Raw genomic sequence first — 72,089 nt, 5'->3', positions numbered from 1 at the left:
AGTTGCCTTGTGAGGACTTCTCATCGTGGTGGCTTCTCTTGTTGCAGAGTGTGGCTCTAGGCTTGCAGGCTTCATTTGCTGCACACAGACTTCATTCAGCAGTTGTAGCTCTCCATGGGCTTAGTTGCCCCACGGCATGTGGGATCTTAGTTCCTGGACCAGGAATGTCCACTGCACTGGTAGGCAGATTTTGGACCACCAGGGAAGTCTCCTTATCATCATTTTTTTTTTTTTTTTTTTTTAAATTTTATTTTATTTTTAAACTTTACATAACTGTATTAGATTTGCCAGATATCAAAATGAATCCGCCACAGGTATACATGTGTTCCCCATCCTGAACCCTCCTCCCTCCTCCCTCCCCATTCCATCCCTCTGGGTCGTCCCAGTGCACCAGCCCCAAGCATCCAGTATCGTGCATCGAACCTGGACTGGCAACTCATTTCATACATGATATTTACATGTTTCAATGCCATTCTCCCAAATCTTCCCACCCTCTCCCTCTCCCACAGAGTCCATAAGACTGTTCTATACATCAGTGTCTCTTTTGCTGTCTCGTACACAGGATTATTGTTACCATCTTTCTAAATTCCATATATATGCGTTAGTATACTGTATTGGTGTTTTTCTTTCTGGCTTACTTCACTCTGTATAATAGGCTCCAGTTTCATCCACCTCATTAGAACTGATTCAAATGTATTCTTTTTAATGGCTGAATAATACTCCATTGTGTATATGTACCACAGCTTTCTTATCCATTCATCTGCTGATGGACATCTAGGTTGCTTCCATGTCCTGGCTATTATAAACAGTGCTGCGATGAACATTGGGGTACTCGTGTCTCTTTCCCTTCTGGTTTTCTCAGTGTGTATGCCCAGCAGTGGGATTGCTGGATCATAAGGCATGTCTATTTCCAGTTTTTTAAGGAGTCTCCACACTGTTCTCCATAGTGGCTGCACTGGTTCTTTTCTGACTGTCCTTCTCAATAATCCAAGTGACTACTCTGTGCTGGGCTGTTTTCCACAGATGGCCAGACCAGTGGAAGGACTGAAAGAAAATGTCTTGGTCCTTATGTCTTCAAATAGCTTCTTCAAACTCCTTATTTAAAAACCTGTAATTTTTTGCATACAGGGTTATCGTTACCATCTTTCTAAATTCCATATACATTCGTTAGTATACTGTATTGGCGGAGAAGACAATGGCACCCCACTCCAGTACTCTTGTCTGGAGAATCCCATGGACGGAGAAGCCTGGTAGGCTGCAGTCCATGAGGTCACTAAGAGTCGGACACGACTGAGTGACTTCACTTTCACTTTTCATTTTCATGCATTGGAGAAGGAAATGGCAACCCACTCCAGTGTTCTTGCCTGGAGAATCCCAGGGATGGGGGAGCCTGATGGGCTGCTGTCTATGGGGTCGCACAGAGTCGGACACGACTGAAGCAACTTAGCAGCAGCAGCAGCAGCATATTGTATTGGTGTTTTTCTTTCTGGCTTACTTCACTTTGTATAATAGGCTCCAGTTTCAGCCACCTCATTAGAACTGATTCAAATATATTCTTTTTAATGGCCGAGTAATACTCCATTGTGTATATGTATCACAGCTTTCTTATCCATTCATCTGCTGATGGACATCTAGGTTGCTTCCATGTCCTGGCTATTATAAACAGTGCTGCGATGAACACTGGGGTACATGTGTCTCTTTCAGTTCTGGTTTCCTTGGTGTGTATGCCCAGCATGGGACTGCTGGGTCGTATGGCAGATGTATAGAACAGTCTTTTGGACTCTGTCAGTGGGGGGTGGGTGGGCATGATTTGGGAGAATGGCGTTGAAACGTGTAATATCATATAAGAAATGAATCACCAGTCCAGGTTCGATGCAGGATACAGGATGCTTGGGGCTGGTGCACTGGGATGACCCAGAGGGATGGTATGGGGAGGGAGAGGGGTTAGGGGGGATTCAGGATTGGAAACACGTGTACACCCGTGGCAGGTTCATGTTGATGTATGGCAAAACCAATACAATATTGTAAAGTAAAAAAAAAAATCTGTAATTTTAAATTATTTTGCTCTTGTAGTTATAGCAGTTGCAAAAATATAAAAATAAAAGAAAAAGATATCCTGTAATTTGTTATAACTTTAGGAAAGGGGGCTTAGGACTTAGGACAAACGTGAATTCTATCATTCTACTGTAATGCTTTATTAAATGTTAAATTTCTACACTTTAGCCATTTATTCATAGATGTTGTCAGAAGTCATTATGTGTTGACATATATTTACATATATAAGAATCAAGGGAGATCTCCCTGGCAGTCCAGTGGTTAAGACTGTGCTCTGCCAATATAGGGGACATAAGTTTGATCCCTGCTTGGGGAACTAAGATCCCACGTGGCCAAAAAATTTTCTTTTGAAAAAGTGAAAAGACATCCTACAGAATGGGAGGAAATGTTTGCAAGTCATATATCTGAAGTGATGTGGATTCATAATAATGAACTCTTACACGTTAACAATAAAAAGATCAGTTACCCAATTAAAAAAAAAAATTAAGGGCAGACATGCCCATTAAGCAACTTGAGGCAGAGACAGAAGCACATGCATGGCAGGCTTCCATGAAGGTTTTTTTCTTTTCCTTTTTTTAAGAATGGATATTTATTTATTTATTGGCAGCATTGCAGCCTGTGGAATCTTAGTTCCCCAAACAGGGACTGAACCTATGCCCCCTGTAGTGGAAGTCCAGAGTCCCACCACTGGACTGCCAGAACAGTCCCATCTTGGAAGATTTTCTTAAACTTATCTTTTTTTTTCAATGTCTTTATCGGGCAGCATGCCCCATTGTGCTGCAGTTTTCTCCAATAATTTTATGCTTCTGTAATCTTGCTTTGGCCTAGATACATAATATTAGTTTTGTTTGAACACTGTTGCAATAATACCTTTAACTTATAGGTTGATTGCTTTCATCAGGTTTATGGTTCCAATCCCCTTACTTTCATTTAATCACAGCTGCTTACTGCAGCTTGGCCACATTCTGGGTGCTGTGCTGTGTGCCAGTGATACCGAGGAGATACTGTGTCTTTGTTGCTGTTTATCACAAAGCCTTCTCCCTCTAGACTAAAATACATCCTCAGGAATGGAAATTATGATCAAATACCTATTGCAGAGCATTTGGAACCTCAGAGGAGGTCAGTGTGGAAGGAGACTACAAGTAGTGGGGAAAATGACAGAAAATGAAAATGAGGAAGTGATCAGATAATGAGGTAAGCTTGAATGCTCATCCTAAGTTCAAAAGGAAGTATTAGAAACTTTTAATGGAGAAGAGAAAGAACCCGGGCTCTTTGGGATTTAGCTGATTTCATGGCTTGAAGAGGGAAAAATTAAGTTTGGAGATGGGATATATCTAATTGTCATCTGTGAATAAGGAATCGTTTAAGACAAAGTTCATCAATATTCTGGAAAAGGCAAAAGTACGATGATGGTAAAAAGATCAGGGATGTGGAGTGGAGAGATGAACAGACAGAACACATAAGATTTTTAGGGGACTGAAAACATGTTCTATGATTTTATGATGGATATATGTTATTTTACATTTGTCCAAACCCATAGAATGTATTAATATAACGCCAAAAGTGAACTCTTAGGTAAACTATGGACTGAGTCAAGGCAGGTTAATTGATCGTAACAAGTGACAGCAAGTGTACCACTCTGGGAGGAGATGTTGATAATAGGGGAGGCTGTCTATGCATGTGTCAGGATAGGGATTCCTTGAGAAATCTCTGTAACTGCCCCATCAAGATTGCTGTGATCCACAGCCAGGCAACAAGAAGGTGGGACGAACTGAGAGAGGAGGACTGGCATATCTACACTATCGTGTGTAAAACAGATGACTAGTGGGAAGCTGCTGTATAACGCAGGGAGCTCAGCTTGGTGCTGCGATGACCTAGCGGTGGGGGGAGCAGGAGGGAGGATTAAGAGGGAGGGCATATATGTATACTTATGGCTGATTCACCTTGTATAGCAGAAACCAATACAACATTGTAAAGCAATTATCCTCCAATTAAAAATAAATTTTAAAATTTAAAAAAGTTTTAGCATAAGAAGATTGCTGTGATCCAAGAAGTCTAAAAGAATAAAGTCTTAAAAAACTTCTTTTAAAGATAATATACATAGAGGTCAGCTTGAAGGAACTATTTGGGGGCAGTTTGTGACACTTTGAGCATTAATGTTAGTAATATTATAATAGACAAATATATAAATCAATAAAATTGTTTTACAAGGTCATGTGTTCATAATGATAATTAAAAGAAAAGCTTGTCAGCATAGATAGGTGTAATCTGAAGTGAGAACGCTAACAGATTATATTTCAGAAATGTATTTCAAGAAGTTAATAATTTCATTAAATGTGTTAATATAGCTAAATGATTTTGTATAAGCTTATATTAATATATGTTTGTGAAGTATAGAGAGGTATTTGTTTTAACTGTGTAAGTAAAGATGGGAAAATATTGGAAATTATGTCAGCCCAGAAAAAGCAGAATCCAAAGGAGGATGATCATACACAATAAGAAAGCAGAAAGAGGAAAAGAGAGTTCAATTTCGTGCTTTAAAATTATGATTTAACCACACGTTTTAAAAAGGGACTAACTTCAAGAGTTTGATTCCTCTTTTCCTAGGTCTTAGACTTTATAAATGGCCCGAAAATTTAAATGGTACAAGAACGCATACATAATTTTTAATAGTGCTAACAGATAATAGCAATATATAAAAAGGATAGCATAATGCATAATTAAATGTTAGCTAAAATGAGACTTAAAACATGTGTCATTTGTAATGGAGATTATTAGGTTAAGAAATACAAAATCGATATGAAAGGTGAGAATTCCAAATGTTTCATTTTTGTAATAAATTAAGTTTAAAACAAGAGCCAACTTAATGGTCTGCAGCTTGAGTTCAGTCATGATGAGAAACAATCTAAAAATCAGTTGTTTGACAAACTATTTCCTGAAGTATTTTTGCTTTTTTGGTCCATAGAGATTACTGAAAACTAGAAAAGTATTCAAGGATCTAATAATGTAACAACTATTGGACAGTTTAAGTGCAATTATAACCTTAGAGAAGTATAAAAATTATAGGGATAACACATGAAATGAACTTTAAAAGCTACTGCTTTATTTTAAAATAAATGTAAGTACAAGAATAGCAATAGGTTTTGTAATAATTTTACTTGTATTTGCTTCTTGAGGTGTTCCAAAGAGTTAGATACTTTAACTGAAATTTAAAAATTTTATAGGACTTAATTTGAGTACTTAAGTAGAAATTAATGTTGAAATGTTTCAGTAGGTTTCAAATTGTCTTTATTAGTGAACAGTGAATCACAGATAAGCTGGGTGATTGACTCAGTTTCTTAGGAAGCTGCCTTCAAGGTGCGGGTCAGGGGTGGGGTCTCAGGTCAAGGCTTGACTAGGGAGCTCCCACCTCCGAGCTCACTCACATGGGTGTTGGCTGGTCTCAGGTCATCACTGGCTATTGACTGGAGACCCAAATTCTTTGCCATGTCGGCCTTTTCATAGGGCTATTCACATCACAGGGGCTTCTCTCATAGCTCAGTTGGTAAAGAGTCTGCCTGCAACGCAGGAGACACGGGTTTGATTCTTGATTCAGAAAGATCCCTTGGAGAAGGAAATGGCAACCCACTCCATTCTTGCCTGGAGAATTCCATGGACAGAGGAGCCTGACAGGCTACAGTCCATGGAATTGCAAGAGTAGGACACCACTGAGCGACTAAACCACCACCACCATTCACATCACAGCAGTTTGCTTCCTATGGGGGTGGGGGAGAGACTGGAGAAAGAAAGAGAGAGAGATGGAAATGCATTGGCTCTCTTGGGAAGAGGATTCCAAAATGGTATGGATACTAAGGGGTGGGGAATTGTACTTGGGGGCCACTGTAGAGGTTGCCTGTACTATGAGATATGCATTTGTGCATTTTATAAAATAAGGATGATTCAAATCACAAATATTAGTAATTTTATTTTCCATTTGCAAAAGCCTTTGTGTATCCCTGGTAAACTATGACCTTGAGCTCATGCTTTGTGACTCATATCTGTCTTCAGCAGGCGATAGACTTGTCACCATGTGAAGTTCTCCAGAAATTCAGGTCGAACAAGATGCATTAATAAGTATCATTTGAAAGATTGCAAGCTAAAGCTTACAATAAATATATTGTATTTATAAATAAATATAAATAAAATAAATATATAAATAAATTTTATATGGTTGCTGAGGATAATTAGAAACCCAAATAGCAAGAGCACTTTCTGAAAACCTGTAAGACCGATAATAGTCACAATAATTTTGCCGTTTCCAAAGGGGCTCCTCCACTTCTGCTTTTGTAATTTTGTACTATGGCCAGCAGATGGCATCGTCGTACTAATCAAGTTCTGAAATTAAGCTGCTTCAATTTGAAAATATCTTACTCATAAGATTAAAGAAATAAATACATTCTCATAAGCTGCTACTCGTAATGTTAGTAGACTAGAATTGCAAATAGATTTGGCAAAATATATCTGTAGTATTAAAAATGCTATCACTTTTTGAACTAATGATTCCACTTTAGAGCTCTGTCTTCAAAAAATAATACATATGAACAAGATACTACACAATTTGATTTTTTTATGTCAGTATAATTTGACTTTCCATATACTAGGAAAATCTTATATCCAACAATAGGAGAAAGGCTGAATATATATGATATTACCCTACAATTGAAAAATACAAAAATTTAAAAATTATATTTATGAAGTATTCAAAATGTAAGAAATGCTCCTGATATAATGCTAGTTGAAAAATCATAAAATAATGTGTAACTCCTCCTATGCACAAAATATACACAGAAAATATGGAAAGGAAACATATTTTATATGTTTATAGCATAAATTTATAGCATAATTTTATAACGAGATTTTAAGGTTTTTTTCTTCATATTTTCTTTGTTGTTCCAATTTTCAGTAATGAGTAGATGGAAATAGCATCGTATTTTTTAATAAGCAGAAATCAAGTGTGAGAACAAAGAAGAAGGGAATAAAAAATTTTGTGCTAATCATAATTAAAAATTCTGTCCTTTGCTATGTTAAACCATAAAAATATTCATTTATCTAATGATTAGTGTTTTTCATATGTCAGACATCACACTGGGTGATGGTTATACAAAAGAAAATAAGACACAGTTTTTGTCTTTACTGAACATATGGTCAACTTGGAGAGAGAGACGTATAAACAGATACTATATAAAGTAATATGACAGGTGCAATGAATAAGACTATTAATGGTCTGATACATTTTCTTTCTCTCATTCGTTAGTCTCAACTCTCCCAGGTTTTTTTTTCCACATTGCACGGGGCTTGCAGGATCCTAGTTCCCAGACCAGAGATGGATTGAACCCGGACCCTCTCAGTGAAAGTGCAGAGTCCTAAACCCTGGACCAGGAAATTCCCTCAGTTCTCCATTTTGGTCTCCAATATTTGATTTGTGACTGTGATTTACTGAATTTTACACATATTTTTCATTAAGAATTTCCAAGAACAGCCATGACACACAAGTAAATAATATTTACATTATCTATCCAGTGGTTATGAGTACCATTCTGTTGGCAAAGGTATTATCTACCTGTGAGAAATGGATTGTTGCTGCTGTGATTAAGGTGGAGGATGATATAAAACAACTGCTATGAAAAACTTGCTTGTCTGAGGTTAACTGCATTTCGATTGTGAGGCTGAGATGAGTTTTAGTAACAGATTTTCAAAAGGTTTTCTCTCTTCTCTGGTTTAGCACAACAGAGTGTATGTGTGAAGAAGGAAAACACGTGGGCAGCTCTTTTTGGAGAGGCATTACCCTTTTAAAAAAAGCCCTGTATTTTGGGTTGCTTTTCTTCTCTCTAGAGGGATGTGACTGAATGAGTATGGACTAGCACTGGGGTGTGAAGTTCTAGCCCCACAGGCCACTAAGGTATTGCTGGACTGTGGGCCTGAGGATGTGTTAGGGAGATTGGGGTGGTGGGAGGGGGTGGGGGTGAGGGTGAGAGGTGGATCTTTCTCCCTAAGACTGACAGAAGGTCTGATCCATGGCCTTTCACTTGCTAAACATTTAAGATGCAGTACTGATGAGGGAGATATTAGACAATTGTTTTGAAGGCAGAATAGTGAATGGAAATGCTCTCAACAAAGCACAACTTTCCTTATGTCCAATGGAAAAAAATGCACAACATGAGTGTTGTGAGTTGAGTTTTTTTGGGCCAAATGAGCACTACAGCCCAGGAGACAGCATGTCAGATGGTTCTGAGAAACTGCTCCAAAGAAGTACAGAGTGAGATCAGTATATACATACATATATATATATATATACACACATACACATATATATTTATATATTAGTGAAGGGGGGGTTTGTGTAGTTAAGCACACATTTTGGCAGAGGTTTGCTACTAGTCACAAGAAGGTTGCTGCTAGTCATGAGGAACAATCTCTCTTTTAATGATTTTAGTGCTTCTCTAGACATCAGAAGATGCAAAACATTGGGCTCATAAACTCTTCTCCTAAAAATATCTAATTATGTGAAGGCCTGTTCTGCCAGTTTTTTTCAGAGCACAGAGGGCTCATTCCTGATCTCCACCTTGGACTCCTTTCAGAGTCTGTTCAAGGTCAGGACCGCAGGGGCCAGTGACTTCATCCTTGTCAGAACCAGATGGTGAACGACAGTTTTTAGCTGGCACTAATTTAGGCTGCAAACGGTGCTGGAGCTTGGTGGTTCTCTCCTCACCCCACATGGTTCTCAGAAACGCCCTGCCTGCCTACTTTTAGACCCCTGAACTAGCCACTTCCTCTCTTCACTCATTTCCTGATATTGTGAGTTCATACTGGTCATCTGGAGGCAAAAATCTAGTCTGCCCAGTTTGTTCCTATCTCTCACAATTAAATTTTGTGCATGATAGCTCTTGAATGTAAAAAGCAAAATGATTCTGTGGAAAGTCCAATATTTTTGTTTTGGTTTTTGGAATTTCACTTAACAGAAAAGTGGGATGAGAATGTGTATATAATAATTCTCATTACATTAATGTACACATTATTCTTTATCTGTAAAAGCAAAAGTGAAGTGAAAGTGTAGGTCACTTAGTCATGACCGACTCTTTGTGACCCCATGGACTGTAGCCCACCAGGCTCCTCTGTCCATGGGATTTCTCAGACAGGAATACTGAAGTGGTTTGCCATTTTTCAGGGATGGAACCTGGGTCCTCTGCATTTCAGGCAGATTCTTTTACCATCTGAGCCACAAGGGAGCTCTTTAAAGGTAAATACAAATATTCTACATAAAGTCACATATATGGATTTGTGTGCCCTTTTGTGAGTCACTTAATGCTCCTACATCTGAGTGTCTTCATCAATAAAATGACGAAAACAATCTGTTATCAAGTTTGTTGAGGAACAGATGAAGTGGCTTAAGTGGAACAGCAACAATAACAAAAATACCCCCCAACTCCCCCAGACTATGCTTGACACATGGGTTTTCTAAATGCTAGTTTGGTTCACTTAGTAAACAATAGACACTAGATGACAGAAAAAAGAATTGTCTCACACTCATCTCTGAGCAAAGAAAGAAAACTACTCTAAAAACACAACAGGGGCTTCCCAGGTGGCTCAGTGTTAAAGAATTCACCTGCCAATGCAGGAGACACAGGTTGGATCCCTGGGTTGGGAAGATCCTCTGGAGAAGGAAATGGCTACCCACTGCAGTATTCTTGCCTGGAGAATTCCATGGAGAGAGAAGCCTAGTGGTCTACAGTCCATAGGGTCACAAAGAGTCGGACAGGACTGAGCACGTACACATAAAACAACAACTTCCGGGATCAAACACTCCATTTGCAATCATCAGACGCTTTAATATAGTATCAGATTCTCATGTGTATGTTTCTTACTGTTACTGTACTGGAATCCATTCTCAAGAGGCCAAATTTAAAATGAGCCAGAGATTTAAAGGTAGATCTCAAATCAGTAATATTTAAAAGTTTTATCTTTTTTTCATTGTTTCTAGACCTTGCATGAAAGTGAGGAAAGAGAGGAAGTACTTGTCAGGGTCACCCTGCCTTGCACAGTGAAATGTACATTACCCTGAGCCTTGCAGTACTGTGAGCTCCTTGAGTTTGAGACTTCCTGTGTGGTTTTAGCTCAGATAGTGAGGTACCTCCAGCTACTTTTCTTCCTCTGCTAGATATGTTGACAACCTCTCAGGAAGTCTAGGTCTATTTTTATATTTCATTTTCATAGAGCATTTTGCTATGTTTTTTAGAATGTACTTTTAATTGTCCTCATTATGGTGGAGGGTCAGATTGAGACAGACAAACAGCAGGTGATCTAAAACTCACTTCAGTTCAGTTCAGTTCAGTTCAGTCGCTCAGTCGTGTCCGACTCTTCGCGACCCCATGAATCGCAGCATGCCAGGCCTCCCTGTCCATCACCAACTCCCGGAGTTCACTCAGACTCATGTCCATTGAGTCAGTGATGCCATCCAGCCATCTCATCCTCTGTCGTCCCCTTCTCCTCCTGCCCCCAATCCCTCCCAGCATCAGAGACTTTTCCAATAAGTCAACTCTTCGCATGAGGTGGCCAAAGTACTGGAGTTTCAGCTTCAGCATCAGTCCTTCCAAAGAAATCCCAGGGCTGATCTCCTTCAGAATGGACTGGTTGGATCTCCTTGCAGTCCAAGGGACTCTCAAGAGTCTTCTCCAACACCACTGTTCAAAACCATCAATTCTTTGGTGCTCAGCTTTCTTCACAGTCCAACTCTCACATCCATACATGAACACAGGAAAAACCATAGCCTTGACTAGACGGACCTTTGTTGGCAAAGAAATGTCTCTGCTTTTCAATATGCTATCTAGGTTGGTCATAACTTAATGGGTGAATTTAACTCTGATGACCATTATATCTACTACTGAGGGCAGGAATCCCTTAGAAGAAATGGAGTAGCCATCATGGCCAACAAAAGAGTCCGAAATGCAGTACTTGGATGCAATCTCAAAAACGACAAAATGATCTCTGTTCGTTTCCAAGGCAAACCATTCAGTATCACAGTAATCCAAGTCTATGCCCCAACCAGTAACACTGAAGAAGCTGAACAGTTCTATGAAGACCTACAAGACCTTTTAGAACTAACACCCCCAAAAGATGTCCTTTTCATCATAGGGGACTGGAATGCAAAAAAAAAAAACAACAAAAAAACCCCCTCACATGTGTTATTTAATTGCCATTTGAATTTTACTATTGGTTCAAATATACTTTGATAAAGCAATGTCCAACGATGACATTCCCTGAGCTTTAACTAATTCATAACCAAAGAAAGTGGGCTAAGAAGGGTGAGGTGCCGGTAGGAAAGTAGGTGAGCATGAAAAATTGCAAATGTAAGTTCACTAAGAGGAGAAGTCACTAGGATATATCCCCGAACGGTGAGTTCAGGGCTTCATCTCTATTTAGGCTGAATTGAATCTCTCTAGCATCATGCTTGATCTTGGTGTATTGCTATCAAGTGAGCAATAATACTCTATTAGTCTGGACCTGGAATTTACCTTTTTCAGGTATCAAAACTTGAGATGAAGGCAAAAACATAGAGTTGCAATTCAGCCTGGTTGTTATTCTTTAAAAACATAATGGGAAGTGGCATAAATGATTCAACATATTCCCTCCCATTTGGTATCTAGGTTAAGAAAGACTTTTACCTTTAGGTACATCCTTACTTCTGAACTATGATTAACCTCTGGGTTATTCAACCTTTTGGTTTTTCATTTTTTTGTTTCTCCTACACATGGGCTTAAAGGGAGGGACTGTTAATAGCTGTGACTCATTTGCTTCCAATGTTAGTATCAGTGGATTTCAAACTTTAGCTTGCATCAGAATCATCTGGAGAATTTGTGAAAATACAGAATGTTTAGCTCCATCTCAAGAGTTTCTGATTCAGTGATTCTGGGGTGTGGCTATGGAATTTGCATTTTTAACAGTTCTCAGGTGATACAATGCTTCTGGTCCCAGGGACCGTGCTAAAGGACCTCTGCTCTTGTTTATTTTTAATTATTTCACAGTGAAAGTATTAATTATGCTTTCATTGTTGCATAGTTGCTAAGTCCTGTCCTACTCATTTGCAACCCATTAATTGTGTTAACCAATGCCCTCTGAGTGCATCAGTCTGAGAATTCCTTTCTTGGAACTGCATTCTTAGACAAGAGAAATTGCTGTATATTTCTTCAGACAAGGTTCCAACTAGCATTTCCATTTCAAAGCTATGTTTTCTGATTGTTATTTCCCTGATAGAGTCTGCTCTCAGAATGAAAGTTTCTATATCTTTTCTCTTATTAAGGGTCATTCTTTTATTCTGTAGTAGAATTTTCCTTCTTCTCTTGTTCACATGGGAATTATTGTTAGAACTATTGTTAGTTGCTCAGTTTTGTCTGACTCTTTGCGACCCATGGACTGCAGCTGGCCAGGCTCCTTTGTCCATTGAATTCTCCAGACAAGAATATTAGTTTGAGTAGCCATTCTCTTCTCCAGGGGATCTTCCCAACCCAGGGATTGAATCCAGATTTTCTGCATTAGCAGGCAGATTCTTTACTGTCTGAGCTACCAGGAAACTTGTAAACAAGAAATTCAGTTCACTTCCATCTTGGTCAGGTGTCAGAATTATCCTTTTGTGATTCCAACCCCACACAAGGTATCCAAGTTTTCCACCTTCTCTTGAGGAGAGCTTAAAAGTGTTCAGAACTGTAAGTTGCCCAGAGAAATTAGATAGGTGGTAGGAAATGGATGATCTCGGACAATTGGGTCATTTCTTACTTTCTGTTCCATTATGTTGAAAGGGTCTCTTATTAGTTCCATTCCCATTTCATTTTGTGCTCTGCTCTCCTGCTTTTCCCTTCCACAGTACTTAGGGAAAAATACCAAGCTCAACAAGTACCTCCACTTCAGCCTCCTAGGGGACTTTGCAAAGTAGTGTCAGCTTTGTTCCAGGCTGGACAAGAACGAGTGATTTTCAGGGTGAGTGAAAAGGGAGGGAAAACTTGGAGGACTAGAAAACAACCCAAATAATAGCCCTATAACTCTGTTTCTATATTTATAGGTTCCCTCATATATATATTAATACGTTCATATATTCTTTTTTTATGCAACAGACATTTATTGAGTTCTTAGTGCCTTTAATTAACACTGTTCACCAACATTTTAGAAATGGAGACCTGATTGAAATAAAAGAAGCGTTTGTTTGGGGTTTGTTAGAACTGCAGTCTGGGAGACACAGATTCAAGAGGTACTTGAATCGTGTTCTGATGGACTACCTAATGCAGGAAGCCAATAAAAGCAAAACTCCAAGGCCACAGTTAGTTACATAAGCTGTTTGTCAAGAATTATAATTGGAGCTGGCAAGGAGTAAGGGTGCTTGCTAAGCAAGGAATGGTTGGGGCCTGAAATGGTGGCATAGTTACCAGGGGGACCTTGAGATTTTAATGCTGCAGCTGGTGGATGTTGTTCTAAATATGCCTGAGAGTGGCCTTGGGCTTGATTCAGTTTGGAGAAAATACAAGTTCTCAGAAGTGCAGAGTCGTGTCTGAAACCACATCGTCAATGGCTGCTGAGTCTATTTTTTATGCCTGAACTGTGATTACTCCATTATAATTTCCATTTATCATCAGTACTAACCACCATTTTAAAAGAGATTAGCTCCCCTCTCTTGTACTATTTTCTATTTAAATTAGAAAGGTGTGTATTTAACCATATATTAAATGTGTATATTGCAAATTAAATATTTAAATGTATACTATTTTAATATATGTGTCAAGTGTGTTTAACATATGTATGTTATGTTAATTTTACTGGCTCAGTCATGTCCAACTCTTGTGACCCCATGAACTATAGCCCACCAGGCTTCTCTTTCTATGGAATTCTCCAGGCAAGAATACTGGAATGGGTTGCCAGTCCCTTCTCCAGAGCATCTTCCTCACCTGGGGATTGAACCCAGGTCTCCTGTATTGGAGGCAGATTATTAACTGTCTGAGCCACCAGGGAAGCCCTATATATGTCATAGGTTTTTCTTTTACTCTCTAATCAAAGATGATAGAGAATTGATGATTCATGGTACAAATGCAGTTTTATTTTGTAATCACCAAGAATTACATTTTTTTTGCTTTAAAATTCTACATTTTATTGAACATATTTCTGGAGTTTCTTAACAACATTCAGCAGTTATTGTATGTACTCTTCTCAAGAGTCTACTTGATCACAAACATAACACTTGAATTTCTTAAAAAAGTTTGTTCAACATTCTTAAATGCATGACAGTATATAGTTAAAACATCTGGATTATAATTAAAATTATTAGAAATTAATACAGTGCATAAAATTACAAAGAAGAAAAAATTCATTATCCATAATCACCTAAAGATTCTTTTAAACTCCCTTCTAGCTGTTACTTATTTTCCTGTTTAATTAAACTGACAATTAAAAAAAAATATATAGATTCTTTACAAAAAACTTAACATTTCAGATAAATGCAAAGAATAAAGCTTTAAAAATACAAAATATTAGAAATAATCATTATGAATACACAACTATAAACATATGACTGTAGGTACATTCCACATGGCTGATTGTCAATAGATAAAGGAAATTAATATTGAGTTCTATAATAATAATTTCCAGATTTGTGTGGTATCCATTATTTATTTATGTCAATTTAAGATCACCATCAATTATTTCACATTAATTTTCTATGCATGATTTCCTCAATTTGATTCAAATTTTTGTTAAGGGAGCCACAGTGACTCAGCAAAGTTGCCACTAATTTTTTTATTGTTTTTTTTTTAAATTTTATTTTATTTTTAAACTTTACAAAATTGTATTAGTTTTGCCAAATATCAAAATGAATCCGAAATATCTCTATATAAAGGATATACGTACAGCCTACAATTCACTTACTAGAATGCCATCATTGAAAAGCCATCCAAAATTCAATTATTTTCACAAAGTGTTTTTTAATCTTAGCAGAGCAATCCAATAATGCTAATTCAGAAATACATTTTTAAAGAAACTGAGCCAGTTGACTTTAAAAAAATCATCTTACATACTCTTCTGCTTAGAACATAGAAGGCCACATCAAAAAGTCATTTCCTCTGACAAGGAAAATCTATATCATCTACAAAATTTCAACTTTATTTGAGCGTGTCGGAGTGACAAAGTCACAAAGTAAATGGTGCCAAAGAGGGACAAGCTCCCTTTCCCCCCACAACTCCACCCTGAGGAAAGATAGAACTCACAAAGAGCTTTATCTGAGGCAGGGGAGAAACAGTGGCTGCCATAAAAGTGCATAAGATAAAAGTAGCAGATATTTTAACAAACCCTTATTTATTTATTTATTTTTTAAATTTAGCTGCACGGGATCTTTGTTTTGGCATGCAAACTCTAGGTCAAGTCATGTGGGATCTAGTTCTCTGACCAGGGATTGAACCCAGGCTCCCTGAATAGAAAGCATGGAGTCTTAGCCTTTAACAAACTCTAAAAGGTTGAATGTGGGCTATCTTGACAGTTTAGAATCCCAAGAGCCCTAAACATAAAGGGAGTCCACTCTCTCTCACCAGGTCTTTTCAACAGACCTCCAGTGGGAGCTCATGAGACAGACTGGGGCAGAGTAGGAGATGCAGGCAAGCCCCTTAGTGATGGAGAGGCATGAAACATCATCATTTCCCAGATCTTGTTCTCACATGTAGCAAAAACTTTGAGACACTGAGGGAGGGCCAGGAAACTCTCCTACTCCCAGGAATGGCTATTGGGGAAAGAATAGAAGCAAAAAATTTCCTCCATTTTAGAAGAAGTAAGATAAACCTCCCTGTTTCCCTCCTGGTCTCAGAAAATAAAGTGATGCTAGGAGATGGCTAAAAGCAAAGTCTCTTTGTAGCTGATCAAAGGAAAGCCTTTGACTGTGTGGATCACAATAAATTGTGGAAAATTCTTAAAGAGATAGGGATACCAGACCACCTGACCTGCCTCCTGAGAAATCTGTATGCAGGTCAGGAAGCAACAGTTAGAACTGGACATGGAACAACAGACTGGTTCCAAATAGGAAAAGGAGTATGTCAAGGCTATATGTCACCCTACTTATTTAACTTATATGCAGAGTACATCATGAGAAATTCTGGGCTGGAGGAAGCACAAGCTGGAATCAAGATTGCCGGGAGAAATACCAATAACCTCAGATATGCAGATGACACCACCCTTATGGCAGAAAGTGAAGAGGAACTAAAAAGCCTCTTGATGAAAGTGAAAGAGATGACTTAAAAAGTTAACTTAAAGCTCAACATTCAGAAAACGAAGATCATGGCATCCTGTCCCATCACTTCATGGCAAATAGATGGGGAAATAGTGGAAACAGTGTTAGACTTTATTTTTCGGGGCTCCAAAATCACTGCAGATGGTGACTGCAGCCATGAAATTAAAAGACACTTACTCCTTGGAAGGAAAGTTATGACCAACCTAGACAGCATTTAAAAAGCAGAGACATTACTTTGCCAACAAAGGTCCGTCTAGTCAAGGCTATGGTTTTTCCTGTGGTCATGTATGGATGTGAGAGTTGGACTATAAAGAAAGCTGAGCACCGAAGAATTGATGCTTTTGAACTGTGGTGTTGGAGAAGACTCTTGAGATTCCCTTGGACTGTGAGGAGATCCAATCAGTCCATCCTAAAGGAGATCAGTCCTGGGTGTTCACTGGAAGGACTGATGTTGAAGCTGAAACTCCAATACTTTGGCCACCTGATGCAAAGAGCTGACTCATTGGAAAAGACCCTGATGCTGGGAAAGATTGAGGGCAGGAGGAGAAGGGGAGGACAGAGGATGAGATGATTGGATGGCATCATAGACTCAATGGACATGGGTTTGGGTGGTCTCCGGTAGTTGGTGATGGACAGGAGGCCTGTTGTGCTGCAGTTCATGAGGTTGCAAAGAGTCAGACACAACTGAGCGACTGAACTGAACTGAACTGAAAAGAAAGGAAACCACAATTGCTCCCACCACAAGCCTTGCACCGTCACAAACAGCAGATTCTACTGCTCAAGGTGGAGCAGGCAACTCTTTCATCACTGGTCCTAGACAAAAAGGTGATGCTGCCAAGGAAAGACTAGAATAAAATTATCTTTAATCCTGAGAGAAAAGCAAGGAACTCTCTGGGGCCAAGGATTCCACATACTGTATATAAAACCCGGTTCTGCCACACCTACAGCAGAGAGGGAAATTCTTTCCTGACTAAGACCCCAACAGATACAAGAAAGAGCTTGGCTACTGAGGAGGAGAGGCAGGAATGCTGAGAAAGCCACACTCCTAAGGCTGAGGCAGACAGTACCTGTCTGAGACTGAGATTAGATCAAGAGAACTTCGAATTTCTACTGTCTCCCACACTGTCATACTTGATGTTACAAGCTATAGAAGCTTACCACTGTGGGAGGGCAAGAGTTTGGAGAGAGACTCCCTTCAGATCTGCTGAAATTGTAGACTTGAATCAAAAACACTCAGAACACATGTACACTTATGGTTGATTCATGTCAATGTATGGCAAAACCCACTACAATATTGTAATTAGCCTCCAATTAAAATAAATAAATTAAAAAAAAAACTAAAAAAAAAAAAACAACTCAGAAAAAACCTTCAGTTACCAAGACCCCACAGTAAGCATTAGGTTGTAGCACCATATTGCTGAAAATTTGAAGTCTGCATATAACAAAGACGACCTCAGAAACAATGAACTATAAACCAGCCCAAGGTCCCACACTATTAGTCTTACAGAAGAAGAGGTATCTTTTTTCTAGCCAAACATACAATGTTTGCCATTCAGTAAAAATTATTTGACACACATGTGCTAAAAAGGGAGACAATGACCCATTGCCAAAAGTTAAAATGGTGTGCTGGTGGTTTAGTTGGTAAGTCATGTCTGACTCTTGTGATGCTGTGTAGTCTGCCAGGCTCCTCTGTCCACGGGGATTTCCAGGCAAGAATACTGGAGTGGGTTGCCATTTCTTCTCCAGGGGATCTTCCCAATCCAGGAATCGATCTCAGTTCTCCTACACTGCAGGCAGGTTCTTTACTGACTGAGCTGCAAGGGAAGCACACAGCTGAAATAAACTCAGGTATGTTCAAGACGTTGGAATTAGCATCATCAAACTTTTTGAGAATAACTTTTAACTTGTCAAAATACTAGTGGAAACTTAGGAAAACATACATGAGTATATGGGGAAATTTTATTTGAGAGATGAAGATTATATAAAAAAAGAGTCAAATGGAAATATCAGATGGGAAACACTATGATATCAGAAATAAATCATTCCTTCCATGGGCTTGTCAGAAAACTGGACACCTGAGAGAGAGAGGAAAAAGATCCTAGTAAACCCGAAGATAGATCAACAGAAATATCCCAAGTGAGTCACAAAGAATAAAAAAAGAGTGAAACTTGACAGATCATCCAAGAGCTTTGAGACAGTAAGAATCATAGATTTCCCATCTGAAAGTATGCAAACTGGAAGGTGATAAAGTGACATTCTTTGTAGTACTGAAAGAAAATTTCATTAACTACTATAGGGATAAAGACACATATCACATAATGTTAAAGGAATCAGCATAATAAGATGCCTAAAAATTCAAAGTGCATATATACCCAATAAAAGAATTTGAAAATACATAAAGTAAAAACTAATATAATTGAAAGGGGAAATAGACAAATCCTTGATTTCATTTGGACACTTTGACATGCTTCTATCAGCAATTATTCAGGATATTTAGGCAAAAAAAAAAAACAAAAACAAAACAAAAACGCAATAAGGATTTAGAAAATTTGAAAGAGCACTTTGCAACCAAACTGCATATCAGATGTATATAGAGCCCTCTACTCAACAATAGAAAAAGCATATTCTTTTCATGTGCACATGGAGCATGGAACATTCACCACATGCAAAAAAAAAAAATTTTTTTTTAAGAAAAAAATTATAGACCCATATCTGTCCTGGATAGATCAAAATTTCTTAACAAAATATTAGCAAATCCAATTCAGCAATATAAAAATTACTAACACATCATGACCTAGTGGGATTTGTCCCAGGAATTCAATTTTGTTTCAACATTTGAAAACAATTAATGTAATTCTCTATTTCAGCACAGTATAAAAGAATAACCATGTTGCTGTTATTTAGTCGCTAAGCTGTGTCCAACTCTTTCTGACCCCATGGACTGTAGCATACCAGGCTCCACTGTCCATGGGCTTCTCCAGGTAAGAATACAGGAGTGGGTTGCCATTTCCTTCTCAGGGTATCTTTCCAACCCAGGGATCAAACCCTTGACTTCTGCATTGCAGGTGGATTCTTTATTGCTGAGCCACCAGGGAAGCCCACACACAGAAAAATACATGAGAAAATCCAACTTTTATTCTTGATAAAAGGTCTTAGAAAGTTGTGAACAAAAGATAACCTGCTAGCAAGCACACCTAAAGAAAATAAAACAAAACAAAACTGTATCTCAAATCATAATTGAAGGTGAAAGACTGAATGCTTTACTCCTAAGATTGAAAACAAAGCCAGGATATACACTCTCCCTACCTTTTTTAAATGTTGTATTGACTCCAGACCATGTAGTTGATCAAGAATAAGAAATACAATGCATAGACTAGAAAAAATGAAAGACAAATTTATTTGCTGAGGTTCTAATTGTACATAGTTTACTCAAAGAATCTACAAAAGAGATATGACAACTAATCAGTAATTGTATGAAATTTACAGGATATATAGTCCATGTATAATTGTATTTCTATATGAGTGTGGTAGGCAGCCTCTAAAGTGGCCTTTCGTGATTCCTGTCTTCTATTTTTGCCCTTCTGTAACTACACAGGTGTTATTTGTGGTTCTCTTCTAAGTATGCTGTTGCTGCTGTTTCCTACATTGGCAGGCAGATTCTTTAGCATTGAGCCACCTGGGACACAGACAGAGATTCACTCAGACGTGTCCTACTTATTCTGACCCCACAGACTGTAGCCCACTAGGCTCCTCTGTCCATGGGATTCTCCAGGAAAGAATACTGGAGTGGGTTGCCATGCCCTTCTTCAAGGGATCTTCCCGACCCAGGGATCAAACCTGGGTCTCCCATGCAGATTCTTTACCGTCTGAGCCACCAGGGAAGCCTCACCTGGGAAACACGGTAAAAATAACAATATATCACTTCTTTGGTTAGACTTCCATATATTTTAAAATATGTGTCCATTTCTCTTTAGAGAAATTTATTTTTTCCTTTAATGCAGAAGTTAAGGAGAGAAGAACATGTACTTCTGATGCTTAGGTGAAGCACCAGTCTCCAGATCTCAGGCTAGCAGTTTGATCACAGAGTTCAGACATCTCCAGCCACAGGATATGGTAAATACATGCTGGTAGGATCCTGAAGAACAAAGCTTGAATGGTAAAAGTCAGCTAGTTCATCTTCAGTTAAACAATTTAGCCAGTTTTCTTATTCTGCTTGCTCAGCCAAGAAGTGTTTGCTTCTTTTTTAATTGGAGTATAGCTGCTTTACACTTCTGTGTCAGTTTTTTTCTGTACAGCAAAATGAGTCATCCATATGTGTACATATCCTTTCTTTTTTGGGGGTTTCATTTACATCACCACAGTGCACTGAGTAGAGTTTTCTGTGCTAAACATTAGATTCTCATTAGTTATCTATTTTGTACATAATATCAATAGTGTATATATGTCAATCCCAATCTCCCAATTCATCCTCCCTCCCCCTTTCTCTGCCTCAGTGTCCATACGTTTGTTCTCTACTTCTGTGTCTCTATTTCTGCTTTACAAATAAATTTATCAGTACCATTTTCGAGATTCCACATATATGCCTTAGTAGATGGTATTTGTTTTTCTCTTTCTGACTTACTGCACTCTGTATGATAGTCTCTAGGTCCATTCAGATCAGATCAGTCGCTCAGTCGTGTCTGACTCTTTGCGATCCCATGAATTGCAGCACGCCAGGCCTCCCTGTCCATCATCAACTCCTGGAGTTCACTCAGACTCACGTCCATCGAGTCAGTGATGCCATCCAGCCATCTCATCCTCTGTCATCCCCTTCTCCTCTTGCCCCCAATCCCTCCCAGCATCAGTCTTTTCCAATGAGTCAACTCTTTGCATGAGGTGGCCAAAGTACTGGAGTTTCAGCTTTAGCATCATTCCTTCCAAAGAAATCCCAGGGCTGATCTCCTTCAGAATGGACTGGTTGGATCTCCTTGCAGTCCAAGGGACTCTCAAGAGTCTTCTCCAACACCACAGTTCAAAAGCATCAATTCTTCGGTGCTCAGCCTTCTTCACAGTCCAACTCTCACATCCATACATGACCACAGGAAAAACCATAGCCTTGACTAGACAGACCTTTGTTGGCAAAGTAATGTCTCTGCTTTTCAATATGCTATCTAGGTTGGTCATAACTTTCCTTCCAAGGAGTAAGCGTCTTTTAATTTCATGGCTGCAGTCACCATCTGTAGTGATTTTGGAGCCCCGAAAAATAAAGTCTGGCACTGTTTCCACTGTTTCCCCATCTATTTCCCATGAAGTAGTGGGACCGGATGCCATGATCTTCGTTTTCTGAATGTTGAGCTTTAAGCCCACTTTTTCACTCTCCACTTTCACTTTCATCAAAAGGCTTTTTAGTTCCTCTTCACTTTCTGCCATAAGGGTGGTGTCATCTGCATATCTGAGGTTATTGATATTTCTCCCGGAAATCTTGATTCCAGCTTGTGTTTCTTCCAGTCCAGCGTTTCTCATGATGTACTCTGCATATAAGTTAAATAAACAGGGTGACAATATACATGTCATTCCTTTCTATGGCTGAGTAATATTCCATTATATATATACACACACCGTGTCTTCTTCATCCATTCCTCTGTTGATGGACATTTAGTTTTTTTCCTATGTCCTGGCTATTGAAAGTAGTGCTGCAATAGGCTTCCATCTTGGGCGCTCTCTCTCTCACTCACTCACTTTGAGGGAAGCCAGTTGCCATGTTGGGAGCTGCCCAGTGGAGAGGCTCACCTGACAAGCAACTGATGGTATGTTTATATGAATCTCAATTAACAATGGTTAAGTGATTTGAATAGATACTTCACCAAAGAAGATATGCAGATGACAAAAAGATGGTTAAAAAAATGATTGGTTGTTAGTAAATGCAAATTAAAGCCACAACAAGGTACATGCACCTATCATAATGGCTAAAATTTACAATATGAACAATGCCAAGTGCTGGTGAAGGTGTGAGATATCTGAAAATCCTCATACAGATGTGAAATGGTACAGCCACTTTAGAAAACAATTAGGAATTTCTAATGAAGCTAAATACACACTTACCATATGACCCAGAAATGAATACCTAGGTATTCACACTAGGGGCTTCCCAGGTGGCTCAGTGGTAAAGAACCCACCTGCCTATGCAGGAGATGTGAGTTTGATCCCCTGGTTGGGAAGATGCCCTGGAGAAGGAAATGGCAACCTGCTCAAGTATTCTTGCCTGGGAAATCCCATGGACAGAGGAGCCTGGTGGGTCAGATACAACTAAGTGACTAAACAACAACAAATTCACACTGGAGAAATGAAAACAGACATCCACACAAAGCCCTATAACATTAATGTTATGACTTTATCATTATCACCAGAAACAGCCCATATGTTCACCACCTTGTGAAGAAATGACAATAGAACAATTGTTGAATGAATAACAATTTATACAGTGGAATACTCTCAGCCATAAGAAGGAATGAAATACTGATGTATACAACAATATTCATAAATCTCAATAGCACTGTGAAAAGAGAAAGAAGTCATAATAAAAAACCTAAACATCATTATGAATTCACTCATATTGCAGAAAAGGCAAGCTTATAGAGAAAAAAATCAGATTAGTAGTTGTCAGGGACAAGGCTGATGTGAGGGGATTGTTTACAAAGGGGCATGAGGCAACTTTTTGGGAGATAGAAATGTCCTCTATCTCTGTTATGCATGTGGGTACAAACTACATATGTGTTAAAACTCATCAAATTATACTCTTGAAAAGGATGACAATTAATGCATGTAAATTTTAAAAGAATATGATATTTTATTTAGGGAGATGCTTGAAACTTTATATTAAAAGCTTTATGAAATTCCTAGGTTTAACTTTGATCTCAAATAAATAAAAATCTAAGTTGATAAGAGACCCTATTTTGATAGAAAGAGTCAAAGATTATTTGTCTATTAGATAATGCCACACACATGTATTCAGTGTTTATAATGTGCATTATCCTTTGAATTGCAAGAATATATTAATGAGAAAGTCAGGTAAGACTCACACCTCTTTGGTGATATAATCTAATGAGACTATTTAGCAAGAACTCTAATGCATACTTTTAAAAAATATTTTTAGCCATAGTGTGCAGTATATGGGATCTTAGTTCCCCAACCAGGCACTGAACTCACACATCCTGAACTGCAAGTGTGAGGTCTTAACCACTGGACTACCAAAGAAGTCCCCTGTATTCTATTTTTATTATGGGAAATATTTGGAGGAATGGGAAAATGTAAAAAGATTATAACCTAGCTTTTTTGTTGTTCAGTTGCTCAGTCGTGTCTGATTCTTTGCAACCCCGTGAACTGTAGCCCGCCGGGCCTCCCCATCCTTCTCCATCTCCTGGAGCTTGCTCAAGCTCATGTCCATTGAGTTGGTGATGCCATCCAACCATCTCATCCTCTGTCACTCTGTTCTCCTTTTGCCCTCAGTCTTTCCCAGCATCAGGGTCTTTTCAAATGAGTTGGCTCTTCCCATCAGGTGGCCAAAGTATTGGAGCTTCAGCTTCAGCATCAGTCCTTTCAATGAATATTCAGGGTTGATTTCCTTTAGGACTGACTGGTTTGATCTCCTTGCAGTCCAAGGGACTCTCAAGAATCTTCTCCAACATCACAGTTCAAAAGCATCAATTCTTCAGTGCTCAGACTTCTTTATGGTCCAGCTCTTACATCCATACATGACTACTGTATGGATGTAAAACCATAGCTTTGACTAGATGGACTTTGTCAGCAAGGTAATGTCTCTGCTTTTTAATATGCTATCTAGGTTGGTCATAGCTTTTCTTCCAAGGAGCAAACGTCTTAATTTCATGGCTGCACTCACCACCTACAGTGATTTTGGAACCCAAGAAAATAAAGTCTGTCACTATTTCCATTGTTTCCCCATCTATTTGCCATGATGTGATGGGACCAGATGCCATGATCTTAGTTTTTTAAATGTTGAGTTTTAAGCCAACTTTTTCACTCTCCTCTTTCACCTTCATTAAGAGGTTCTTTAGTTCCTCTTTGCTTCCTGCCATAAGGGTGGTGTCATCTGCATGTCTGAGGTTATTGATATTTTTCCCGGCAGTCTTGATTCCAGCTTGTGTTTCATCCAGCCCAACATTTTGCAGGATGTTCTCTAGTACAAGTTAAATAAGCAGGGTGACAATATACAGCCTTGATGTACTCCTCTCTCAATTTGGAACCAGTCTTTTGTTCCATATCTTGTTCTAACTGTTGCTTCTTGACCTGCATATAGATTTCTCAAGAGGCAGGTGAGGTGGTCTGGCACTCCCATCTCTAAGAATATTCCAGTTTGTTGTGATCCACACAGTCAAAAGCTTTAGCATAGTCAATAAAGCAAGTAGATGTTTTCCTGGAATTCTCTTGCTCTTTCTATGATTCAGCGGATGTCAGCGATTTGATCTCTAGTTTCTCTGACTTTTCTAAATCCAGCTTGAATATCTGGAAATTCTCTGTTCACATCTGTTGAAGCCTAGTTTGGAGAATTTTGAGCATTACTTTGCTTATATGTGAAATGAATGCAATTGTGCGGTAATTTGAACATTCTTCAGCATTGCTATTCTTTGGGATTGGAATGAAAACTGACTTTTCCAATTTGATGACATATTGAGTTTAGCACTTTAGCAGCAGCATCTTTTAGGAATCAACAAAAGCTTTCTTAAATAAGCCATTTAATTTTTCATGTGAAACGTGACAGATACATAACATTTAGCCCACTATAATTTGGAAAGACAGAAGGTGAGAGTGATAGAACTGGGCACACAGGACAAGGGATTGGCTTAAGTCAAATGGTGGCTTCAGTTGAGTGAATTCATTAGAGTATAAAATTAGAGAATAAAAGGAGAGGATAGCTAGAGTTGTAGGAAGGTGCCTAAAAAATAACTTAAGAAATAGTTATTTCTTAACTCACATATTTGAAATGCCTTAAACTATTCATATGTATTTTTAGCTCTTTCTCCATAATTTTGATTTATCTCTTTGTTGTTCAGTTGCTAAGTACTCTCTGACTCCTTTGAGACTCCATGGACTGTAGTCTGCCAGGCTCCTCTGTCCATGGGATTTCCCACGGAAAGAATACTGGGGTGGGTTGCTATTTCCTTCTCCAGGGGATCTTCCCAACTGAAGTGTCGGACTCTTGTCTCCTGCCTTGGCAGGTGGGTTCTTATCCCCTGAGCCATCAGGGAAGCCCAATTCATATATATTTTATCTTTATTCCATAGTTTATCATTTGTTTATGAATATCAAATAATTTCACTAACAAAATGGTAAGCACACAGAAGTTTCTCTAAATGTATTTATTCAATTATTGATATTGTGAATAATAAGACATGCTTTCTATTCTCATGGAGTTAACAATCTATTATATATTTAGACTCATGATCTCCCGTAGTATCTTTTAAAACTTTATTGAAGTGTTTCCTTCTCAAGTGAGGTTTTCCATTATTATCCCCAAACTATCACCTCTTTTCCAATATGTTTTTCTTAGTTTTTAAAAATCACAGTTTAGTATAGTATGCACTTGACTTACTGCTTTACTGTCCTCCACCTCACTATAATATAAACCCCATGAGCCAAGAGGTAATTTACTTGCTATATTTGTTGACTGCTCTATCTTCAGCATTTAGAACATAGCCTGGCATAAAATTACGTGATCAGTAAAATGCACATTAAATGAGTTAATTAATGAATGTGTTGCTTTCGTGGAAAAACACAAATAATTTTAAGATCTTCTGTACAAATTATACCTTTTAAGTTGGAGATCCCTTAAAAGATGCATCCAAACCTTAAAATAAAATTGGCCAGAATTCTGGAAAAAAAAAGTCAAATTTTCTACCTTCTGATGTATCTATTATCATAGCTCGGCAATAGTGGGTCTCAGATGCAAATGTGCTAGTTGAACACAGGACCTTATTATCTGATATTGAGCAGACTTTAAATATCCTCATCCTTTAACCTCTTGTGTGAAGGAAGAACAGCATGAATGTGACTCTAAGGGGAGGCTTCCTGTGTGGGACGCATCACAGAGCAGTTAGACTCTTCTTACTCTGCTCATATTGTCACTTTGCTAACTTTTTGGTTCATGAGACAGACTCCTTGCCAGAACTTGGAATACCAAACCATGAGGCATAAACCACACAGAGGTGAGATGATCTTAGGATAACTGGCCATAAGTACAATTTAATAATTTAGCCTATGCTCTTGGGAATTAAGCTTGTTTTGTAGTAGATATAGTTTTCTGTAAAGTATACATCTTGAACAGTGATTACATTGATGATAATGGGAGGATATTTTAGTTTTCTTTTTCTTTTGTCGTTTAATGAAATTTGGTCTATGAGGTACACAGATACATATACAAACACAAGCAAGAGACAAATGGTGCCTAGGAAACTTTTGGAATAAGTCTGCATATTCTTATCATTAAATTTTCTACCAGAAACATATGACTACAGTCATGTATAACTATAACTTGTGCACTTATAATTATTACTTGAATTTTTTTTTCCATATGTGTATGTAAAGCTTGTTAGATTTTTCTGTGCCTCTGTTTACACATCTATAAAATGGGGATGTATAACTTTGCAGTTTCCATTATACTGAATTGTTGTGAGGATTGAATAAATGAGTGCATATAAATACCTGAAATAGTACCTGGGACATAGTGAGTTGTTATTATTGTTATTATTATTACATTAACCTAAAAATTACAGTCATTGACTATGCCTAAAAATGACATAGTCAATTCCCAGAAATTTAATGAAATGGATGATGCAAAGACTAGAGCACATTCAGAGAGCTGGATATCAGATTTCCATACGGAGAACATTTTAATATTATTTTTTGAGAAATTCTTTTTCATTGTTATTATTGTTTAGCTCTAAATATATACAGATCAACATGTTTTGGACAGGACATTTGACTTGATTTATAAAAATGTCAGTTCAATGTGATCAACTCTTTGGTTATAAACAATGATAATAAACAGTATAGATGCCTAGAATTAACTTAAAATATGACAACTCAGAAGATACTATTATTGCTTTAATTTCTTAGCGATATGCCCAGCTTTCTTTTTTCAACACCTTTATTTAATTGGTAAATTGAAGTTGCGGAATGTTACATTTATAAAGAAGCATTAAAAATGTTCATTTTCAGTACACATATAGCAGTAAGTACTTAGTAAATTCTTGTCCATAAAGCATGACATTATATGGTTATTAACTGTTATAGTCTTTTATTAAGATATCATTTTAGAATTATTGATACCTTTAAAAATAGTTATTAACCTTCATTTCAGTTATAATACAGACTGTTATTTTATCCAATTATTATGATGAGAATGGATTTTGTTCCACTTCCCAGAAAACAATGACAAGAAGATTAACTATATGACGCTCTCACTTGTTGCTCCTGATCGGCAGACAGGTGAGAGACCTGAAATATCTCAAAAAGAAGGTAAATATTTGCATATATACTTAGACTTCATAAGATCTTTACTTTGGAGTTTCTGTTTACAGAAACTGTCAGGGGTGTGTGTGTGTGTATTCTTATTATTTAAATGGAAAAGTCTTATTATCCTCCAAAATTTAATTCTGGAGGATATGAAGAGAGGAAAGTTAAGTGTGAAATTGATAGTGTTAGAATTAATCAACGGAGAAGGCAATGGCACGCCACTCCAGTACTCTTGCCTGGAAAATCCCATGGACGGAGGAGCCTGGTAGGCTGCAGTCCATGAGGTCGCTAGGAGTCGGACATGACTGAGCAACTTCACTTTCACTTTTCACTTTCATGCATTGGAGAATTAAATGGCAACCCACTCCAGTATTCTTGCCTGGAGAATCCCAGGGACAGAGGAGCCTAGTGGGCTGCTGTCTATGGGGTCGCACAGAGTTGGACACGACTGAAGCGACTTAGCAGCAGCAGCAGAATTAATCAATATCTGTTTTGAAGCCTGTCTTCCTCAGACTCATTTTTATCTGATTCATATTTTAATTAATCACATGCCCATTTCAAAAAAAGACTCCACAAGACCAGGTTTACTAATATATCATCAATACTTAGAATAGTGTCTGGTATATAATATATGCTCAACAAATATTTTTCAAATGAATTTTCATTCATTAATATAATCATTAATTTCTTCATTCAATGAATTTTTTTTGCATGGAATCATGTGTTAAGCATTATGATAGGTATTCATGCTGCATAGATAAAAGAGAGAAATTATGCCTTCAAGGATCTTACTTTGCAGCAAGAGAAATGGCAAGTATACTGTTTTGAACAAATGCTATATAAGACTATAAATGAGATGATGAGAGATCAAAGAAGGATACCATTTTGAGTTGGGTTAAGAATAAAAGTGGATTAAATAGAAAAGACTCCTTGATTGGGATAAGTCTGATGGAGAAGGAAGTGGAGGAACGTTCCAGGTGAAGATAAGGCATAGACATGTGTGGGGTGATGGAACAGTAACCAGCAGGATTTAGATGGACTGAGGAGACTGAAGGCAGGTAGCCCAACCTCTTGCAAGGGATCTGGGAAAGAAATCAGTGTTCAGAATACAGCTGTGGCATTAGGGATGGGAATGGAAGAACTTAGCAGAGAGACTTAAGGGGGTAGAATCATCAGGTTTCTTAAATTGTAGGATGAAGGGAGTAAAAAGACACAGAAATCAAGATGATTTCTAGGCGTTTGACATGGGAGACTTGGTCAATTATGGTGCCATTCAACAGGATATGAAAGGCAGCTGGAGGGGCCCCAAGGTGAGGAGGATAGCTTTGGACAAAATGTTTTCAATACTTGTAAAGAATGGGTGAGCCTGCAGATTAGAAAACTGATAGTGTCTGAGTGTATAAATTTGGAAGTCATGAAAGAGTCTGACACGACTGAGTGACTCACACACACACACTTGATGTAAGATTTCCTCTTCTTGGGCTCTAAAATCACTGCAGATGGTGACTGCAGCCATGAAATTAGAAGATGATTGCTTCTTGGCAGGAAAGCTATGACAAGCCTAAACAGTGTGTTAAAAAGTAAAGACATTGCTGACAAAGGTTCATACAGTGAAGGCTATAGACTTTCCAGTAGTCATGTATGGATGTGAGAATTGGACCATAAAGAAGGCTGAGTGCCAAAGAACTGATTCTTTCAAACTGTGGTGTTTGAAGAAGACTCTTGAGAATCCCTTGGACAGCAAGGAGATCAAACCAGTCAATCCTTAAAGAAATCAGTCTTGAATATTCTTTGGAAGGACTGATGCCGAGGCTGAAACTCCAATACTCTGGCCACCTAATGCGAAGAATTGACTCATTGGAAAAGACCCTGATGCTGGGAAAGATTGACGGCAAAATGAGAAGAGGGCAACAGAGGATGAGATGGTTGGATGGCATCACTGATTCAATCGATGTGAACTTGAGCAAACTCCGGGAGATGGTGAGGGACAGGGAACTTAGTGTGCTGCAGTCCATGGGGTTGTGAAGAGCTGGACATGACTTGGCAACTAAACAACAAAAGGGATGTAAGTGACAGATGAAACCAAGACAGCAGATGACATGACTCATCAGCATAGTGCAGGGTACACTGCTCAATATTCTATAATAACCTAAATGGGGAAAGAATTTGAGAAAGGATAGATACATGTATATGCATAGCTGAATCACTTTGCTGTACACTTGAAACTAACACAATTTTATTAATCAACTGCATTCCAATATAAAAAAAATTAAAAAAGATTATGCAGATGAAGAGAAGGGGCCAAGGACAGATACTAAATACAAATCATTTGAAGATTGCACACACAGGGTTTCCCTGATGGCTCAGCATTGAAGAATCTGCCTGCCAATGGAGGAGACACAGTTTCGATGCTTGATGTGGAAGATTCCACATAGCAGTTAAGCCTGTGCATCACAACTACTGAGCCTGTGCTCTCAAGCCCACGAGCCACAACTACTGAAGCCCGTGTACCTAGAGCCCCTGCTCCACGAGAGAAGTCACTGCAATGACAACCCTGTGCATTGCAACTAGAGAATCCTGTGCACCCCTGCTCGCTGCAACTAGAGAAAAACCCATGCAGCAATGAAGACCAAACACTGCCAAAAAAAAAAAAAAAAAAAAAAATTAAAGAAAAAAAGATTGCACACACAAACACAAAAACAACTAAGAAGTGACATCAAGAAAACTATGAGTGTTAACAGGAAAGGAAAGTGGGGATACCTTTTTTCTCTTATCTCAGATGCAGGATTTTCTAGCTTCACAAAACAAATGGTGGATTGTGTCTCACTCTGACTCCATGCTACTTTTGTGTTTTTATTGTTTATAAGAGTTTATGTAATATTAGGATAATCTGTTCTTCTAACTTTTAGGACTTGCTTTTAAAATAGTATGAAGCTATTGCTTTCTTTGTGAGAATATTTTAGACTCATTTTCATTAATGGTTATGGGCAGGTATGAGATTCAAATATTCACAACTAGCATGGCACAAGCTCAACCAACCTGAAAATACAGCAGTCTGTAAACATCTGTTGTATCCTAGTATCTGTTAAACACAAAGAATTTTTCTTCAGGAATAAGTTTTGGTAAATTAAATATTTCATTGAATTTGCTCATTTCATCTAAATTTTCAAATAAATTGTAATGCTTCAGCACTCTGTATCCTTCTTTCCTGAATTATTTCTTACCATTTTCTACCAAACTATAATTTTAAAAAACTTATTTAATTATTACCCACCTTTCCGTTACACCGCCCCTCCCCCCACGCTGGTAATATTAGTTCCATAAGAATAGGGATTTTTGTCTTTTTTTTTTACCTGCTTTATTCCTGATGCTTAGAATAGTAGCTGGGCCACATTGTGTGCTCATAAATATTTGCTTAAATGAATAAGGTTTTTATTATCTTTGAATTCTCTTCTATTTTTGGTCTTTTTTCCATTCATTATATGATTAATTTCTACCTTCTTTTTATCCATATAGTCAGGAATTTCATTAATCTTTTAAAAGAACCAGTTTTGAATGTGTAGATCCTGTTTTACACTTTCTATTTAATGATTTTTGCTTATCATGTATTTTCTTTTTTTCTCCTAGTTTCTTAAATTGAACTCATTTATATACACCCTTTATTAACATATACCCTTTATTTTTAAATGCAAATATTTTAATCTTAATTTACCATGTATTTTTCCACTTGGAAACAGATATACGCCCATTTTAGAAAAAACGTACTCTCAATTCCAATATCTGAGGTAAATCACCTTTGTTACTTTGGCATATTTTTCTTTTGCACATTTTTTCCCTTTGCTTGATTAAAAATAGTTCTGTATACAATCTAGAGGGTGGATTTTTTTTTTTTTTACTTAAAATGTGATCTCAATACAAATTTCTGCATTATTAACTTTGGACTAGTGTAGAGCTTCTACACTGTATGTATAGTGATATTGTGACTAGAGATCTATACACATAGTCATTTAAAAGTGTCCTTCTATAGGCTATTATATCTCTGTTGATTCATGATCCAGAAAGTTTTGTTCTGTATTTAAGAAATTGCTGTTGTGTTATATTTTTCCAAGTATTTGAAAGGAAAACACCTGGCCTCTCTGGCCCCAATAAATGTGGAGCAGGAAAAAAAAAAAAAAAAAAAGTGTCCTTCAATGATGTAACTAAATATATAAATATTTCAAGTTATTTTTAAAGGAATGTCATAGTTTCGGGGTCCTTTTACACTTAAAAAATTCGAAGAACTTAACTAAGTACACATTACAATGCTAGACTATTTCCTTTCTTCATGTGGTCAATTGGAGAAATGCCCTGGACTTTGGAGAATGAAACAAGAGGACAGTAAAAAATTAAAAGCAAAACCAAAAACAGTTAGTTGTGTTTTATTTAAAAGTAAAGATTAAGTGCTTACTGAGATGTGGAACTGATGATTATATATTTTTGGAGCAGTACAATGATATTCCTCTTGACTAGGTCTCAGACATTTTCTGGGCAAAACATAGTTACAGTCATCTTGGAATTCTCATTATAGCCCTTTACTCCTCCTCTATTTAATAGAAACTTACTACAGGCAAGATCCTCAGCACATTATACATATTAACCCATTAAGTTCTCATAGCTAATCAATGAATTAGAGCCTGTCATTATCTTCATTTTACAAAAACAAAGAAAAAAGACAGAAAGAATTTAAATAACTTGCCTAACCTAAGTCACATAAATAAGTGATACAACCAGGGTTAAACCTGGAAATCTTGGTTCTGGAACTTATGCTCTAAAATGCATGCTGAGTCTCTTTGTATCTTGACCAGAGATGTTGCCAGATTCTAAAATCTGGGTAAGCAAACCTGAGAGTGGGTGGGGCTGTGGGGGTCAATCTGTGCTCCTGATTGTCTGGTGAACAATGTGTCTTCCTTATACCAACACATCTCACCCTGGTCTCTGTATTTTTTCCTCTGGGATAATGATTATTCCTGCAATTGTCTCAATATGCTAATTAATGCTGAGGACATTTTTATTCTATGAAGCAACACAGAATAACAGGTTAAAAAGGCCTCACAGGAATGCAGGATTTCATTCCCAGCCTCAGATCCAAACAACTCAACAAATACAAAGAATTCCTGAACATGACAGAAATAAAGGTATGTGCAAGATTTTAAATTTCCATCATGCTCTGAATGTTAGACCATTGAGAATTTTTCATGATCTTTAAGGAAACCATAGAGAACACCAGAATTATTATTGCAGCTAAATTTTAATGTGTCTTCTACTAGAGAAAAATGCTCTTTAATCCTATTTATTTAAACTACGCAGTGTAGAAGTAATTATCTGGATCACCTCATTGGAGATTTTGAAGGCATTGTGGAAGAGAGAATGGCTTATTTCTTGCAGAAAGCTCAGGTTTTTTCTGACTTCCAGGAATCCAACAGATAAGTATTCTAGACTAAACTTGAGAATATTTCTGTTAGAAAAATACCTATTTTCCTTTAAAATAGTACCTCACTTCAAGTTATCATCATAAGAAGTTGGGGGCAAAGCTCAATGCATTTTGTAGTCAGAACTGGGTTTTAACATATTCCATCAATAATAACAATGTAACTGTCAACTTAAAAAATGCACAATATGAGAGTTTCAAGTTAAGTTTTATTTGAGGCAAAATGAGGACAGTAGCCCAGGAGACAGCATCTCAGATAACTCTGAGAAATTTCTCCAAAGAGACAGGAGGAAAGTCAGTATATATATGATTTTTGTGAAGGGAGAGTATGTGCAATCAGGCACATATTTTCCCAGAAGGTTTCTGCTAATCTCATGAAGATTTTGCTAGTCATGGGGAACAGTCATCACTATGAAGGATTTTAGTGCTTTTCTAGATAGGAGGAGACAGAAGAATTGGGCTTATAAAACTAGCTTCTAAAAATATCTGACTATCTGAAGACCTGTTTTGCCAGATCTCCCTCCCCACCCCCCGCCACCCCAGAGCACAGACTGCCTCATTTCTGCTCTCCACCCTGAACTCCTTTCAGGGAGTGTTGGAAGTCAGCAGCTGCAGCTGTACCAAATTTAATCCTTATAGAGGTAGATGCCAACAAGTGCAAATTTGTAGCTGACCTAACAGTAGGCCAGTTACCTAATTACCAGTATCTACACCTCGGTTTCCTCATCTGTAAAAGAAGAATGGTAACAATCTTAGAGTGATTGTTGGGACTAAATGAGATTATAAAAGCCATTCAGTTCAGTTCAGTTCAGTCACTCAGTTGTGTCCGACTCTTTGCGACCCCATGAATCGCAGCACGCCAGGCCTCCATGTCCATCATCAACTACCGGAGTTTACTCAAACTCATGTCCATCGAGTCAGTGATGCCATCCAGCCATCTCGTCCTCTGTCGTCCCCTTCTCCTCCTGCCCCCAATCCCTCCCAGCATCAGAGACTTTTCCAATGAGTCAACTCTTCGCATGAGGTGGCCAAAGTATTGGAGTTTCAGCTTTAGCATCAGTCCTTCCAATGAACACCCAGGACTGATCTCCTTTAGAATGGACTGGTTGGATCTCCTTGCAGTCCAAGGGACTCTCAAGAGTCTTCTCCAACACCACAGTTCAAAAGCATCAATTCTTCGGCGCTCAGCTTTCTTCGCAGTCCATCTCTCATATCCATACATGACCACTGGAAAAACCATAGCCTTGACTAGACGGACCTTTGTTGGCAAAGTAATGCCTCTGCTTTTTAATATGCTATCTAGGTTACCACATGATAAGCTTTCAATTTTTGAGAGTTACTATTAATTAAATATGCAATTATATGTAAAGAATACTCCAAATAATACTTTCTTCCCCAAACTACACATTTTCCTTGAGGTATGGAAAAGAAGAAATTTCTACCAGGACAATTTCCACACAGTCAATTTCTCAGTTTGTCCCTGAGTGATTCACTCAACTAATTAAAAATATTTTTCAGTAGTATGTGTCTACTTTGAGTTACTGTGCTAAAGGGAGACCAATAACCTCAGATATTCAGATGATACTACCCTTATGGCAGAAAGTGAAGAAGAACTAAAGAGCCTCTTGATGAAAGTGAAAGAAGAGAGTGAAAAAGTTGGCTTAAAATGCAACATTCAGAAAACTAAGATCATGGCCTCTGGTCCCATCACTTCATGGCAAATAGATGGGGAAACAGTGGCTGATTTTATTTTTCTGGGTTCCAAAATCACTGCAGATGGTGATTGCAGCCATGAAATTAAAAGACACTTACTCCATGGAAGGAAAGTTATGACCAAACTAGACAACGTTTAAAAAGCAGAGACATTACTTTGTCAACAAAGGTCCTTCTAGTCAAGGCTATGGTTTTTCCAGTGGTCATGTATGGATGTGAGAGTTGGACTATAAAGAAAGCTGAGTGCAGAAGAACTGATGCTTTTGACCTGTGGTGTTGGAGAAGACTCTTTTTTATTTTTTTTTATTTTTAAACCTGAAACACTGTATTAGTTTTGCCAAACATCAAAACGAATCCGCCACAGGTATACATACGCTCCCCATCCTGAACCCTCCTCCCACCTCCCTCCCCACACCATCCCTCTGGGTCGTCCCAGTGCACCAGCCCCAAGCATCCAGTATTGTGCATCGAACCTGGACTGGCAACTTGTTTCATACATGATATTTTACATGTTTCAATGCCATTCTCCCAAATCTTCCCACCCTCTCCCTCTCCAACAGAGTCCATAAGACTGTTCTATACATCAGTGTCTCTTTTGCTGTCTTGTACACAGGGTTATTGTTACCATCTTTCTAAATTCCATATATATGTGTTAGTATACTGTATTGGTGTTTTTCTTTCTGGCTTACTTCACTCTGTATAATAGGCTCCAGTTTCATCCACCTCATTAGAACTGATTCAAATGTGTTCTTTTTAATGGCTGAGTAGTACTCCATTGTGTATATGTACCACTGCTTTCTTATCCATTCATCTGCTGATGGACATCTAGGTTGCTTCCATGTCCTGGCTATTATAAACAGTGCTGCGATGAACATTGGGGTACACGTGTCTCTTTCCCTTCTGGTTTCCTCAGTGTGTATGCCCAGCAGTGGGATTGCTGGATCATAAGGCAGTTCTATTTTCAGTTTTTTAAGGAATCTCCACACTGTTCTCCATAGTGGCTGTACTAGTTTGCATTCCCACCAACAGTGGAAGAGGGTTCCCTTTTCTCCACACCCTCTCCAGCATTTATTGCTTGTAGAGTTTTGGATCGCAGCCATTCTGACTGGCGTGAAATGGTACCTCATAGTGGTTTTGATTTGCATTTCTCTGATAATGAGTGATGTTGAGCATCTTTTCATGTGTTTGTTAGCCATCTGTTGTCTTCTTTGGAGAAATGTCTATTTAGTTCTTTGGCCCATTTTTTGATTGGGTCATTTATTTTTCTGGAGTTGAGCTGTAGGGGTTGCTTGTATATTTTTGAGATTAGTTGTTTGTCAGTTGCTTCATTTGCTATTATTTTCTCCCATTCTGAAGGCTGCCTTTTCACCTTGCTAATAGTTTCCTTTGTTGTGCAGAAGCTTTTAAGTTTAATTAGGTCCCATTTGTTTATTTTTGCTTTTATTTCCAATATTCTGGGAGGTGGGTCATAGAGGATCCTGCTGTGATGTATGTCAGAGAGTGTTTTGCTTATGTTCTCCTCTAGGAGTTTTATAGTTTCTGGTCTTACGTTGAGATCTTTAATCCATTTTGAGTTTATTTTTGTGTATGGTGTTAGAAAGTGTTCTAGTTTCATTCTTTTACAAGTGGTTGACCAGATTTCCCAGCACCACTTGTTAAAGAGATTGTCTTTAATCCATTGTATATTCTTGCCTCCTTTGTCAAAGATAAGGTGTCCATAGGTGTGTGGATTTATCTCTGGGCTTTCTATTTTGTTCCATTGATCTATATTTCTGTCTTTGTGCCAGTACCATACTGTCTTGATAACTGTGGCTTTGTAGTAGAGCCTGAAGTCAGGTAGGTTGATTCCTCCAGTTCCATTCTTCTTTCTCAAGATCGCTTTGGCTATTCGAGGTTTTTTGTATTTCCATACAAATTGTGAAATTATTTGTTCTAGCTCTGTGAAGAATACCGTTGGTAGCTTGATAAGGATTGCATTGAATTTATAAATTGCTTTGGGTAGTATACTCATTTTCACTATATTGATTCTTCCAATCCATGAACATGGTATATTTCTCCATCTATTAGTGTCCTCTTCGATTTCTTTCACCAGTGTTTTATAGTTTTCTATATATAGGTCTTTAGTTTCTTTAGGTAGATATATTCCTAAGTATTTTATTCTTTCCATTGCAATGGTGAATGGAATTGTTTCCTTAATTTCTCTTTCTGTTTTCTCATTATTAGTGTATAGGAATGCAAGGGATTTCTGTGTGTTGATTTTATATCCTGCAACTTTACTATAGTCATTGATTAGTTCTAGTAATTTTCTGGTGGAGTCTTTAGGGTTTTCTATGTAGAGGATCATGTCATCTGCAAACAGTGAGAGTTTTACTTCTTCTTTTCCAATTTGGATTCCTTTTATTTCTTTTTCTGCTCTGATTGCTGTGGCCAAAACTTCCAAAACTATGTTGAATAGTAATGGTGAAAGTGGGCACCCTTGTCTTGTTCCTGACTTTAGAGGAAATGCTTTCAATTTTTCACCATTGAGGATAATGTTTGCTGTGGGTTTGTCATATATAGCTTTTATTATGTTGAGGTATGTTCCTTCTATTCCTGCTTTCTGGAGAGTTTTTATCATAAATGGATATTGAATTTTGTCAAAGGCTTTCTCTGCATTTATTGAGATAATCATAAGGTTTTTATTTTTCAATTTGTTAATGTGGTGCATTACATTGATTGATTTGCGGATATTGAAGAATCCTTGCATCCCTGGAATAAAGCCCACTTGGTCATGGTGTATGATCTTTTTAATGTGTTGTTGGATTCTGATTGCTAGAATTTTGTTAGGGATTTTTGCATCTATGTTCATCAGTGATATTGGCCTGTAGTTTTCTTTTTTTGTGGGATCTTTGTCAGGTTTTGGTATTAGGGTGATGGTGGCTTCATAGAATGAGTTTGGAAGTTTACCTTCCTCTGCAATTTTCTGGAAGAGTTTGAGCAGGATAGGTGTTAGCTCCTCTCTAAATTTTTGGTAGAATTCAGCTGTGAAGCTGTCTGGACCTGGGCTTTTGTTTGCTGGAAGATTTTTGATTACAGTTTCAATTTCCGTGCTTGTGATGGGTCTGTTAAGATTTTCTATTTCTTCCTGGTCCAGTTTTGGAAAGTTGTACTTTTCTAAGAATTTGTCCATTTCTTCCACGTTGTCCATCTTATTGGCATATAATTGTTGATAGTAGTCTCTTATGATCCATTGTATTTCTGTGTTGTCTGTTGTGATCTCTCCATTTTCATTTCTAATTTTATTGATTTGATTTTTCTCCCTTTGTTTCTTGATGAGTCTGGCTAATGGTTTGTCAATTTTATTTATCCTTTCAAAGAACCAGCTTTTGGCTTTGTTGATTTTTGCTATGGTCTCTTTTGTTTCTTTTGCATTTATTTCTGCCCTAATTTTTGAGAGGCCCTTGGACTGTAAGGAGAGCCAACCAGTTCATCTTAAAGGAGGTCTGTCCTGGGTGTTCATTGGAAAGACTGATGTTGAAGCTGAAATTCCAATACTTTGGCCACCTGATGCGAATAGCTAACTCATTGGAAAAGACCCTGATGCTGGAAAAGATTGAGGGCATGAGGAGAAGAGGACGACAGAGGATGAGATGGTTGGATGGAATCACCAACTCGATGGACATGGGTTTAGGTGGATTCTGGGAGTTGGTGATGGACAGGGAGGCCTGGCGTTCTGCGGCTCATGGGGTGGCAGAGAGTTGGACGTGACTGAGTGACTGAACTGAATTGAACTGAATATTCCATTGTGTATATATACCACAACTTCTTTGTCCATTCATCTGTCCATGGACATCTAGGGAGCTTCCTTGTCCTAACTACTGTAAATAGTGCTGCAATGAACATGTGTCTCTTTTAATTTTGGTTTCTTCAGGGTATATTCCTAGGAGTGGGATTGCTGGGTCTTATGGTGGTTTCATTCCTAGTTTGTTAATGAATTCCATACAGTCTTCCATAGTGGCTTTATCAATTTACATTCCCATCAACAGCACAAGAGTGTTCCCTTTTCTCCACACCCTCTTCAGCACTTACTATTTGTAGACTTTTTGATGAGGGCCATTCTGAGCAGTGTGAGGTGATATCTCATTGTAGTTTTGATTTGCATTTCTCTAATAATGAGCAATGTTGAGCATCTTTTCATATGTTTGTTAGCCATCTGTATGTCTTCTTTGGAGAAATGTCTGTTTAGGTGTTTTTTCCCACTTTTTGATTGGGTTGTTTGTTATTCTGGTATTGAGTTGTATGAGCTACTTGTATATTTTGGAAATTAATCCTTTGTCAGTTATTTCATTTTCTATTATTTTCTCCCATTCTGAGGGTTTTCTTTTCACCTTGCTTATAGTTTCCTTTGCTGTGCAAAAGCTTGTAAGTTTAATCAGGTCCCACTTGTTCACTTTTGTTTTTATTTCCATTACTCTAGGAGGTGGGTCATAGAGGATCTTGCTTTGATTTATGTCATCAAGTGTTCTGCTTATGTTTTCCTCTAAGAGTTTTATAGTTTCTGGTCTTACATTTTGGTTTTTAATCCATTTTGAGTTTATCTTTGTGTAGGGTGTTAGGAAGTGTTCTAATTTCATTCTTTTGCTTGTAGCTGTCCAGTTTTCCCAGCACCATTTATTGAAGAGGCTGTCTTTGCCCCATTGCATATTCTTTCCTCCTTTGTCAAAAATAAGGTACCCATAAGTGCATGGGTTTATTTCTGAGTTTTCATCTTGTTCCATTGGTTTATATTTCTGTGTTTGTGCCATTATCATACTGTCTTGATGACTGTAGCTTTGTAGTATAACCTGAAGTCAGGAAGCTTGATTCCTCCAGCTCCATTCTTCTTTCTCAAGACTGCGTTGGCTATTTGGGGTCTTTTGTGTTTCCATATGAATTGTGAAATTTTTTGTTTTAGTTCTGTGAAAAATGCCATTGGTAATTTGATAGGGATTGCATTGAATCTGTAGATTGTATTTGGTAGTATGGTCATTTTCACAATATTGATTCTTCCTACCCAGGAATATGGAATATCTCTCCATGTATTTATGTCATCTTTGATTTCTTTCATCAGTGCCTTATAATTTTCTGTGTACAGTTCTTTCGTCTCCTTAGGTAAGTTTATTCCTAGATATTTAATTCTTTTTGTTGAAATGGTGAATGAGATTGACTCTTTTATTGCTCTTACTGATTTTTCGTTGTTAGTATATAGAAATGCAAGTGATTTCTTCCCTTAGTCTTTCAGTTGAATCTTAACTAGGGCTTAATTGACTATAGTAATTAGTATTTCTTAGCTTTATGTTTATTTACTCAGAAACACTCTTTTACTATATCCCTCCTCCAAATACCAACTAGGAAGGGTTCCAGTTGTCATCTAAATTTTAAAATCAATATTTTTGTTATTGGTATTTTTCTTTTCTATCTTAGAAGTAATAAGACTTAAGAGGAAATAGGAAGTGGCAATCTACTCCAGTATTCTTGTCTGGAATATCCCATGGACAGAGGAGCCTGGAGGACTACAGTTCATGGGGTTACAAAGACATGACTGAACGCACATGCACAGCTTCAAATAAGGGAAATACCATGCATATTGTAAGCAAGATAAGAAATAACAGATTGGTGATTTTAAAAAAGTAAATGTTACTTGGAAAGAAAAGAAAAAATTACATCCCTTCCCCTCATTTCCTTTGCATCACCAAATAATGTTTAAATTGGGAGCACCAATGATTTAAAAACAGAGGCAAATACTTCTAATAGATGGTAAGTTTTTTTTTTTTTTCCTTAATAAGTGAAATGATACTCCTGTGAACTGAATGCATTACAATAGCTACTTCATGACAGTGCTAATTCATTCTTAACCTGTATGCTTTTGTGAGACAAAAGCTCAGAGAATATTACCTAGATTGTAGCCTTGTGGCACTTTATCTTCAGTTTACACATTCTTTTGACAGTGTTCCAAGCAGCATCTTCTGGACGTATTGCAGCAGTAATACTAGGAATTATATGTGTCATCCTTTTGGGAATATCAGCATTTTTTGCTACTAAGTGTAAGTATTCTACAGAAACTTCATTCTTTTATTTTATTTATGTTTTTATTGGAGGATAATTGCTTTACAGAATTTTGTTGTTTTCTGTCAAACCTCAACATGAATCAGCCATAAGTATAATACATATATCTCCTCCCTTTTGAACCTCCCTCCCGTTTCCCTCCCAAATACAGCAAATTCCCATTGGCTATCTATTTTACATATGGTAATGTAAGTTTCCATGTTACTCTTTCCACACATCTCACCCTCCACTCCCCTCTCCCCATGTCCACAAGTCTATTCTCCATGTCTGTTTCTCCATTGCTGCTCTGTAAGTAAATTCTTCAGTACCATTTTTCTAGATTCTGTATAAATGTGTTACAATATGTTAATATGATAGTTATCTTTCTCTTTCTGACTTACTTCACTCTGTGTAATAAGTTCTAGGTTCATCCACCTCAGGACTGACTCAACTCCATTCCTTTTTATGGCTGAATAATATTCCATTGTGTATATGTACCATAACTCCTTTATCCATTCATCTGTCAATGGACATCTAGTTTTCTTCCATGTTCTAGCTATTGTAAACAGTGCTGCAATGAACAATGGGATACATGTGTGTTTTTCAATTTTGGTTTCCTCAGGGTATATGCTTAGAAGTGGGATTGCTGGGTCATATGGTGGTTTTATTCCTGTTTTTTTTTTTTTTTTTTTTTAAGGAATCTCCATACCATCTTCCATAGTGTTTGTATCAATTTACATTCCCACCAACAATGCAAGAGGGTTCCCTTTCCTCCACACCTTCTCTAGCGTTTATTGTTCGTAAACATTTTGATGGCAGCCATTCTGACCAGTGTGAGGTGATATTCCATTGTGGGTTTGATTTGCATTTCTCTAATAATGAGCGATGTTGAGCATCTTTTCATGTGTTTGTTAGCCATCTGTATGTCTTCTTTGGAGAAATGTCTATTCAGATTTTTTTTCCCACTTTTTGATCGGGTTGAGAAACTTCATTCTTTATGTTAAATTTTATCTAAACATTTTGTCTTTTCCTAAAAGTAGAGTCAAGGGGGGGATGATTTGGGAGAATGGCATTGAAACATGTATAATATCATATAAGAAACGAATCGCCAGTCCAGGTTTGATGCAGGATACAGGAAGCTTGGGGCTGGTGCAGTGGGATGACCCAGAGGGATGGTACGGGGAGGGAGTGGGAGGGGGGTTCAGGATTGGGAACACGTGTACACCCAATGGATTCATGTTGATGTATGGCAAAACCAAAACAATATTTTAAAGTAATTAGCCTCTAATTAAAATGAATAAATTTAAATTAAAAAAAAAGGAAAATAGGGAGACTTGAAGCCAGAAAGCCTGGGTTCTAGCTTTTCAACAAACTAAATGTATGTCTGTTCATTATTAAATAAGAATAATAAAAGAGAAATACAAAAAAAAAGAGAATGAACTATGTTGACATTTGAAGATTTCACTCTCTCATACAGTTTCTAAAATGTGAGAAACAAAATTGAAATTACAGGAGAAGATTTAAAATTTTTTTCTGATTTTTAATATTATATATATATATATATTTTCTTCATTTTGAAAATGAAAAGTTTAGTGTAAAGAGTTTATATTTTACCTGTTAAACTAACTCTCTAACTAACTAACTGTCTTTTGCTGATGATTTTCAGATTTTCAAAACTCTTTTAATTATCAGAACATGTTGGATAATGACCCACAGGAATATGATCAGAACATGTTGGATAATGACACGCAGGAATATGAGAAAACCAGGACTCCTATGAAAAATAAATGCTTTTCAAAGGATTGGTTAAACTCAGGTATGTAGTAACATAACTCATGATCTACAAAAGTGAAGTATGGTAGAGATATTTTTTATTCAAGAAGATACAATTTCTTGCCACATGGTTTGCCTGCATCTTTGAACTGTAGATAATCAAAATTTAGTAGTTTCTGTTTATTGGTCTGTCAGTTAACTGACTTTGCAAATAAGAAGTGAAATAATTTTTGAGTTTCTTTAAGAGTCATATCAATCAGCAAAGGAAATCTTTCAGTGCATTTAATTTAGTATGGATAAGATATAGTATAATTGCTTAGTAGTTTCCTACTTCTTTATAAGACAATATTTTCCACTGATCCCTTGTGAAATGGTACTGTCTTATGTCACTTCCCAGGTGGCTCAGCAGTAAAGGATCCACCTGCCAATGCAGGAGATGTGAGTTCGATTGTTGGGTTGGAAAGATCTGGAGAAGGAAATGGTCACCCATTCCAGTATTCTTGCCTGGGAAATCCCATGGACAGAGGAGCCTGGCAGGCTCCTTGGGGTTGCATGGGGTTGCAAAAATAGTCGGGTAAGGCTTAAGGGACCAAATAGCAACAACTATGTATCCTATGTATCACTTTGCTAACTCAAGTCCCTTGAAATATATCCCAACTCCTGACTTGGTCATATGGGTAAAATTTACCTTGCAAGCAATCCCATCCTATCTCTCAAAGTCATGGATAAACTGAAAATTCAGAGAGCTTCCCTGAAGTTTCTCCAGGTCAACAGTCAATTCAATAAGACTCTTATCTATATCCATCTACTAGTTTTGATAAGCACTCTGGTGGGACTTTAACTCTCTGTTTGTTTTGCTTACCACTAGCAACTAGTTGCTTAAAATATTCTTGCTAGAATATAATTTAGTTACTTTTGTTTTGTCTTCTATGGAAATACTTTAAAGATGCTTTTTTAGTAACTATATTTTTTGTTCTTACATTTTTCATATGGTACAATTTGATGGGTAGGAGAAAGGAGAAATGGATTATTTTCTTTCTTTAAACTAATAATTGCTGTTGTTGTGGTTTAGTTGCTAACTTGTGTCCAACTGTTTGTAACCTCATGGAGTGTAGCCCACCAGGTTCCTCTGTCCATGGGATTTCCCAGGCAAAAATACTGGAGTGGGTTGCCACTTCCTCATCCAGGGGAATCTTCTTGACCCAGGGATTGAACCCGTGTCTCTTTTGTCTCCGCATTGGCATGCGAATTCTTTACCATTGACCTACCAAGGAAGCCCAAACTAATAGTCACTGTACTTTGATGAAGCTAGAGAGTTCCTGGAGGAAAGCATTGTTAGTATTGATACAAAAATTAAATATCAAAAGCAATACAGTTTTTGCACTCTTAAATATTTCCTACTCTTACATTCATGTCCTGGTGCTCATGGCATCTTGGAGAAAACTTTGCAGAAAAAGAAAAGTACTCTTTCCCTCTGAACGACAGACACGTTATTTTGCATTTTGAGTTAGCAGTGATGTCCTCAGAGCTCATGGAAAGTAGTAAGACCTGTAGAGCTGGGAAGGATGTCTGGAGCAAAACTTTCCAGGAAGAGAATTAGACTAACTTAAAAACTTTTTTTTTTTAAAGAAAAGTACAGGGAAGAATACAAAAACAAATGGTCTTGCTGTGAAGAGAAATGCTACTATTTTTCTGACATAGATAAAACCTTTGAAGAGAGTCAGAAATTCTGCACCAACCAGGGCTCTCATCTGTTGAAAATAGAAGATGAGGATGAACAGGTAATGAGTTCTGAAGTTGTAAATTTTTCCCATTTTTTTTATATGCAAGGAGAAAATTGCTAAAAATTTTTAAAGAACATCTGAAACTCATGTGCTTGTTAAATGACAATAACTTGTCTTTTCAAGTCAAATAGAAAACTTTGTAGTAAATAAAAAGAATCCCTTGTTGGTGGGAATTACAGTGTCTCAATTTTAGTTTTGTCTCAGAAAAACATTAAGCTCTGGTAATGATGCTTTGTATCTGCTCTAGGAAGCAAACTGAGGTTTCTGAACAAAAAGGCATTTCTCATGAAACCATTATGGGAGTTGCCCTTTTTTCATGTTTTGAAGTCCTTTAATAATAATGGATCTTTTAATATGTTGATACTTTTGGCACATATTGGAGTGGGTAGCCCTTCCCTTCTCCAAGGGATCTTCCCAACCCAGGGATCAAACCCATGTCTCTTGTGTTTCCTTCCACCAGGGAAGCAGAAGGAATGATTAGACAATAATAAATAGTCCTAATTGAAAATGTAAAAAAAAAGATTTTGGTAAAAATCATAATTGTTTGTCTTCACATTATTTTCTTTTTATTTTGTATCGGGGTATATAGCCAATTAACACACAATGTTGTGGCAGTTTCAGGTGAACAGCAAAGGGACTCAGCCCTATATATACATGTATCCACTCTCCCCCAAACTTCTCTCTCATTCAGGCTGCCACATAACATTGAGCAGAGTTCCATGTTCTAGGTCCTTCTTGGTTATCCATTTTAAATATGGCAGTGTGCATTCACATATTTTCGTTTTTTATTGTTAAAAAAAAGACTAGGGATTAAATTACATGTAGGGTTCTTCCTTTGCAGAACTTTGTTCAGTCTTTGGTGTCTTATTTTTATTGGATTGGATTATCTCGAAAAGGAAGTGTCAGCCCCTGGATGTGGGAAGATGGTTCTTTGATACAATATAAACTGTAAGTATCCAAAACACTTGAAAGCTTCAGTTTACTTGTTAACTATGGAAATGAATTGAACAGATAAGTTTCATTAAGCAAGATTTTCTGACCTCAAGAGCAATTCTAATTTTAATTTTGTAAAATATCCTTGGCATTACAAAAAACACTGCTGATTTCCATGTTTCTATACTTGTATTCATGCAGTTTCCTCAACCAGTAATACTTTCAGTTAAAATTTGTTTTCTCTTTGAAGTCATTCTTGATCTTCTGCTTTGAAATTCGTTCCCCTTTTATGCTCCTAATTAGCATTTCGTTTTCTTTACCATCTCACATTCAATCTAAAATATTCTGTCTCTGACGTTTTGTTAATCCACAGCACACAACTCGATGGTTGCTTCAGTTCAGTTCAGTCACTCAATCGTGTCCGACTCTTTGTGACCCCATGAATCGCAGCATGCCAGGCCTCCCTGTCCATCACCAACTCCCAGAGTTCACTCAAACTCACGTCCATGGAGTCAGTGATGCCATCCAGCCATCTCATCCTCTGTCGTCCCCTTCTCCTCCTGCCCCCAATCCCTCCCAGCATCAGAGACTTTTCCAATGAGTCAATTCTTCGCATCAGGTGGCCAAAGTACTGGAGTTTCAGCTTTAGCATCATTCCTTCCAAAGAACACCCAGGGCTGATCTCCTTTAGAATGGACTGGTTGGATCTCTTTGCATACCAAGGGACTCTCAAGAGTCTTCTCCAACACCACAGTTCAAAAGCATCAATTCTTCGGCATTCAGCTTTCTTAGCAGTCCAAATCTCACATCCATACATGACCACTGGAAAAACCATAGCCTTGACTAGACGGACCTTTGTTGGCAAAGTAATGTCTCTGATTTTCAATATGCTATCTAGGTTGGTCATAACTTTCCTTCCAAGGAGTAAGCGTCTTTGAATTTCATGGCTGCAGTCACCATCTGCAGTGATTTTGGAACCTCAAAAAATAAAGTCTGACACTGTTTCCCCATCTATTTCCCATGAAGTGATGGGACCAGATGCCATGATCTTTGTTTTCTGAATGTTGAGCTTTAAGCCAACTTTTTCACTCTCCTCTTTCACCTTCATCAAGAGGCTTTCTAGTTCCTCTTGACTTTCTGCCGTAAGAGTGGTGTCATCTGCATATCTGCTGCTACTGCTGCTAAGTCGCTTCATTCGTGTCCGACTCTGTGCGACCCCATAGATGGTAGCCCACCAGGCTCCCCCATCCCTGGGATTCTCCAGGCAAGAACATGAGTGGGTTGCCATTTCCTTCTCCAATGCATGAAAGTGAAAAGTGAAAGTGAAGTCACCCAGTCGTGTCTGACTCTTTGCAACCCCGTGGACTGCAGCCTACCAGGTTCCTCCATCCATGGGATTTTCTAGGCAAGAGTACTGGAGTGGGGTGCTGTCGCCTTCTCCCTGCATATCTGAGGTTATTGATATTTCTCCCAGCAATCTTGATTCCAGCTTGTGCTTCTTCCAGCCCAGCCTTTCTCATGATGTACTCTGCATAGAAGTTAAATAAGCAGGGTGACAATATACAGCCTTGACGAGCTCCTTTTCCTATTTGGAACCAGTCTGTTGTTCCATGTCCAGTTCTAACTGTTGCTTCCTGACCTGCATACAAATTTCTCAAGAGGCAGATCAGGTGGTCTGGTATTCCCATCTCTTTCAGAATTTTCCACAGTTTATTGTGATCCACACAGTCAAAGGCTTTGGCATAGTCAATAAAGCAGAAATAGATGTTTTTCTGGAACTCTCTTGCTTTTTCGATGATCCAGTGGATGTTGGCAATTTGATCTCTGGTTCCTCTGCCTTTTCTAAAACCAGCTTGAACATTTGGAAGTTCATGGTTCACATATTGCTGAAGCCTGGCTTGGAGAATTCTGAGCATTACTTTACTAGCATGTGAGATGAGTGCAATTGTGCAGTAGTTTGAGCATTCTTTCGCATTGCCTTTCTTTGGGATTGGAATGGAAACTGACCTTTTCCAGTCCTGTGGCCACTGCTGAGTTTTCCCAATTTGCAGGCATATTGAGTGCAGCACTTTCACAGCATCATCTTTCAGGATTTGAAATAGCTCAACTGGAATTCCATCACCTCCACTAGCCACACAAGATGGGCAGGTCATGGTGGATGGTTGCTTAACAACTTAAAGATTATCAATATGGATATTAATGAATTTTATAGACATAAATAGGGGGTAGCTGGAAATGTAGGGTTTCAGGGACTAGTTGCTGTTGTTGTTTTAGTAGCTAGATTGTTGTGACTCTGGGATCCTATACCTGTGACTCTGTAGCCCTCCAGGCTCCTCCGTCCATGGGATTTCCCAGGCAAGAATACTGGAGTGACCTGCCATCTCCCCCTCCAAGGGATCTACCCAATCCACGTATCAAACCAGTGTCTCGTGCATTGGCAGGCAGATTGTTTACTGCTTAACCACCACGGAAGCCCTCAATGACTAGTTCCATGGTCTAAATCAAATATCTTCACTGTTTATCTAGATTTTGTCACTGTCTAGCAAAGCCCATTTCATATTACAAATAATACACCATTAAGAAACAATCTGAAAATGAATTGGGTTGGACTCAGTGTGCTATGTTTTTCCCCATTTTTCATGATGTAGTTTTCTATGATAATTTTTAAGATTATATACATCCCCCCCCCTCCCCGGACAGATACTATTAATAAATTAACTAAAAAAGTCTTAACAACTACTAATGGCAGAGATGGGCTGAGAACTAGGTCACCTACTTCTGAATTTGGTCCTTTTTACACTACACTAGTATTTAGAGTGCCTTTTATTTGCTGTAATAAAGATTTGTTCCAAATTTGCAGTTAATCACATGAGATACACTCTTTTATATTTCTGCACATTTGCACATACTATATCCTTTATCTGGATTATCTGTAGTTCCACTCTTCATCTGGTTAAATCCTAATCATTACTTTATTTTATTTTTAGTTGCTTGGTAGCTCAGTCAGTAAGGAATCTGCCTGCAATGCAGGAGACCAGGGTTTGATCCCCAGGTCAGGAAGAGCCCCTGGAGAATGAAATGGCAACCCACTCCAGTAGTCTTGCCTGGAAAATGCTATGGACACAGGAGCCTGGCAGGCTACAGTTCATGGGGGCGGAAGAGCTGGACATGACTTATCGACTAAAGCGCCCCCACTATAGTTGCTTTACGATGCTCTGTTAGTTTCTAATCTACAAAGAAGTCAATCAGCAACATATATACATAAATCTCACATAAACATAAATTCCCTCCTTTTTGGATTTCTTTTCCGTTTAGGTCACCACAGAGCATTGAGTAGGGTTTCCTGTGCTATACAGGAGGTTCTTATTAGTTACCTATTTTATCAGATCAGATCAGTTGTTCAGTCGTGTCCGACTCTTTGCGACCCCATGAATCGCAGGACGCCAGGCCTCCCTGTCCATCACCAACTCCCGGAGTTCACTAAAACTCACGTCCATGGAGTCAGTGATGCCATCCAGCCATCTCATCCTCTGTCGTCCCCTTCTCCTCCTGCCCCCAATCCCTCCCAGCATCAGAGTCTTTTCAAATGAATCAACTCTTCACATGAGGTAGCCAAAGTACTGGAGTTTCAGCTTCAGCATCATTCCTTCCAAAGAAATCCCAGGGCTGATCTCCTTCAGAATGGACTGGTTGGATCTCCTTGCAGTCCAAGGGACTGTCAGGAGTCTTCTCCAACACCATAGTTCAAAAACATCAATTCTTCGGCGCTCAGCCTTCTTCACAGTCCAACTCTCACATCCATACATGACCACAGAAAAAACCATAGCCTTGACTAGACGGACCTTTGTTGGCAAAGTAATGTCTCTGCTTTTGAATATGCTATCTAAGTTGGTCATAACTTTCCTTCCAAGGAATAAGCGTCTTTGAATTTCATGGCTGCAGTCACCATCTGTAGTGATTTTGGAGCCCCGAAAAATAAAGTCTGGCACTGTTTCCACTGTTTCCCCATCTATTTCCCATGAAGTGGTGGGACTGGATACCATGATCTTCGTTTTCTGAATGTTGAGCTTTAAGCCAACTTTTTCACTCTCCACTTTCACTTTCATCAAGAGGCTTTTTAGTTCCTCTTCACTTTCTGCCATAAGGGTGGTATCATCTGCATATCTGAGGTTATTGATATTTCTCCCAGCAATCTTGATTCCAGTTTGTGTTTCTTCCAGTCCAGCGTTTCTCATGATGTACTCTGCATATACGTTAAATAAACAGGGTGACAATATACAGCCTTGATGTACTCCTTTTCCTATTTGGAACCAGTCTGTTGTTCCATGTCCAGTTCTAACTGTTGCTTCCTGACCTGCATACAAATTTCTCAAGAGGCAGATCAGGTGGTCTGGTATTCCCATCTCTTTCAGAATTTTCCACAGTTTATTGTGATCCACACAGTCAAAGCCTTTGGCATAGTCAATAAAGCAGAAATAGATGCTTTTCTGGAACTCTCTTGCTTTTTTGATGATCCAGCAGATGTTGGCAATTTGATCTCTGGTTCCTCTGCCTTTTCTAAAACCAGCTTGAACATCAGGAAGTTCACGGTTCACATATTGATGAAGCCTGGCTTGGAGAATTTTGAGCATTACTTTACTAGCATGTGAGATGAGTGCAATTGTGCAGTAGCTTGAGCATTCTTTCGAATTGCCTTTCTTTGGGGTTGGAATGAAAACTGACCTTTTCCAGTCCTGTGGCCACTGCTGAGTTTTCCAAATGTGCTGGCATATTGAGTGCAGCACTTTCACAGAATCATCTTTCAGGATTTGAAATAGCTCAACTGGAATTCCATCACCTCCACTAGCTTTGTTCATAGTGATGCTTTCTAAGGCCCACTTGACTTCACATTCCAGGATGTCTGGCTCTAGGTGAGTGATCAAGCCATCGTGATTATCTGGGTTGTGAAGATCTTTTTTGTACAGTTCTTCTGTGTATTCTTGCCATATCTTCTGCTTCTGTGAGGTCCATACCATTTCTGTCCTTTATCGAACTCATCTTTGCATGAAATGTTCCTTTGGTATCTCTGATTTTCTTGACGAGATCCCTAGTCTTTCCCATTTTGTTGTTGTCCTCTATTTCTTTGCATTGACTGCTGAAGAAGGCTTTCTTATCTCTTCTTGCTCTTCTTTGGAACTCTGCATTCAGATGTTTATATCTTTCCTTTTCTCCTTTGCTTTTTGCTTCTCTTCTTTTCATAGTAGGAACAGAGTATATATTTCAGTCCCAACCTCCCAATTCATCCCACCTAGCCCCCTTTCCCCTTTGCTGTCCATATGTTCGTTCTCTACGTCTGTGTCTCTATTTCTACCTTGTAAATAAGATCATCTTTACCAATTTTTTCAGATTCCATATATGTGTGTTCAGTTCAGTTCAGTTCAGTTCAGTCGCTCAGTCGTGTCCATCTCTTTGTGACCCCATGAATCGCAGCATGCCAGGCCTCCCTGTCCATCACCAACTCCTGGAGTTCACTCAGACTCACGTCCATTGAGTCAGTGATGCCATCTCGCCATCTCATCCTCTGTCGTCCCCTTCTCCTCCTACCCCCAATTCCTCCCAGCATCAGAGACTTTTCCAATGAGTCAACTCTTCCCATGAGGTGGCCAAAGTACTGGAGTTTCAGCTTTAGCATCATTCCTTCCAAAGAAATTCCAGGGCTGATCTCCTTCAGAATGGATTGGTTGGATCTCCTTGCAGTCCAAGGGACTCTCAAGAGTCTTCTCCAACACCACAGTTCAAAAGCATCAATTCTTTGGCATTCAGCTTTCTTCATAGTCCAACTCTCACATCCATACATGACCACTGGAAAAACCATAGCCTTGACTAGACGGACCTTTGTTGGCAAAGTAATGTCTCTGATTTTCAATATGCTATCTAGGTTGGTCATAACTTTTCTTCCAAGGAGTGAGCGTCTTTGAATTTCATGGCTGCAGTCACCATCTGCAGTGAGTTTGGAGCCCCCCAAAATAAAGTCTGACACTGTTTCCCCATCTATCCCATGAAGTGATGGAACCAGATGCCATGATCTTCGTTTTCTGAATGTTGAGTTTTAAGCCAACTTTTTCACTGTCCTCTTCCACCTTCATGTACAATATACGTGTTTTTTTCTTTCTGACTTTCTTCATCCTGTATGACAATCTCTAGGTCTATTCGCATGTCTGCAAATGACCCGATTTCATTCTTTTTTATAGCTGAGTAATATTCTATGGTATATATGTACTATATCTTGTTTATGCATTCTTCTTTTGATGGACATTTAGGTTATTCCCACATCCTGCCTACTGTAAATAATGCTGCCATGAACATTGGGTGCATGCATCTTTTTGAATTATGGTTTTCTCTGGGTCACCAATTTATGAGATAATTATATCATTTATTTATTTGTGCATGCATTTATTTAATAATTCATAAGCTATGCATCACATTCTATGTAGGGGTTCTGCATTAAGTGGTACTTACTTAAGAGTCAGCTAAAATCTTCCCACATCAAAACTGTGTTCCCTGGCAAACTCTTTCCCCCTTGTCTGAGTTAGAAGCCACTCTTCTGTGCCAAATAAATGCATCTTTCCCTCTCTTTGTGTAAACTCCTTGAGGACAGAAATAGATTTACTCTGTATCTACATTCCAGAATCTTGGTAATATGATAATATTTTAGAAATGTTTGTTAAGTGAATAAACAGAGAGATAGCTAAACATATAACTCCCTTCTTGTCCATAGTAGTATATCTAGTGGAAATATGATTTATGTCTGAATATTAGACTCAATTTTTAATTTTCCCCTCTTTAACAGAAATCTGTTGAATTCAAAAATAAACAACAACTGTGCATATGTCACAGCAACCAAAGTAGCTGCCACAGTGTGCACCAGGCAGTTTTTCTTTATTTGTGAGAAGAATTATGCTAGTGTTGATCTCAAACTATCAGAAGATAAATGAAGTAGTCAACATTCTGGTGCATCCGTCTGTTACCTGCAAGATGCAAGTAAATGTTGTGTTCCTGACACTGGTCTGTTTGTTAATTGCATATGTAAGATAACTTGTAAATTTGATGTAGATACTTTAAATGTTGGAGATTCATCTGCATGGGGAGGGGGTTGACAAGCACCTTCTTTGACTTGATTTCAAGTGGAATTAATTTTGATGGAAAGATGAAGATTTAATTCAGAAACTATTAGTAATATTCTTTTCCTCTCTATTTTGGCTGAATTTTCCTGCAACATATGGTATCCCTCATATATATTGTGAAGAAATAGCCCATACACTGAGCTATTTTTTAACTGATGTTCAGGAAATCAAGATGAAACATAATATGACTATGTACATCCATTTTTATTTTTCTGAGAAGTATATTTGTACTTTCAGAGAAGATGAGTCATTTCTGCACTTCCACTTTATCACTTTTAAAATTCAAGATTTTCACAATTAATGTAAGAATTCATAGTTGAAAAATTAAAAATATATATATAAAAATAGAAGCACATTGAATAAAAACTGATTCCATAATCCTTTCTCCTGATTTTTTGTCTTTCCAGTTACACTGTTAACATTTGGATTGTATCTTTCCAGACAGTTTGGCTAACGTTTTGCTGTAGATACTGTAGCATGAAACTTTATTACATATACGTCTCTGTGAATGTATTTGAATATTCTGTAAAGTAGAAATAGAGAAGAAAAACTTCCATGTCAAATAGTACGCATCTTATAAATCCTCAAGTATAGATACTTTCTGCAAAAGCTGTTAATTAGTAACCACATATACAATACATGTATATGTTTCTTCAAACCCTTACTAATATATTACATTATCAATTTTAATAGGCACAAATGTTCTTTTATTGTTTTAACTAATACTTCCACATTACCTGTGAGACAGAACACCTGTTCTGTTACTTATTTGTCAATTATTCCATGCGTGGCTATTTTATTTTCTTTATTCATTGATTTTCTATTTGTTTGTCTTCCTCCTTTTCTTTACTGATTATAGAAAGTAATTATAGATTACTGATTATAGAAAGTATTGATTATGTCTTTTTGTATTTTCACTTGGTATATTTTTATTACCATTCAACTTAGTTTTTCATGATTTTTATCTTATGTATAATATATAAGACAATATTTTTCTTTTTTATTATTTTATTTTTCTTTTTTATTAATTTAATTAATTTATTTTACTTTACAATATTGTATTGATTTTGCCATACATTGACTTGAATCCACCATGAATGTACATGTGTTCCCCATGCTGAACCCCCCTCCCCATCCCATCCCTCTGTGTCATCCCAGTGCACCAGTCCTGAGCACCCTGTATCATGCATCAAACCTGGACTGATGATTTGTTTCACATATGATATTTTACATGTTTCAATGCCATTCTCCCATATCATCCTGCCCTCGCCCTCTCCCAGAGTCCAAAAGACTGTTCAGTACATCTGTGTCTCTTTTGCTGTCTCGCATACAGGGTTATCGTTACCTTCTTTCTAAATTCCATATATATACATTGGTATACTGTATTAGTGCTTTTTTTTTTCTGGCTTGCTTCACTCTGTATAATATGCTCCAGTTTCATCCACCTTATTAGAACTGATTCAAATGTATTCTTTTTAATGGCTGAGTAATATTCCATTGTGTATATGTACCACAGCTTTCTTATCCATTCATCTGCTGATGGACATCTAGAACACTTTCTAACACCATATACAAAAATAAACTCAAAATGGATTAAAGATCTAAATGTAAGACCAGTAACTATTAAACTCCTAGAGGAAAACATAAGCAAAACACTCTCTGACGTAAGCCACACCAGGATCCTCTATGGCCCACCTCCCAGAATATTGGAAATAAAAGCAAAAATAAACAAATGGGACCTAATTAAAATTAAAAGCTTCTTCACAACAAAGGAAACTATAAGAAAGGTGAAAAGGCAGCCTTCAGAATGGGAGAAAATAATAGCAAACGAAGCAAAGGACAAAGAATTTATCTCAAAAATATACAATAAACTCCTGCAGCTCAATCCTGGAAAAATAAATGACCCAATCAAAAAGTGGGCCAAAGAGCTAAACAGAAATTTCTCCAAAGAAGACATACAGAAGGCTAACAAACACATGAAAGATGCTCAACATCACTCATTATCAGAGAAATGCAAATCAAAACCACAATGAGGTACCATTTCATGCCAGTCAGAATGGCTGATATCCAAAAGTCTACAAGCAATAAATGCTGGAGAGGGTGTGGAGAAAAGGGAACCCTCTTACACCATTGGTGGGAATGCAAACTAGTATAGCCACTATGGAGAACAGTGTGGAGATTCCTTAAAAAGCTGGAAATAGACCTGCCATATGACCCAGCAATCCCACTGCTGGGCATACACATTGAGGAAACCAGAATCGAAAGAGACACATGTACCCCAATGTTCATCACAGCACTGTTTATAATAGCCAGGACATGGAAGCAACCAAGATGTCCGTCAACAGATGAATGGATAAGAAAGCTGTGGTACATATACACAATGGAATATTTTTCTTTATCACACTTAGGATTCATGCTTCACTTCAGGAGGCCTTTTCTCTCTAAAATTTAAAATAATCTTTATCTTTATATTAGTTTAGGGAACTTTTAATTTCTGGAATAGGTGAAGGTTTCTATGAACTGAAGTAAACAGTTACTTGAATTTTAACTAACATTAAATTTATTGAAGCACTTGTCTCTTGGAAAACTAATATATCAAACTGAAAATTTAGTGTATAGAACTAAAACATTTTTTCTTTATTTTTGAACTTTTTATTTTATAGTGAAGTGTAGCCGATTAACAATGTGACAATTTCAGGTGGACAGCAAAGGGACTCAGCCACACATATACGTGTATCCAGTTCAGTTCAATTCAGTCACTCAGTCATGTCCGACTCTTTGTGATCCCATGGACTGCAGCACATCAGGCCTCCCTATCAATCACCAATGCCTGGAGTTTACTCAAACTCATCTCCATTGAGTCGGTGATGCAATCCAGCCATCTCATCCTCTGTCATCCCCTTCTCCTCCTGCCCTCAATCTTTCCCAGCATCAAGGTCTATTCCAATGAGTCAGCTCTTCCCATCAGGTGGCCAAAGTATTGGAGCTCCAGCTTTAACATCATTCCTTCCAATGAACACCCAGGACTGATCTCCTTAAAATGGATTGGTTGGATCTCCTTGCAGCCCAAGGGACTCTCAAGAGCCTTCTCCAACACCACAGTTCAAAAGCATCAATTCTTTGGTGCTGAGCTTTCTTTACAGTCCAACTCTCACATCCATACATGACTACTGGTAAAGCCATAGCCTTGACTAGATGGACCTTTGTTGGCAAAGTAATGTCTCTGCTTTTTATTTTATTTATTTATTTATTTAATTTTTTTTTAGAAAGATGGTAATGTCTCTGCTTTTTAATATGCTGTCTAGGTTGGTCATAACTTTCCTTCCCAGGAGCAAGTGTCTTTTAATTTCATGGCTGCAATCACCATCTGCAGATTTTGGAGCTCCCCCAAATAAAGTCTGTCACTGTTTCCACTGTTTCCCCATCTATTTGTCATGAAGCGATGGGACCAGAGGCCATGATCTTAGTTTTCTGAATGTTGAGCTTTAAGCCAACTTTTTCACTTTCTTCTTTCACTTTCATCAAGAGGGTCTTTAGTTCTTCTTCACTTTCTGCCATAAGAGGGGTGTCATCTGCATATCTGAGGTTACATGTATCCATTCTCCCCCAAACTCCCCTCTGCCTTAGGCTGCCATATAATGTTTAGCAGTGTTCCTTGTGCTATATAGTAGGTCGTCGTTGGTTATCCATTTTAAATATAGCAGTGTGTATATGTCGATCCCAAACTCTCTAACTATCCCTGTAGAATTCAGATATTTTAAAGCAGAGTCTCTCACATAAGACCAATTAGCAGCTACTTACAGACAACACATTATGACAAAAATCCCAGAAGACAGGGCAGAGGCTCAAGTACTCCACTGGTTCACAGAGATGGAGAAGGATTGCATGGAAGGATGAGAAGAATGGTCACAGTCTGATCACTTGTCCCTCCCCCAGGTCAGCACTGCAGAGGGTCTTCCTGAGCCTACAACTTCTCCCAGTAGGTAAAAGAGAGCCCAAGGTGGACATCCAGCTTCCCAGCATTGTGGATCACTTCCTGGGTGATTCAAGTGGGTCTTGCATCAAGAAGATGCAAGAATCTGTGGGGCTTCAGCACGGACATCAGATTGGAACAGAGAAAGGACATGGAGCTTAGTGCTGGAGCAACCAGTACTTACTGGAGCAAGCAGCACTTACATCTCTGCAGACCATATTTCTCCTCACAGTGGTGCCTGAGTAGAGATCCCAGCCAGCAGCTGAGTCCATTTGTACAGGAGCTTCCCTGGTGGCTTATTTGGTAGAAATCAGCCTGAAATGCAGGAGACCTGGGTTTGATCCCTGGATTGGGAAGATCCCCTGGAGGAATGCAGGATCCAGTATTCTTGCCTGGAGAATCCCAGTGGACAAAGGAGCCTGGTGGGCTAGAGTCCATGAGGTCACAAAAGTCAGATACAACTGAGCAACTAAGCACACACACACACTCCAAACTCCGTGATCTAATGCCTGATGACATGAAGTGAAACTGATGTAATAATAAGAGAAATAAGGTGCACAAAAAATGCAATGTGCTTGAATCATTTTGAAATCATCCCCTTCACCCCAGTCCATGAAAAAATTGTCTTTGTGAAATGTCCCTGCTGCCAAAAAGGTTGGGGGCCACTGTAATTTGCAGATATAAGATGAGGCTTTGTCTCCCAGAGAACTCCGTCTTTCAGTTCAGTTCAGTTCAGTTCAGTCGCTCAGTCGTGTCCGACTCTTTGCAACCCCATGAATCTCAGCACGGCAGGCTTCCCTGTCCATCACCAACTCCCGGAGTTCACTCAGACTCACGTCTATCGAGTCAGCGATGCCATCCTGCCATCTCATCCTCTGTCGTCCCCTTCTCCTCCTGCCCCCAATCCCTCCCAGCATCACAGTCTTTTCCAATGAGTCAACTCTTCGCATGAGGTGGCCAAAGTACTGGAGTTTCAGCTTTAGCATCATTCCCTCCAAAGAAATCCCAGGGTTGATCTCCTTCAGAATGGACTGCTTGGATCTCCTTGCAGTCCAAGGGACTCTCAAGAGTCTTCTCCAACACCACAGTTCAAAAGCATCAATTCTTCGGTGCTCAGCCTTCTTCACTGTCCAACTCTCACATCCATACACGACCACAGGAAAAACCATAGCCTTGACCAGATGGACCTTTGTTGGCAAAATAATGCCTCTGCTTTTGAATATGCTATCTAGGTTGGTCATAACTTTCCTTCCAAGGAGTAAGCATCTTTTAATTTCATGGCTGCAGTCACCATCTGTACTGATTTTGGAGGCCCCCCCCCCCCCAAAAAAAAAAAAAAGTCTGACACTGTTTCTCCATCTATTTGCCAGGAAGTGATGGGGCCAGATGCCATGATCTTCATTTTCTGAATGTTGAGCTTTAAGCCAACTTTTTCACTCTCCTCTTTCACTTTCATCAAGAGGCTTTCTAGCTCCTCTTCACTTTCTGCCATAAGGATGGTGTCATCTACATATCTGAGGTTATTGATATTTCTCCCAGCAATCTTGATTCCAGCTTGTGTTTCTTCTAGTCCAGTGTTTCTTATGATGTACTCTGCATATAAGTTAAATAAACAGGGTGACAATATACAGCCTTGACGTACTCCTTTTCCTATTTGGAGTCTGAACATCACCAGTCTGTTGTTCCATGTCCAGTTCTAACTGTTGCTTCCTAACCTCCATACAGATTTCTCAAGAGGCAGGTCAGGTGCTCTGGTATTCCCACCTCTTTCAGAATTTTCCACAGTTTATTGTGATCCACACAGTCAAAGGCTTTGACATAGTCAATAAAGCAGAAATCGATGTTTTTCTGGAACTCTCTTGCTTTTTCCATAATCCAGTGGATGTTGGCAATTTGATCTCTGGTTCCTCTGCCTTTTCTAAAACCAGCTTGAACATCTGGAAGTTCACGGTTCACGTATTGCTGAAGCCTGGCTTGGAGAATTTTGAGCATCACTTTACTAGCATGTGAGATGAGTGCAATTGTGTGGTAGTTTGAGCATTCTTTCGCATTGCCTTTCTTTGGGATTGGAGTGAAAACTGACCTTTTGCAGTCCTGTGGCCACTGCTGAGTTTTCTAAATTTGCTGGCATATTGAGTGCAGCACTTTCACAGCATTATCTTTTAGGATTTGAAAGAGCTCAACTGGAATTCCGTCACCTCCACTAGCTTTGTTTGTAGTGATGATTTCTAAGGCCCATTTGACTTCACATTCCAGGATGTCTGGCTCTAGGTCAGTGATCACACCATCGTGATTATCTGGGTCGTGAAGATCTTTTTTGTACAGTTCTTCTGTGTATTCTTGCCACCTCTTCTTAATATCTTCTGCTTCTGTTAGGTCCATACCATTTCTGTCCTTTATCGAACCCATCTTTGCATGAAATGTCCCTTTGGTATCTCTGATTTTCTTGACGAGACCTCTAGTCTTTCCCATCCTGTTGTTTTCCTCTATTTCTTTGCATTGATCACTGAGGAAGGCTTTCTTATCAACTCCCTTTTTAGTTCTGCCTAATTTGGGTGTCTAAACAACAAAAATTTTGGAAGGACTGATGCTGAAGCTGAATCTCCAATACTTTGGCCACCTGATGCAAAGAGCTGACTCATTGGAAAAGACCCTGATGCTGGGAAAGATTGTGGGCAGGAGGAGAAGGGGATGACAGAGGATCAGATGGTTGGATAGCATCACTGACTCAATGGACATGAGTTTGAGTGAATTCCAGGAGTTGGTGATGGACAGGGAAGCCTGGCGTGCTGCAGTCCATGGGATTGCAAAGAGTCGGACACGACTGAGTGAGTGAACAACAACAAACAAGATGTGCAGGCCTAATCTGCTGTCTCTCTCAGATTGCATAGCCCCCCTACTGTTGAATACAGTCCCCAGGCCCACCCAACCAGTAAATGTAACCATAGCGTCTGGGAAGTTGTGTAGTTCAAGCACTACTCTGCCTACAGTGGGAATTGAGGAGCCAATCCAGCCAGTAGAGCTGAGCAAATGGCCCTGTCTGACCAGGATGATTAGTGCAAAATTCTGCCTTGTTTGTTTGGGTCTCCAGCTGACCAGCTGACCATTTCTTTGAGCCTGATTTGTCACCCTGCTTGAACAGGAAAGTGGGTTTGTGGCTCTATGTATTTCAAAGAGTAGCTTTGAGCTCCACTCAACAATGCCTGACCAAAGCATCCAGGAGTCCGCATAGCCCACCCTACAGCCTGGTTTGAAGTAAACGCCTGAGCATAGAGCACAGCCCATCTGAGCTGAGCAGCTCTGCCCATTTGCTTCATCTGTCAGGGGAGCCCAGTCAACAGTCCTTCTCAATTTGGGTCCCCAGCCAAGAAGCTGTACCAGCATAGAAACTGTTGTTCTATGCCTCTGACTGGATTGGAAACAGATTCAAAGATGGTCTATGGCTGAAGATAGCCTCTAGCTCCAGCCAACCTGGAACCCTAATCAGAACATCTGGCAACCAGTATAGCTTATCTCATAGCCCACCTTATGATAACACTTAAGCAGAAAGCCTAGGCAGTGCTTCTGCCCATCTGCAAAGCTGAGTCAGTGACCCCATCTGGCTCAGGAGTTTGGTGGGAAGCTCTACCAGATGTAGGTACCCAGTTATTGAGGTGCAATGCTATGGTCTTCAATTCAGGCCCTGCCCAGGCAGGCAAGCAAGTTTACAGACCTGTCCAGCAGCTGAGTAGAACACATAATCCCACTCAACTAGGAAGTCTGAACAGTGTCTGAGCATTCACAGAGCCCATCTTAACAATTGCCTGGCCAAAAAATTAAGGTAGTAGTCCTATTCAACCGCTCTCAGCCACTGGAATCATGCAACCTCAGAGCTCAGGGAATGCCCTTGCCCAAATAGAAACCCCAGTGGCAAGCCTTGCCTGACTAAGAATGCTCTCAGCTGACCCATCCAGAACCCCAAGCTGAGCTGACTGATGTAGAATGATCTCTTCCAAATGAAACATGTAAAGTCTGGATGAGAAGATGGCTTACTCAAGTGTGCAGATACCAAGGATAATGGATGATAAAGAATCAGGTAAACATGACATCAATAAGGGAAACTAGTATAGCTCCAATAACTGACCCCAAAGAAATGAAGATCTATGAACCATCTGACAAAGAATTAAAAAATAATCCACTTGAAGAAATTTTGTGGCCTATAATAACACATGGATGGACAACTAACAAAATTAGGAAAAATGCATTAAAAAACAAACAAACAAACAAACAAAAAAACCCAAGAACTTCAAAAGATAAATTGAACTCATTAAAAAGAATTCCCAAACAAAAGTTCTAGAATTTAATAACACAATGACTAATCTGAAGAAATCAATAAAGAACTTCAATTTCACTTGAAAAAACAACCAATAGAAAATAATCAGTAAACTGAAAGATAGGTCATTTGAAATTATCCAGTCAGAGAAGCAAAAATAAAATATAAGGAATAAAGAAAGCCTATGGGACTTTTGATTCCTAGATGGCTCAGTGGTAAAGAATCGCTTGCAATGCAGGAGACACAAGTTTGACCCCAGGGTCAGGAAGATCCCCTGGAGAAGGAAATGGCAACCCACTCCAATATTCTTGCCTGGGAAATCCCATGGACAGAGGACCCTGGCAGGCTACAGTCCGTGGAGTCTCAAAAGTGTCAGAGAGTACTTAGCAACTGAATAACAACAACAAAAACAAGAAGACACATTATAAATAAATTGTCAAAAGTTGAAGACGAAGAAAGAATTTTGAAGGAAATCAAAAGAAAAGCAACTCGTCACATGAAGGAAAACCCCCACAAGACAACAAGTGGATTTCTCAAAAGAAATTTTGCATAACATGAGAGATTGGGATGACATTCAAACTGTTGAAATAAAAACTGTCAAGGATACTGTACCTGGCAAAACTGCCCTCCAGAAATGAGGGAGAGATAAAGACTTTCCTGAACAAAGAAAATCTGAAGGAATTCTTCATTTCTTGACTTGCATTAAGAGAAATCCTAAAGGAGGTTCTTCCAAAAAAAAAAAAAAAAAAAGAGGTTCTTCAAGAAGAAAAAAAAGGTGTCTCCAGCTTCACTAGGGTCTTCCTAATGCCTCTGTTCCAACTTAGAAGATTTCATTCTTGCCCTGTTCATGCCCTCACTTTAAAGGTAGGCACCCTTTGAGGTTGACAGTTCAATTTGTGTTGCAATTCAGCTAGAAGCAGGTTGAAATTCTAAATTTAGTTTTTAGTGATCTCAGCTCTGCAGGAGATATGGGTCTCCTTCAGGGCTCACATAGAAGCATTCAGGTTATTGACGTGATGCTTAAGTGACAGCACTATTTTACATTCCCTCCAACAGTGGACAAGGATTCCAATTTTTCCACATCCTTGTCAATGCTTACTATTAATATTTTGTTTTTTAAACAGATAAAGCAGAAAAATTGCCAGCAGAAGCATTAACTGGAGAAGACAAATAAAGACCTCAATCTTTTGTTATTAAAGACAAAACTGTAAGCAGAAATGCTCCCAAATAATTTAAATTTTGATGTATCAATATATTAGTTATCTCTTTGCCCTTTCATACTGTTCATGGGGGTGTCTTTGGCCACCTGATGCAAAGAGCCGGCTGATTGGGAAAGACCCTGATGCTGGGAAAGATTGAGGGCAAAAGGGGAAGGGGGCGACAAAGGATGAGATGGTTGGATGGCATCATCAACTCAATGGACATGAGTTTGAGTAAACTTTAGGAGATGGTGAAGGATGGAGAAGTCTGGCCTGCTGTGGTTCACGGGATTGCAAAAAGCTGGACATGACCGAACAATAATGACCAAAAACATGTTATTAAACAAAAATGACATATGGCGACATTTTAAAGATCTGAAATAAAGCAAATTATCTCCCTTCATCTCTTTTATTTTTTGTCACATACATTCCTGTTTATTTGCTAGTTAACTCATTTTTCTCTTTTCCTTACATTCTAATATAACCAAGAATTTTGGACCCAATTTCTTCATACTCACCTAATTTTTACCAGCTTTAAAATGAAAAACAAACAAACAAACAAATAGATGAAAACTGCTTATTAGAAATACATAATACAAAAATAAAAATTACAAACTTATTTTGGAAATTTATTTCAAAATTGTATGCACTCTGCCTGTTTCCTCCCTTATCAGGAATATTTCTCTCTTTATGTCTCATATTATTTACTTATTAATTTGTTTCATCTTGAGGTTGCACCTTGGTTTCTGTGAATTTATTGTCCTTTCAATCAAGGCAATAGTTTATCCTTTTTCTTTGATACTGGTTAGACTTGGTGGATGTAAAAATAGTGAAACACGATTTATAGTTTAGTGGGACAAGAAAGGCTAAATAAAACTGGACAAAAAAAAGAAGTACAGAAAATATTACAAAAAGCACTAAAAATGCATTGGTATTTTGGGTGTGAAGGTATGTGGGTGTTTTAGGGACAGGAAAGTGGGGGGAAATGTGTTTACAATCAAACAACTAATAAGGGCTTCATTCTTTACTCAAAATAGTTGAAAAGATAGCAAAAAATCCTCAAAGATGTGATATACTCATAGTCTGATAATATTTTATATTTTTACTTGCTGTAGATACTGTTGAAAAATATTCAAATCTATACAGTTAGAAAGATTTTCTGAAACCTATCACATATGTTTTAATTGCCATAAATCCAGAAGCTGATTTTAAAAGGCTCAGGATTGAATCCTGCCAATAATGGCTTTTCCTTGGTTGTTGTTCAGTCACTAGGTTATGTCGGACTCTCTGTGACCCCATGGGCTGCAGTATGCCAGGTTTGCTATCCTTTATTATCTCCTGGATTTTGCTTGAACTCATGTCCATTGAGTCAGGGATGCCATTCATCCATCTCATCCTTTGTCACCCCCTTCTCCTTCCCATCATCAGGATCTTTTCTAATGAGTTGACTCTTTGCATCAGGTGACCAAAGTATTGGTGCTTCAGCTTCAGCATTAGTCTTCCAATGATTATTCAGGGTTGATTTCCTTTAGGATTGACTGGTTTGACCTCCTTGTCATTGATGACTTACCCCAATTTTTTAGAAATACAGATGTATTGGTTGAGGCTTCCCTTGTGGCTCAGATGATAAAGAATCCACCTGTGCCGGGAGCCAGCTTAAAAACCATATTTCAGGTGTCTGGAACAGCTCCGACATTGGTTTAGATTTAGGGAGAATTTATAATCAAATAATGACCATGGAACACTCCCGATTAGATTTTAATGCCTCAGGAGTAGCAGATGACTTCTTCCATACATTCTCTAACTTTATTTCAGGAAAGAACATGCTTTCTACTATTTTTAGCTATGCTGCTGTAGCTGCTGTAATTCTGCTTTTCATAATTATTCTTCCTTGTATTGTCAGAATTCTTCGACAGAGCACTCAGAAGCTCGCAACTGAATTGCATCTGGCTGTCTTAAGAAATAAAAAAGGGGGAGATGCCGGGAGCCAGCATGGGAGTTCCCACCCATGACAAAGTCATGCGGGAGAGCCCTGATGGGCAAGGTGAATCAGGGCTCAAGGGCGCGGCCCCCCCCCCACCCCGCCCCGGATCTGCCTGAGGGTCTACCCCAAAACCAGAATCTGTCTGTTTTACTATTTTATGACTTTTACCAACTCCCCTGACATTAACGGGGGCTATCCCCGATCACCTTTCTCTGAAGAAAATTAACTTAGAGCTCTAGTTAATAATGCTCCTGGGCATAATAGGAGTGTTTCTCTTCAAACCCCTCTGATGACTTTCTAGCTTGCCTGACAGGTTTGTTCAGATTCACAGCCTCCCAACCACGAGAGGCATGGGAAGCTTTAGATATTCTAACAGTGCAGAGCTTCTCAGAGAGTTAAAATTGTTAGACTAGAACTAGTAGAGGATTTCTTTGTTGAGCTAATGCTTGCTGCCAAGTTTCCATATCCCTTACCTACTGTGTCCCTGGGAGTGTATTGATTAATATAGTTGGTGTATAGAAATGTAAGTAGTAGCTTTAATGCTTGTAACCTTGGACCCTTGAGTTAATTCTTTTCTTGTTATAGCCCTCCACACTTTTGCCCTATAGGAATGCAATTTTATTCAATGGTTTCGGAGGGTAGCGCCTGACTTTAGAATAATCACCTTTAGAGAAAAATAAGTTTTCTGAAGAAAGGGTCATAAAATGTTAACAGGCCTCCTGGCCAGAAGATGATGTAAATCACCTAAAGCTTTTGCATATGATAAGTTTGCAGAAAGAAAGCCTGGCTTCGATAAGGATCAAGGACTGCTGACCTTGCATGACTCTACCCCCCCACCCCATTATCCTCTATGCACAACTTAAAGTATAAAAACTACTTTGGAAAATAAAGTGTGGGCCTTGCTTATCAGGCTTGGTCTCCCTGTGTCATTCTTGCTCTTTCCTTTTCCTTTTTAGGCTGATCCCCTGGAGTGCAGGGGCCCTCCGCATTCACTTTCCTGCCTGGGCTTCTAAGACCCACTCGAGAAGGTGCCTAAGGTGGGGCACCTTCCGTGATTCAAGAGGGTACCTGCGGTCTACGTGAACAGAGCAAGTCCTGTGCTGGGGCTTTATTGGCTTTCTGTGTAAACCAAGGAATATCAGCCTCTTTTCTCTCCTATATTTTCTTAACTGCAAAATTCTTTCCCTGTCTCTTTCTCCTTTTATCTATTATTTACCTTTTAATCACCAATGCTGTCCTCCCGAGAGAATCCCTGGACCCAACTGGGGCTAGACCCCAGCACACCTGCAATGTGGGAGACATGGATTTGATCCCTGGGTTGGGCAGATCCCCTGGAGAAGGAAATGGCAACCCACTCCAGTATTCTTGCTTGGTAAATTCCATGGACAGAGGAACCTGGTGGGCTACAGTCCATGGGGCTTATTATTAGACAATAATAACCATAAAGTCTGTACAACTTTTAAAATCAGTGGAGACAACACATTACTGTAAATATATGCTCATTTTTTCCCTCAATTTTACAACTGGCTGTTTTTTAAAAAATTTATTTTTTATTGGAGTACAGTTGATTTACAATGTTGTGTTTCAGGCGTGCAGTCGAATGATTTAGCTATACATATACATATATCTATTCTCTTACAAATTCTTTTCCCATTTATGTTTCTACAGACTATTGAGCAGTGTGAAAGTGAAAGAGGAGAGGGAAAAAGTTGGTTTAAAGTTCAACGTTCAGAAAACTAAGATCATGGCATCTGGTCCCATCACTTCATGGCAAATAGATGGGGAAACAGTGGAAAGAGTGGGTAACTTTATTTTATTTTATTTATTTATTTTTTGGCTCCAAAATCACTGCAGGTGGTGATTGCAGACATGAAATTAAAAGATGCTTACTCCTTGGAAGGAAAGTTATGACCAACATAGACAGCATAATAAAAAGCATTTAATATGCTTTTTTTTTTTTTACCATTACTTTGCCAACAAAGGTCTGTCTAGTCAAGACTATAGTTTTTCCAGTAGTCATGTATGGATGTGAGAGTTGGACTATAAAGAAAGCTGAGCACAGAAGAACTGATATTTTTGAACTGTGGTGTTGGAAAAGACTCTTGAGAGTCCCTTGGACTGCAAGGAGATCCAACCAGTCCATCCTAAAGGAGATCAGTCCTGGGTGTTCATTGGGAGGACTGATGTCAAAGCTCAAACTTCAATACTTTGGCCACCTGATGCGAAGAGCTGACTCATTGGAAAAGACCCTGATGCTGGGAAAGATTGAAGGCAGGAGGAGAAGGGGATGACAGAGGATGAGATGGTTGGAGCACTGACTCAATGGACATGAGTTTGGATAAACTCCGGGAGTTGGTGATGGACAGGGAGGCCTGGCATGCTGCACTTCATGGGGTCGCAAAAAGTTGGACTTGACTGAGTGACTGAACTGAACTGAACTGAAATGAAGTTGTGTTATACAGTCGGTCCTTTATATATTTGAAATATACGTATTTCAAATGAGCAGTGTGCTCATTAAATTTTTTTTCTTATTGTGATTGAAGTCAGATAGTGTAAAACATACTATTTTAACCATATTTAAGTGTACAGTTCAGTGGCACTAAATATATTTACATTGTCATGCAACTCTCCATCATTCATCTCCCAGATTTTCACCTTCCTAAAGTGAAACAGTCCCCATTAAATACTAACTTTCCATTCCCCCTCTCCATCTCTTATCCTCCAGCCCTGGCATCTACTAGTGTATCAGTACTTTCTGACTGTATGAATTTGTCTATTCTAGATACCTTGTGTAAGTGGAATCAAACAATATTTGTCTGTACTTAATGTAAATTCTCCAAGCCAGGCTTCAGCAATACATGAGCTGTGAACTTCCAGTGTTCAAGCTGGTTTTTGAAAAGGCAAAGGAACCAGAGATCAAATTGCCAACATCAGCTGGATCATTGAAAAAAGAAGAGAGTTCCAGAAAAACATCTATTTCTGCTTTATTAACTATGTCAAATCCTTTGACTGTGTGGATCACAAGAAACTGTGGAAAATTCTTCAAGAGATGGGAATACCAGACCACCTGACCTGCCTCTTGAGAAACCTATATGCAGGTCAGGAAGCAAGAGTTAGAACTGGACATGGAACAACAGACTGGTTCCAAATAGGAAAAGGAGGATGTCAAGGCTATATATATTGTCACCCTACTAATTTAACTTCTATGCAGAGTACATCATGAGAAAGGCTGGGCTGGAAGAAGCACAAGCTGGAATCAAGATTGCCGGGAGAAATATCAATAACCTCAGATATGCAGATGACACCACCCTTGTGGCAGAAAGTGAAGAGGAACTAAAAAGCCTCTTGATGAAAGTGAAAGAAGAGAGTGAAAAAGTTGGCTTAAAGCTCAACATTCAGAAAACGAAGATCATGGCATCTGGTCCCACCACTTCATGGGAAATAGATGGGGAAACAGTGGAAACAGTGGCTGACTTTATTTTTTGGGGCTCCAAAATCACTGCAGATGGTGATTGCAGCCATGAAATTAAAAGATGCTTACTCCTTGGAAGAAAAGTTATGACCAACCTAGATAGCATATTCAAAAGCAGAGACATTACTTTGCCAACAAAGGTCCATCTAGTCAAGGCTCTGGTTTTTCCAGTGGTCATATATGGATGTGAGAGTTGGACTGTGAAGAAAGCTGAGCGCCGAAGAATTGATGCTTTTGAACTGTGGTGTTGGAGAAGACTCTCGAGAGTCCCTTGGACTGCAAGGAGATCCAACCAGTCCATTCTGAAGGAGATCAGCCCTGGGATTTCTTTGGAAGGAATGATGCTGAAGCTGAAACTCCAGTACTTTGGCCACCTGATGCAAAGAGTTGACTCATTGGAAAAGAGTCTGATGCTGGGAGGGATTGGGGGCGGGAGTAGAAGGGGACGACAGAGGATGAGATGGCTAGATGGCATCACCGACTCGATGGACGTGAGTTTGAGTGAACTCCGGGAGTTGGTGATGGACAGGGAGGCCTGGTGTGCTGTGATTCATGGGGTCGCAAAGAGTCGGACACGACTGACTGAACTTAGAACTTAGAACTAATGTAAATTGGCTTCCCTGGCTGCTCAGTCATTAAAGCATCTGCCTACAATGCAGGAGACCTGGGTTCAATCCCTGGGTTGGGAAGATCCCCTGTAGGAGGGAAAGGCAACACAATCTAGTATCCTGGCTTGGAAAGTTCCATGGATAGAGGAGCCTGGCAGGTTACAGTCCATGGCGTTGCAAAGAGTCAGACATGACTGAGTGATTTTCACTTTCATTTTCATAGTATATTGGAATGCATTTTTAAGGCTAACCGAATATTTGTCCTACAAGCAGATTGTACCTTTTAATTTACCCCTTTATGCTATACACAATACAGTGAGTACATGTTAAACTCCCACTCTATCACCTTCTTTTGTTCTCCCCCTGGTAACCATAAATTCTTTCTCTAAGTCTGTGAGTCTGTTTCTGCTTTGTAAGTAAGTTCATTTGTACCATTTTTTTTTTCAAGATTTCACATATAAGTGTAAAGATGAACCTATTTCCAGGGCAGGAATAGAGACACAGACGAAGAGAATGGGTGTGTTGACACAGTGGGAGAAAGAGAGGGTGAGGAGAATTGGTAGATCAGAATCGACATATATACACTATCATGTAAGACAGCTAGTGGGAACCTGCTATAAAGCACAGGTTCCTCAGCTCGGTGCTCTGTGATAATCAAGATTGGGTGGGGGTGGGGTGGGGTGGGAGGAAGGCCCAGGAAAGAGGGAACATATGTATACATATAGCTGATTTGATTCGTTGTACAGAAGAAACTAACACAATATTGTAAAGAATTATATTGCAATAAAAATGTTATTAAATACCACCTAGTAGATTCCTTAAACCTCCCAACAGACTACACTTGTGTGGAAGGTATTCCCGATGCTGCTGAAGAGGATGAGGCTTCCAAAGTTAGCTGCCTCACTCACTGTTGCTACAGAGAAAGTCGTAAGTATGAACTGCAGTCAGCTCTTACCACCCACACCACTGGATGATATCACTGCACTGAGAGCATAGAAATCATATGTATTCACCCCTAGAATACATGTTCAAAGTCAATTTTCTGTCTTAATTATACTTTACCAATAAGAATGCTGTTTAGTCGCAAAACAAATAGTTATCAAATGCATTTCTGTTCAATGACACATTTTAGGATTGGAGAATTTGACATAGAAGGTACAAATTGAGATTGCTGCAGCCAAGTACAGTAATTACATCTATGAGCCTCGAAGTTCATGGCACACAAATATGCCTAAAAACTAAGCTTTGCCTTTATGAGAAAGTCCTCATGCATGGAGAATTTCTAGAACACTTTCCTTGTCTTTATGTCAGAAACCTCCTCCCAGAAAGCAACCCATTAGATCCTAGCAAAGAAAAATAAGTCAGAGACAAACCAATAAGGACAAAAGGTAGAAATTTTCAAATGTGCTACCATTATTTAAAGGAGATAAGACAGTTTTGCTTTGGAGGCAATGGGGGAAGGAAACATAAACCATGGAAAAGTGCTTTTGAAAAGACTTCAAACCATATAGCTGACATAGAAGTGGGTTTTGGTTATTACTATACATTTCTAAGAAGAATTTTAAAGCATCGGACATAAGGGTCCTTTGATGCACAGATCAATGTGGTTGATAAAAAAAAACAAAACAAAACTTTTGTTCCTGTCTAACACACACTTCTAGGGTTAAATGGGGGCATTGAACTATTCATTGAATTAAACAAATCATAATTTATAAATACATGCCCTGACAATTTTGGCTATAACTAGAACAGATGATTTTTTACTTTGATGCCTTAAAAGGACTACATTCAACCCCACTCAACATTTTGAGCCTGTTGCTTTGTTTCTTTCTTGATTCTATTTATTATTTAAACAGAAAATCTGCTCCTTTAGGTAATTTAAAGAGAAGACAAGAAATAACTAGAAATCTATTATTATTCAAATTAGCCAGCCCAGTTATGTATGTATTTTTATTACTGCAATCTGTCAAGCAATGTGGTTATCAAAATGTTTGTTAAAGATATAAGTTGCTTATGCACATTTTGACATAAGCATTTTGTGACATAAAATAAGCAAAATGTGACATAAGCACATTTTGACAAAAATTTTACTTATTTTTACAGTTTTTACCTCATATATATATATATATATATTTTAGGGATTTACCTTCATTCTTTAAAAAAAATGTATGAATCATGTCAGGTAGAACATGGATATATTTCCCTTTTTGTTTTTATTAATATAACCTTTTATTTTGTTGTTAACCATTTTCTAATCTCATGAGATCCTGAGATGACCATTTTATTTCAGATTTATGGTAACTGCTAAAGTTCAGATTTGAACTGATCTACAGATGTCCTCACAATTTTGGGCTTTAGTTCTTTGTGACTCTTGTCTGACAGAGTGTGGAGTAAATGAGATACTGACACCAGTGGAAACTTTCTGTGTGGGAATATTGAAGGCCGTTTGATCATTGGCTATCTTTTTCTCTGACATTGTCTGTCTAAGGCCAGTCATACATTTCAGCAAGGACCTCCTAGTCTCAAAGCAGAAGTGAAAGGCCAGCAGAGTGAGCTCATCCTAGCTGTGTTCCTGACCAAGCTTGTCCTCCTGTTGGTGAAATCTCAAGGCATAAACACAGGTACTATCAGGCACTGTGGGTCACACTGTTGAACAAAGAAGAATTAAGCAGGTAAAGGAGAATTTGCTAGTGGGAGACCATGTAGAAAGTTACAAGGATTTTGTATCATTGCAAGAAAGAATTCACTTTGGGGTCCATGTTAATTAATATCTAATGTTAACCCTGTTTGACCCTATGGGTCAAAATATTTAATATGCCAAATATGAGTTTTAAATATACTCAAATGTTTTGGGGAATATTTAACTCTTTTTAAGGTAATATACATTTATGGGTTTTTTTTTTTCCTCTCACCTCTAGGGGTGGCAGCCAACTGGTTAGCAACAAATTATGCAAAGCTTGAACTCCCTTGTCTTAAAGTTAAATGTAATAGAAAAAGTTCAAGTGTTTGGATAATATGATTATTTTTCCATTAAAATATACCCAGGTTTATATAACAAATGTATTTTCTTGTTATTTGGGTAGACAGTTATTGAATTATAAAGTAACTAAATAAAAATCAGTGAGCTAGGAAAATATGTCCTTGAAAAAGTATTTACTTTGTAATTTGCCACTGTGGTAGAAAGAATATTTATTGAAAAATGGTTGGTAGTATATTCATACATCTTATCATCATTTGATGATTGTTCAAATCAAGTTTCCTCAAATTATAAAGAAATTAAAAGGTGAAATACTATGATATTAATATTTTAAGAAACAAGAATAAAATCTATTTAGGAAGGCCAGTTATCTGGTTCTTTCTATCGAGTTACCAAAAACATTATTTTTTGAAAAATGTTTTTCCTCTTTAGTCATTATTTATTTATATTTCTAGGGAAGAGACATCATTATGTATTTTTTTGTGGAAGTGTTTATATAAACTAAGTATAGGCAAAGGATCATATTTTTGTAATTTTAGAAGCAATTGATATAACACACATATTTGAACTAAATATATATTACATATAAAATATATACTTTAATTTGTACTTATATATATTTTTTCATTTGAACTAAATACTTTTGTTTACAACAAACTGTGGAAGAATATTAAAGAGATGGGAATACCAGATCACCTTACCTGCCTCCTGAGAAACCTGTATACAGGTCAAGAATCAACAGTTAGAACCGGATATGGAACAATTGACTGATTCCAAATTGGGAAAGGTCAAGGCTGTATATTGTCACCCTACCTATT

The 72,089-nt window shown here is 38.4% G+C and overlaps 1 protein-coding gene across 1 annotated transcript; it reads left to right on the top strand.

Annotated features, from left to right (window-relative positions):
- The first annotated feature begins 12,950 nt into the window (after window positions 1-12,950).
- On the top strand, window positions 12,951-53,052 carry LOC129641399 (C-type lectin domain family 7 member A-like). Its single transcript, XM_055566130.1, has 8 exons — window positions 12,951-13,062; window positions 27,761-27,853; window positions 32,911-33,024; window positions 40,997-41,092; window positions 42,760-42,909; window positions 44,496-44,647; window positions 45,492-45,598; window positions 52,413-53,052. Exons 2-8 carry the CDS (start codon window positions 27,787-27,789, stop codon window positions 52,555-52,557), a joined length of 831 nt encoding a protein of 276 aa, XP_055422105.1. The 5' UTR covers window positions 12,951-13,062; window positions 27,761-27,786; the 3' UTR covers window positions 52,558-53,052.
- Window positions 53,053-72,089: the final 19,037 nt, after the last annotated feature.

This window comes from Bubalus kerabau, chromosome 1 (genome assembly GCF_029407905.1).
Source record: "Bubalus kerabau isolate K-KA32 ecotype Philippines breed swamp buffalo chromosome 1, PCC_UOA_SB_1v2, whole genome shotgun sequence".
In the NCBI taxonomy this organism is placed as follows: Eukaryota; Metazoa; Chordata; class Mammalia; order Artiodactyla; family Bovidae; genus Bubalus; species Bubalus kerabau.
The sequence above is the reverse complement of the archived record's forward strand: the minus strand, read 5'-3'. Positions and strand labels throughout refer to the sequence as shown.

What these genes read in the sequence shown, in the direction of transcription:
- LOC129641399 (XM_055566130.1), top strand. Translation starts at nt 27,787, where the DNA reads ATGACGCTCTCACTTGTTGCTCCTGATCGGCAGACAGGTGAGAGACCT. An exon ending in TGAAATATCTCAAAAAGAAG is followed by an intron (nt 27,854 to 32,910) that starts GTAAATATTTGC and finishes TATTCTATGAAG; the next exon opens with CAACACAGAATAACAGGTTA. An exon ending in TGAACATGACAGAAATAAAG is followed by an intron (nt 33,025 to 40,996) that starts GTATGTGCAAGA and finishes TTCTTTTGACAG; the next exon opens with TGTTCCAAGCAGCATCTTCT.